The sequence below is a fragment of the Salmo salar genome, chromosome 18 (genome assembly GCF_965601325.2).
Source record: "Salmo salar chromosome 18, fSalSal1, whole genome shotgun sequence".
NCBI classification, from domain to species: Eukaryota; Metazoa; Chordata; class Actinopteri; order Salmoniformes; family Salmonidae; genus Salmo; species Salmo salar.
The window spans coordinates 71,576,381-71,643,482 of NC_138308.1; the positions used below are offsets into that span (position 1 = coordinate 71,576,381).

Sequence of the window (67,102 nt, forward strand, 5' to 3'; positions counted from 1 at the left end):
GAACAGTGAGAGACAGAATAACAACAAAAAAATCCAGAAAACGCATGTCAAAAATGTTATAAAATGATTTGCATTTTAATGAGGGAAATAAGTATTTGACCCCTCTGCAAAACATGACTTAGTACTTGGTGGCAAAACCCTTGTTGGCAATCACAGAGGTCAGACGTTTCTTGTAGTTGGCCACCAGGTTTGCACACATCTCAGGAGGGATTTTGTTCCACTCCTCTTTGCAGATCTTCTCCAAGTCATTAAGGTTTCGAGGCTGACGTTTGGCAACTCGAACCTTCAGCTCCCTCCACACATTTTCTATGGGATTAAGGTCTGGAGACTGGCTAGGCCACTCCAGGACCTTAATGTGCTTCTTCTTGAGCCACTCCTTTGTTGCCTTGGCCGTGTGTTTTGGGTCATTGTCATGCTGGAATACTCATCCACGACCCATTTTCAATGCCCTGGCTGAGGGAAGGAGGTTCTCACCCAAGATTTGACGGTACATGGCCCCGTCCATCATCCCTTTGATGCGGTGAAGTTGTCCTGTCCCCTTAGCAGAAAAACACCCCCAAAGCATAATGTTTCCACCTCCATGTTTGACAGTGGGGATGGTGTTCTTGGGGTCATAGGCAGCATTCCTCCTCCTCCTCCAAACACGGCGAGTTGAGTTGATGTCAAAGAGCTCCATTTTGGTCTCATCTGACCACAACACTTGTCACCAGTTGTCCTCTGAGTCATTCAGATGTTCATTGGCAAACTTCAGACGGGCATGTATATGTATTCTTGAGCAGGGGGACCTTGCGGGCGCTGCAGGATTTCAGTCCTTCACGGCGTAGTGTGTTACCAATTGTTTTCTTGGTGACTATGGTCCCAGCTGCCTTGAGATCATTGACAAGATCCTCCCGTGTAGTTCTGGGCTGATTCCTCACCGTTCTCAAATACTTTTTTCCCCCCACTGTACTTTGTTGCGAAAAGTGCAAATCAATCCTTGAACAACAGCAAAGGACCTTGTGAAGATGCTGGAGGAAACAGGTACAAAAGTATCTATATCCACAGTAAAATGAGTCCTAAATCGACATAACCTGAAAGGCTGCTCAGCAAGGAAGAAGCCACTGCTCCAAAACCACCATAACAAAGCCAGACTACGGTTTGCAACTGCACATGGGGACGAGGATCGTACTTTTTGGAGAAATGTCCTCTGGTCTGATGAAACAAAATGGAACTGTTTGGCCATAATGACCATCGTAATGTTTGGAGGAAAAAGGGGAGGCTTACAAGCCGAAGAACACCATCCCAACCGTGAAGCACGGGGGTGGCAGCATCATGTTGTGGGGGTGCTTTGCTGCAGGAGGGACTGGTGTACTTCACAAAATAGATGGGGAGGAAAATTAAGTGGGTATATTGAAGCAACATCTCAAGACGTCCGTCAGGAAGTTAAAGCTTGGTCGCAAATGGGTCTTCCAAATGGACAATGACCCCAAGCATACTTCCAAAGTTGTGGCAAAATGGCTTAAGGACAACAATAACTCAGTTACACCAGCTCTGTCAGGAGGAATGGTCCAAAATTCACCCAACTTATTGTGGGAAGCTTGTGGAAGGCTACCCGGAACGTTTGACCAAAGTTAAGCAGTTTAAAGGCAATGCTACCAAATACTAATTGAGTGTATGTAAACTTCTGACCCACTGGGAATGTGATGAAAGAAATAAAAGCTGAAATAAATCATTATCTAAACTATTATTCTGACATTTCACATTCTTAAAGTAAAGTGGTGATCCTGACTGACCTAAGCCAGGGAAATTTTACTATGATTAAATGTCAGGAATTGTGAAAAACTGAGTTTAAATGTATTTGGTTAAGGTGTATGTAAACGTTTTGGTGTTTTAGATGGGCATTCCTAAAATTACATTTCAGGCGACAGTGTAGGCTATACCTCAGTAATCACGGACCAACGCCTACGCCTTTTGGATGTATTTTAGGGGGTCGATCAGCTTTAATATTGCAGATAGATTGTGGCTTCCATCACTGTAATTGTCTGCATAATTTCCAATCCCCCATATATATTTTTTTATATTTTCCTTTATTATTTTCCCCTAACCCTATCAAGCCTCCCCAAATTGGTGTACACTAATGGGCAATAACACTTAGGCTTCTACTTCCAGCTTCTACATACTATATACATTTCATGGACACAGTGTATTTTACAATAGTTATCATTTGTTTGTTTTTAGTCCCATCCTTCAGCTCCCCTCAACCCCACCCATCTATCTCTGAACACCATCCAGTTTTGATTTCTATTTGCCATATATTTTCAACTTTGCTGTTCACAAAAGTTCTGAACCTATGTACATATTACGGACACAGTATATTTTACATTAGTTATCTTCTTGTTTTAAGTGCCACCCTTCAGCTCCACTCAACCCCTCCCATCTTTCTCTGAACACCATCCAGTTTTGATTTCTACTTGCCATGTATTTTTCAATTGTGCTGTTTCACAAAAGTTTGAACCTTTCTATTCGTTTCTACAGATTGTCAATTAAAGATAAAAATGTTTTTCTAAAAGTATTATTATATTATTGATCGATTGTCTATGACTTTTCAAATCACCCAGCAGTGCTATTTGCAGAGTTAGCTCCAGGTAAATGTTGCACATCTTCAGCAATTCCTGAACCTGCGACCAAAAACAAGCTACACATGGACAGTACTAAAACAAACGATAAAATGATTCTGTAAATCTGTCTGGACTTGATTTCCACGTACACCGGCGGCAGAATGGCCAGGACCGGCCCTGCATGCGGCCCAATTCTAATGTTTTTCCACTAATTGGTCTTTTGACCAATCACATCAGATCTTTGTACATCAGATATTTTTCAGACAGGTGAAAGTAAGCAGGTATGGTCTGATACAAACAAGTCCCGGCAAAATAAATAGTGGTGGTACGCCCAGTACCTTAAAACGTGAGCCTATCACAATTAACACAACATGCCAAGAGAACTATAGGCTATTACAGCATTATTTAACATTACCGCATGTCAGCCACATGAAAAATGAGCAAATTGACTTGAAACCGGATGGTGGTATATGCTCAAAATTGCGTAGTGGTTCGACGAGAACACTTACATTTGCCAAGGCGGAGATTAGTTGCCGAGACAACAGTGGACGTATTAATTTAGTCTACAAGTGTAGGCCTAATGTCAATTACAGAATGTCATTACGATACACGTAGGTGTTTTGTAACAGATGTCTCTTTCCATTCATCAAATTGCAAGTGCACAGTGCACTGTTGTGGTTTGGATGCTGGAATTATTTTGTGAGAGGATGAATGTGCGCGGGTAGCCTACAGGAGCAGCTTTTTGAAGTGAATGTTTGACAATCAGATGTTAACATCGTGACTGGCTGTGTTTATGCCACATTAAAAGGTAATGCATGATTAAAGTGATATGACAAATCTTTACTAGGCCTAGGCTACTAGGCACACAGAGATCATATATGAACTGAATATGGATTGTGTAGGCCTATGTAATTCTATGATTAAACCACAGGAGGTTGGTGGCACCTTAATTGGGGAGGGTGGGCTCGTGGTAAAGGATGGAGCGGAATCAGTGGAATGGTATCAAATACATCAAACACATGATTTACATGTGTTTGATGCCATTCCTTTTGCTCCGTTCCAACCATTATTAGGAGGCGTCCTCCCCTCAGCAACCTCCACTGGACACCTTGGCTATAAAAAAAAAAAGTGTGCTTGAGCTTGGGTGTCCCGTAAGGTAAGACATCTACTTTCACTCCTGTTTTCAGAGCTGATCTGATTGGTCAAAAGACCAATTAGTGGAAAAAAGATCAGAATTGGTCTGCCTGTGTAAACGGAGCCAAAGATGGTAATTCTGTGTCACTTTATGTAATCAACGTGTGACCCCTTATCGCTAGACTAGAATCTCACGCGCTCTCCTCATGGTAAAGCCAATATGGATTTCTGGGAAGGTAGACTGATTATACTTCCAGAACGATCCCCCCCCCCCCCTCGCTTTGCCAATCACCATAAAAGGTCCAAAGATCAAACCACCTCAGCATGTAACAAAAACAGTAGCTGAGCAGGGTTTGCCGTCCAGTCTTACCACCACCACCAAGACTGCGCACCAGCCCGACCTACACGCATAGGGTAGAATTTTGAATTTGGGGATTTTTTATCTCAAATGTTTTATTCTTTATAATTTCATCCAACGTAATGATACAGCCATTGCTGTAGTTTTCATTATGATGTAGATTATATTTCTCTATTGAAGTAATTTTCATAGCTTCAACAACTGCATCTGGCATTGGTCTTAGATCTGCGTTTAGATTTTGTGTAGATATTTCATACCATTGTACTGTATATTCAAAGCTTGCTAGTGGACTTTCAGTTTTTAATTAGGTTGTGCCATTTTGTAAAATTCAACATGTGGATACATAGTAATATCCTCAGTGGCCTCATTGTCAAATGGAATATTTTGTAAGGAGTCTAATTTGTCCATACAGGACTAAGGATGGAATCTTTCAAGATGAAGAGCATTCTGAAGGTGTCTAGTAAGTATTTTTCCCTATTAACAGTATTATATGTATATATTATAATATATGTTATACATTATTGTCTTATACATATATACAAAGCCTTCGGAAAGTATTCAGACCCCTTGACTTTTCCCACATTTTGTTAGGTTACACCTTATTCTAAAATTGATTAAATCATGTTTTCCCCCTCATCAATCTGCACACAATACCCCATAATGACAAAGCAAAAACAGGTTTTTAGACTTTTTGCTAATTATATATCACGTTTACACAAGTATTCAGACCCTTTACTCAATACTTTGTCGAACCACCTTTTGCAGAGATTACAGCCTTGAGTCTTCTTGGGTATAACGCTACAAGCTTGGCACTCCTGTATTTGGGGAGTTTCTCCCATTCTTCTCTGCAGATCCTCTCAAGCTCCATCAGGTTGGACATTTGCTGCACAGCTATTTTCAGGTCTCTCCAGACATGTTCGATCAGGTTTAAGTCCAGGCTCTGGCTGGGCCACTCCTGCATTGTCTTGGCTGTGTGCTTAGGGTCGTTGTCTTGTTGGAAGGTGAACGTTTGCCCCAGTCTGAGGTTGTGAGTGCTCTGGAAGTTTTCATCAAGGATCTCTCTGTACTTTGCTTTGTTCATCTTTGCCTCGATCCTGACTAGTCCAGTCTTTGCTGCTGAAAAACATCCCCACAACATGATGTTCCCACCACCATGCTTCACTGTAGGGATGGTGCCAGGTTTCGTAAAGATGTGACGCTTAGCATTCAGGCCAAATAGTTTATCTTGGTTTCATCAGATCAGAGAATCTTGTTTGTCATGGTCTGAGAGTCTTTAGGAGCCTTTTGGCAAACTCCAAGTGCACTGTCATGTGCCTTTTACTGAGGAGTGGCTTCCGTCTGGCAATTCTACCATAAAGGCCTGATTGGTGGAGTGCTTCAGAGATGGCTGTCCTTCTGGAAGGTTCTCCTATCTCCACAGAGGACCAGCGGGTACTTGGTCACCTCCCTGACCAAGGCCCTTCTCCCCCGATTGCTCAGTTTGGCTGGGCGGCCAGCTCTAGGAAGAGTCTTGGTGGTTACAAACTTCTTTCATTTAAGAATGATGCAGACCCTTGTGTTCTTGGGGACTGTCAATGCTGCATAAATATTTTGGTACCCTTCCCCAGATCTGTACCTCGACACAATCCTGTCTCGGAGTTCAATGGACAGTTCCTTCGACCTCATGGCTTAGTTTTTGATCTGACATGCACTGTCAACTGTGGGACCTTTTATAGACAGGTGTGTGCCTTTCCAAATCATGTCCAATCAAGTGAATTTACCATGAGTGGACTCCAAGTTGTAGATACATTTCAAGGATGATCAATGGAAACAGGATGCACCTAAGCTCAATTTCGGGTCTTATAGCAAAGGGTAAAAAAAAATTGTTGTTGACTTTTTAAATGTATTCAATTTTAGATTAAGGTTGTAACGTAACAAAATGTGGAAAAAGTCAAGGGGTCTGAATACTTTCCCAAAGGCACTGAATATATGTGATCATATACAAATGTAAGCAAGGTTTGAAATTATTATGTTTTAGTCAAATATTATATATTTTTGGGCATCTTGTGGTCAGTTTGCAATCTACATATTATTGGTAATTATGTTCCAGCCCCCTGACCTTCCACTCAAGAAAAAATCAGCCCGTAGCTGAATCTATACTGAACAAAAATAGAAACGCAACATGCAACAGTTTCAAAGATTTTACTGAGTTACAGTTCATATAAGGAAATTGGTCAATTAAAATAAATAAATTAAGCCAAAATCTATGGATTTCACATGACTGGGAATACAGATATGCATCTGTTGGTCCCAGATACCTTAAAAAAAGGTAGGGGCATGGATCAGAAAACCAGTCAGTATCTTGTGTGACCACCATTTGCCTCATGCATCACGACACATCTTCACATAAGAGGCGACATCGGGATGCTGGCCTTCTAGGCAGATTTGCAAAGAAAAAGCAATATCTCAGACTGGCCAATAAAAATAAAAGATTAAGATGGGCAAAATCAAACAGACGCTGGACAGGAGAACTCTCGGAACTCCCGGAGTCGCCTCTTCATTGTTGACGTTGAGACTGGTGTTTTGCGGGTACTATTTAATGAAGCTGCCAGTTGAGGACTTGTGAGGCGTCTGTTTCTCAAACTAGACACTCTAATATACTTGTCCTCTTGCTCAGTTGTGCACCGTGGCCCCCCACTCCTCTTTCTATTCTGGTTAGAGCCAGTTTGTGTTGTTCTGTGAAGGGAGTAGTACACAGCGTTGTACGAGATCTTCAGTTTTTTGGCAATCTCTCGCATGGAATAGCCTTCATTTCTCAGAACAAGAATAGACTGACGAGTTTCAGAAGAAAGTTATTTGTTTCTGGCCATTTTGAACCTGTAATCGAATACACAAATGCTGATGCTCCAGATACTCAACTATTCTAAAGAAGGCCAGTTTTATTGCTTCTTTAATCAGGACAACAGTTTTGAGCTGTGCTAACATAATTGCAAAAGGGTTTTCTAATGGTCAATTAGCCTTTTAAAATGATAAACTTGGATCAGCTAACACAACGTGCCATTGGAACACAGGAGTGATGGTTGCTGATAATAGGCTTCTGTACATAGGCTTCTGTACGCCTATGTAGATATTCCATAAAATAAATCTGCCGTTTCCAGCTACAATAGTCATTTACAACATTAACAATGTCTACACTTTATTTCTGATCAATTTGATGTTATTTTAATGGACAAAAAATTGCTTTTCTTTCAAAAACAAGGACATTTCTAAGTGACCCCAAACTTTTGAACGGTAGTGTATGTAACCTTTGTTTAGAACTACAGTATTTTGAATCGCATGCCAATATATTAAATGTGACTACATGGATAATTATCTATTGTTCTAATATGGATAATTAATGGATTCCAAAATGGTATTAAATCTTTATCTAATCAGATAGATCACAATCGTCCAAAAGTTAGGCAATCATCAAATACAAGCATCGATCAATGGATTTTTTGAACATTATCTACTACCATCTATCTACCTTATCCATTCATAGGACTTGGCCGCTTCGTAATAATTAACAATGCACAATAGAGCGAATAGTTACTATTTTAAGTCCAATGCAGACGTTTTTTGTTTTTATCTCAATATCAAATCATTTCTGGTAACAATTACTGTGATTGTTTTCCATTAAAATGCTCAATTTTTTTTATAAATAGCTTCTTCCCACTGGGTACACACAAGTTGAATCAACGTTTTTTTCCACGTCATTTCACAGAATTACGTTGAACCAACATGTAATAGACATTGAATGGACTTCTGTGTCCAGTGGGTTAACAAAGAGCAATTTCTCAAGCAAAAATGTTGACAGGACCGTTTGGAAGTGGTCTGTGGGAAGGGGAAAACTGAAAACTAGCTGTTAAAACTAGCTCTCTTTCTTATTGGTCTATTAACTAATTTACGGCCTGGTGATGTCACCAGCAGGCCAAAACTCCATCCCACCACAACAGGCTGAAATTTCAGGCGGTCTTTTCAAACAGCTCTTACACTAAAATGACATTATCACAATCTTCCCAATTTCACAGTATTATTCCAACTTCATAGTGTGGAAATATATACTGCTCAAAAAAATAAAGGGAACACTTAAACAACACAATGTAACTCCAAGTCAATCACACTTCTGTGAAATCAAACTGTCCACTTAGGAAGCAACACTGATTGACAATACATTTCACATGCTGTTGTGCAAATGGAATAGACAACAGGTGGAAATTATAGGCAATTAGCAAGACACCCCCAATAAAGGAGTGGTTCTGCAGGTGGGGACCACAGACCACTTCTCAGTTCCTATGCTTCCTGGCTGATGTTTTGGTCACTTTTGAATGCTGGCGGTGCTTTCACTCTAGTGGTAGCATGAGAAGGAGTCTACAACCCACACAAGTGGCTCAGGTAGTGCAGCTCATCCAGGATGGCACATCAATGCGAGCTGTGGCAAGAAGGTTTGCTGTGTCTGTCAGCGTAGTGTCCAGAGCATGGAGGCGCTACCAGGAGACAGGCCAGTACATCAGGAGACGTGGAGGAGGGCGTAGGAGGGCAACAACCCAGCAGCAGGACCGCTACCTCCGCCTTTGAGCAAGGAGGAGCAGGAGAATCACTGCCAGAGCCCTGCAAAATGACATCCAGCAGGCCACAAATGTGCATGTGTCTGCTCAAACGGTCAGAAACAGACTCCATGAGGGTGGTATGAGGGCCCGACGTCCACAGGTGGGGGTTGTGCTTACAGCCCAACACCGTGCAGGACGTTTGGCATTTGCCAGAGAACACCAAGATTGGCAAATTCGCCACTGGCGCCCTGTGCTCTTCACAGATGAAAGCAGGTTCACACTGAGCACATGTGACAGACGTGACAGAGTCTGGAGACGCCGTGGAGAACGTTCTGCTGCCTGCAACATCCTCCAGCATGACCGGTTTGGCGGTGGGTCAGTCATGGTGTGGGGTGGCATTTCTTTGGGGGGCCGCACAGCCCTCCATGTGCTCGCCAGAGGTAGCCTGACTGCCATTAGGTACCGAGATGAGATCCTCAGACCCCTTGTGAGACCATATGCTGGTGCGGTTGGCCCTGGGTTCCTCCTAATGCAAGACAATGCTAGACCTCATGTGGCTGGAGTGTGTCAGCAGTTCCTGCAAGAGGAAGGCATTGATGCTCTGGACTGACCCGCCCGTTCCCCAGACCTGAATCCAATTGAGCACATCTGGGACATCATGTCTCGCTCCATCCACCAACGCCACGTTGCACCACAGACTGTCCAGGAGTTGGCGGATGCTTTAGTCCAGGTCTGGGAGGAGATCCCTCAGGAGACCATCCGCCAACTCATCAGGAGCATGCCCAGGCGTTGTAGGGAGGTCATACAGGCACGCGGAGGCCACACACACTACTGAGCCTCATTTTGACTTGTTTTAAGGACATTACATCAAAGTTGGATCAGCCTGTAGTGTGGTTTTCCACTTTAATTTTGAGTGTGACTCCAAATCCAGACCTCCATGGGTTGATAAATTGGATTTCCATTTATTATTTTTGTGTGATTTTGTTGTCAGCACATTCAACTATGTAAAGAAAAAAGTATTTAATAAGATTATTTCATTAATTCAGATCTAGGATGTGTTATTTTAGTGTTCCCTTTATTTTTTGGAGCAGTGTATATAAAACACAGGAAATCACATTTTTGACTGCACTGGGCCTTTAAGCAATAACTCATTTGATTTAATTAAATCTGACGTAAAGTTAAATGTATTCGCTTAGTTAAATCTGACTCCTCTTCCACTATAATCTAATTTTATCACTATTCCACCTCCAGAGCTTAACTCCCAGCTGAAGTTGGAGAGCTCTACCCAGAGTCAATCCATTGGGGCGGTGCGCTGGAACCTTCCTGAAGAGGACCTCCAGGCCCACAGCTCAGCCCCTACCAGCCCCCGCAAGAGCAGTACCCCCTCCACACGTCGCTCATCGGTAGGCGACACACATGCACGCACACCTCCATCCACTCACAGCATCACATCAGCATCCAGTCCATCCCAAACTCTTCCTGTTAAATTGTCTACTCTTTTACCTGTATATGTTCCTTTGTACTGTTTTTCTACCTTTACCTGCCTACCTGTTCATACTGTATGTGTGTGTGTGTGTGTGTGTGTGTGTGTGTGTGTGTGTGTGTGTGTGTGTCTCTTGTAGCAACACCCTCATCAGAATGGCATGAAGAACCTGCGCAGTCTGCAGGAATGTGTCCGCTTCATCAACCACTGGAAGGAGCAGGTGGCCCAAGTCTGCAAGGTACAGTAGGACCCTGAAAGGGGGAGAGAGAGAGAGGGGGGGGAAGATATATATCTATAGAAAGAACAAGGGAGGAGGGAACAAAAGCAGTAACTGAGAAAGTTCAGAGGTAGAAATGTATTTCCAAAGTTAGTATGATAGTATTAGTGAGTGTTATTTTGTCCCTTATTTGTATTAATGCAAAATGTGCGGTGAAGGAAAAATAGTAGGCCCGGCTTAGAGGGGCTGGTGTCGGGTCACTAGGAAACTTCCCATTTTGAATTTATTTGATGCCTAGTTGTTTTGGCCTTTTTGCAGTTTTTTTTGTGTGTGAATCAAACCTATATTACACACAAAATCCCAAGCTGTACTTTGTCAATGGAGACCACAGAATTTCTACAACATTGCTTTGACATTAAGATGATTGAGATGAGATAGCTATGCACACTATTGACAATGTACAGTATGGTATTGACCTGGTTGCTGTGTTGTCTTGTTGCAGAGTGGCAGTGATGCGGGGAAGGGAACCAGTAAAGGAGAGACCCCTGTGGAACTGAAAACAGAACGCAGTCTGGAAGAGAGCAGGAAACTCATTGTGCTGTGGGCCAATGAGCTCAACAGTGTCGACAAGGTCGAGAAAAAAACTAATACTGACTTTTTTTTGTGTACTCTTAAATGTTCGCTTGAAGTATCATAACTATCAATTAATCAAATGTATTTATAAAGCCCTTTTTACATCAGCGGATGTCACATAGTGCTATACAGAAACCCAGCCTAAAACCCCAAACAGCAAGCAACGCAGATGTAGAAGCACAGTGGCTATGACAAACTCCCTAGAAAGGCAGGAACCTAGGAAGAAACCTAGAGAGGAACCAGGCTCTGAAGGCTGGCCAGTCCTCTTCTGGCTGTGCCGGGGGGAGATAGTACATGGCCATTAAGGTCAGATTGTTCTTCAAGATGTTCAAACGTTCATAGCTGACGAGCAGGGTCATTCAGAGGTCGAGACAGCAGAGAGAGAGAGTCAAAAACAGTAGGCCCGGGACAAGGTAGCATGTCCGGTGAACAGGTTAGGGTTCCATAGTCGCAGGCAGAACAGTTGAAATTGGAGTAGCAGCACGACCAGGTGGACTGGGGACAGCCAGGAGTCATCAGGCCAGGTAGTCCTGAGGCATGGTCCTAGTGCTCAGATCGTCCGGAAGGGGATGGAGAGAGAAAATAAGAGGGAGCATGCTTCAATTCACACAGGACACCATAACCAGCTATTTTAAGTCAATTGATTCATAAGTAAATTATGTTGAATTTGACTGAAAACCTTCAACTGTGTTCCTCTGTGCCTCCTCAGCTGGCGAAGGCTAGGCCCTGGGTGCAGGAGAGATGTGAGAAGGAGGAGGAAGAAGAAGAAAACAAGGATGGTGAGAAAGACCCCGATGAGGAAGTGCAGCAGAGGATCATGGAGTGGGCCAAGGAGCTGCAAAGAGCCTCAGAGGTGAGAGGTCAGGGGTGACAGGTCAAGGTCAAGGGTACAAATGTATATGAGAAACAAAGGGACACTAACGAGGATGGAAATGGGGGAAAAACTGTGTTCCAAACTGATAGCAATTTGTATAACCTAGCTTTCAAATAGCCTGGGTTAACTGCTATCTGCAGATTTGCTACCAAATAGATACCATTTAGCATAAGGGCTAAAAAGTTGAAAAAATGTGATAGGAGACTGATAGAGATGACTTGGTATTAACGTCTGTCTGGCTATGTGTCTGTCTACACAGAGTTGTGGGGTGCAGAGCAATGAGCTAGGCAATGTTCTGCGTCTGCTGGGTCTGAGGAAGAAGAGACTGATCAACCTCCTGCCCTTACTAGAGTTCATTACTTGGTCACTGCTCAAAGAGGACTGCAAGGTGAGACGACACACACACACACACACACAAAACAAAAAAACACACAAAAACACACAAGCAAACACAAAAACATACACACCTCCCCAAAAAAGGAGGAAAAAAGCTGTAAAAGCGGTCAGATTAGTAGTTTATTAGAGCTCTTCTCATAAAACATAACTCAGAATGTTATGTACAACTTCTTCTTTTCTGAAGTCGTACACTTGCCTGAATCCATTGTAATTAGCAATATTCCCTCTTAAATGTAGATTGAGAATCAGCTATACAGTTATGTAGTCTACATAATCAAATATGCATACAGTGCCTTTAGACTCGAGGTACACCTGATTTGGGGAGTTTCTCCCATTCTTCTCTGCAGATCCTCTCAAGCTTTGTCAGGTCACCACACAGCTATTTGCAGGTCTCTCCAGAGATGTTCGATCGGGTTCAAGTCCGGGCTCTGGCTGGGCAACTCAAGGACATTCAGAAACTTGTCCCGAAGTCACTCCTGCATTGTCTTAGCTGTGTGCTTAGGGTTGTTGTCCTGTTGGAAGGTGAATCTTCGCCCCAGTCTGAGGTCCTGAGCGCTCTGGAGCAGGTTTTCATCAAGGATCTCTCTGTACTTTGTTCCGTTCATCTTTCCCTCGATCCTGATTAGTCTTCAAGTCCCTGCAAGCTGAAAAACATCCCCACAACATGATGCTGCCACCACCATGTTTCACCATAGAGATGGTGCCCGGTTTCCTCCAGAAGTGACGCTTGGCATTCAGGCCAAAGAGTGCAATCTTGGTTTCATCAGACCAAAGAATCTTGTTTCTCATGTCCTTTTGGTGCCTTTTGGCAAACTCCAATCGGGCTGTCGTGCATTTTACTGAAGAGTGGTTTCCGTCTGGCCACTCTACCATAAAATGCCTGATTGGTGGAGTGCTGCAGAGATGGTTGTCCTTCTGGAAGGTTCTCACATCTCTACAGAGGAACTCTGGAGCTCTGTCAGAGTGACCACCGGGTTCTTGGTCACCTCCCTGACCAAGGCCCTTCTCCCCTGATTGCTCAGTTTGGCCGGCTCTAGGAAGAGTCTTGGTGGTTTCAAACTTCTTCCATTTAAGAATGATGGAGGCCACTGTGTTCTTGGGGAAATTCAATGTTGCAGAAATGTTTTGGTACACATCCCCAGATCTGTGCCTCGACACAATCCTCTCTCAGAGCTCTACGGACAATTCCTTCGACCTCATGGCTTGGCTTTTGCTCTGACATGCACTGTCAAGTGTGTGCCTTTCCAAATCATGTCCAATCAATTAAATTTACCACAGGTAAAGTTGTAGAAACGTCTGAAGGCTGATCAATGGAAACAGGATGCACTTCGAGCTCAATTTCAAGTCTCATAGCAAAGGGTCCGAATACTTTTTTAATTAGCAAAAAAACAGTTTTCGCTTTGTCATTATGGGTTATTGTGTGTAGATTAACGAGGGAAAAAATGTATTTAATCAATTTAAGAATACGGCTGTAACGTAACAAAATGTGGGAAAAGGGAAGGGATCTGAATACTTTCCGAATGCGCTGTATACCATTTGAGCTCACAGTAATATGATGGAAATGAAACTATTAAAGACAATTCTTTACCTACATTCATACACTTTGTCTGTGTTCCTATTTTCAGGGTGGCATTTCTCAGCTGTGGCTGTCAGCAAAGCAGCGCACCTGGAAGGCAGGCACTCCAAGATACATCCCTAACTCAGTGTGGAACTGGATGATCAGTGCATCAGGTATCTATCCGTCTATTTGGACACATGCTTTAATATGAACTATTAATTTAAAAAAAAGAATCACAGAAAATTTGAATGAATAAAAGTATACATTTAAAGCATTTTCATACATTTTGCCCAAACCTTAAACTACAACAAAATATTGGTACTACTAGGATAGAAAAGAGGAAGAGTGGAAAATGGATGACAGAATGTTATTTAAAATGGTGAAAGTAAAACATGTGTCGCACATTTTCAAAAAGTTGTCAATTCTCTCCTCCCTGTAGCCGATGTGACCTTTGACCCCATGACCAACCACCTGTGGCTCCAGCTCTCAGATGACCACCGCAAGGTCCAGGAGGGCATGTCTGAGTCCAATCTGCCATTCAGTCCCCAGCGCTTCGACGCCTGGCCTGGCGTGCTGGGCTGGGAGGGATACGCCTCCGGACGGCACTACTGGGAAGTAGACATAGCCAACAACGGCTACTGGCGGGTCGGCCTGACCACGGCGAGTGCCAAACGCCACGGCCGCTTCCCCATGAGCCCCCAGACGGGCTACTGGACCCTGTGGCGCAGCATGCACCAGTTCTACGCCTGTACCAAGCCTGAGACGCCCCTGCCCCTGGGTCTTGTGGCCCGCCGGATGGGGATCTATCTAGATTACGAGGAAGGACAGATCTCCTTCTACAACGCAGAGACCAAGACGCACATCTATACATTCACAGGCACGTTCAAGGAGAAGCTATACCCGGTGTTTGCCCCGCTGGACGGACGCGCACTCATCACCATCATCTCGCCACACAAGGTCTCTACACTTTGAAGACATCATGGGTCTTTGGTTCAGAGATTCTCCCCAACATATGCTGACTACAGACCTGGTTTTCCTTTGCCTTTCAATCACTGGCTTATTTGGACTTGGAAAACCAGGTGTGTGGAGTGGACTCTGGTTAATCAATAAGATTCATTGATCAATGAAGTACCAAGAATAAGAGAAAACCATTGGAGAAGAGTTTGACCCGCAAAGACACTTTGACCCGCAAAGACTTGGGTTGAGCTTGGGTTTGCCCTGTTTCGACAACAGTTGGCCTAGACACTTCTGTATGGATCTTAAGAGCTGTATGGGAAGAAGCAAATAGGCAACGTCATACCCTAAAATAAAACAAATGAATTTGACAAGCTAGATTTAAACAGTACATGTCTGAAAAGCCCCCCCATTTTAATACGTAAAAAAATGTATCTAAATACTGTATATAAATTGCATTATAATACTGAAACAGCTTGCTAAATGGAAGATGGGAAATGTATACTGAGGAAATCTAACTACAATATATCTATATATTGCAGTGTATCTATTTACCTATATACAGTATCTATACCTTATGTCTTTATATATTTATGCACTTTCATAATATGTATACAGTGCCTACAGAAAGTATTTACACCCCTTGACTTTTTCCACATTTTGTTGTGTTATAGCCTGAATTTGAAATTGATTAAATTTCGATTTGTCACTGGCCTACACTCAATACAACACAATGTCAAAATGGAATTATGCTTTTAGAAATGTTTACAAATTAATAAAAAATGAAAAGCTTGAGTCAATATGTATTCAACTCCTTTGTTATGGCAAGCCTAAATAAGTTCAGGAGTAAGAATTTGCTTAACAACTCACATAATAAGTTGCATGGACTCTGTGTGCAATAATAATGTTTTTTGAATGACTACCTCATCTCTCTACCCCACACATACAATTATCTGTCAGGTCCCTCAGTCGAGCAGTGAATTTCAAACATATTTACCCACAAAGACGAGGGAGGTTTTCCAATGTCTAGCAAAGAAGGGCACCTATTGGTAGATGGGTAAAAAACAGGCAGACATTTAATATCCCTTTGAGCATGGTGAAGTTATTAATTCAACTTTGGATGGTGTATCAATACACCCAGTCACTACAAAGATACAGGTGTCCTTCCTATCTCAGTTGCCGGAGAGGAAGGAAACCGCTCAGGGATTTCACCATGAGGCCAATGATTACTTTAAAACAGTTACAGAGTTGAATTGCTGTGATAGGTGAAAACTGAGGATGGATCAACAACATTGTAGTTTCTTCATAATAATAACATAATTGACAGAGTAAAAAGAAGGAAGTCTGTACAGAATAAAAATATTCCAAAACATGCATTCTCTTTGCAACAAGGCACTAAAGCAATACTGCAAAGAATGTGGCAAAGCAATTAACTTTTGCACTGAATACAAAGTGTTATTTTTGGGGCAAATCCAATACAGCACATAACTGAGTAGCACTCTCCATATTTTCAAGCATAGTTGTGGCTGCATCATAATATGGGTATGCTAGTAATCGTTAAGGACAAAAAGGATAAAAAAGAAACGGAATGGTGCTAAGCACAGGCAAAATCCTAGAGGAAAATCTGGTTCAGTCTAGCTTTCCACTAGACACAGGGAGATTAATTCACCTTTTAGCAGGACAATAACCTAAAACAAGGCCAAATCTTCACTGGAGTTGCTTACCAAGAAGACTGTGAATGAGTGGTCGAGTTACCGTTTTGACTTAAATCTATTGGAAAATGATCCAATTATCAGCATTTAACTGCTTGTAAGAGGGAAATGTATTTAATTGAATTACATTGACATCATAACCTTATGATTAAGAATTATTCTTCCTAAATAAGAGGCAGCCTCTTTAACGTGCTAAAACTCTGATTGTGAAAGAAGCACACATTTCTTGACAGTTCTGCATTTTACAAAAATAACACTCAGTTTATAATTGTCTAGGGAGCATATGAAGGTCACATGACATTTTCTATGCGTATCACTCTGCATATGTGAACTCTAAGTGAGAGTGCTGCATAGCGCAAGTGTGGTTGTTAGAATACTGTACATAAACAGCTCTATCATGTTGTAGATGTGCTCTGACACCTACAGTATCACTGTACAACCCCACCCATAGCAATGATGGTGTGATCACCCATCCCTCCAGGCTCATGTGAAATAACAAACATTGAAAACAACACCGTGGATACCAATAAACAAATGCTGAACAGGAGGAAAGTTAAACATAAGACGTGACAAATGATTGAAAGAGATAATAACATATACAGGAGAGGTCAAAAACATAATACTGTTATGCATACGGTAATACAACCCTACAATATCTACAAGGGACATAAGTACAGTATGTTTATTTTCATTCACTGTGAAGTCCTTAGTAGTGGTTTATGATCTTGAATGGGTTTCACACAAGTGGACAGATACTGGGGTTATTTGTTACCTGGCATCCAGGCCAACGCCTCTCTCACACACACCCAGGGTCCATATGTCTCACAGTCCACAGCAAATAGACTCACACCCCCCCTCAGGTCTGCACAGACCCTACGCTCCGAGTCCAACAACCCTGTTGGCTCATCTTATTCTTTCCCACTCTCCTCTCCTCAGATTGAGTTATCACAAAAAGACATACCTCAATCTACGTTACATCGTTTGCTCTCTCACACAAACGCTCTCTTTTTGTATCCCTCCCTCTCCTCATTATACCATCTTAGTGTGCTCCTCTATGGCAGGCAGGCTGGCGTTGCACTGCTGACGTAACTCAGAGCTCTCCCTCCACTTCCTGTTCTCCTCCAGGCCCACAGAGAAGAAGTAGCAACGCCCCCACCACCACAGCCACCGTTCTGGACACAGCCTGCATCTGGAGTCTACACGATAGGGGGAGAGGATGGTATGTAAGGCAGACAGGGCAGGGACAAGATAGCTAAAGCATAGGATGCCACATAGAAGCATGTTGGTTTAGGATTGAAAGGTTTATAGGAATCACTAGAAGAACCAACAGGTCGCAGTCATCAAAACCTGTTGGCTACTCCTATATTTACAATGTATTTTGACTTTAAGAGTCAATAGATCATAATATAGTCAACTGACTTATCTGAAATAGATTGAGTGCATGTGAATCTGTTTGTTTAGGGTGGAGCGGGCCTGTAAAGTACAGAATGAGTGTTCTCATACATGAAGAGACCTACTCATGAAGAGTCATAAAATGGGACAGTGATAGTGATAAGCACCGTGAGTGACAATGTGAAGCATGGTGGTGACTCTGTGGATGTTCGCTTGGCGCTGATGCTGTTGCTCCACTGGCTCTGTTCCGAGTGCCGTAGCTTTTAGAACTAATGAGGGAATATTAGAAATACAAACAAATTACAAGATGAAATTGTGTTATTATAGGAGTTTAACATCTAAACAATGCTTTTTGATTTAGGCACTGTGATAGCAACTGTACTAAATGTTTTTGTTGTGGTTGTAATTATTGATGCATGACAACAAGTGAAGGAAATGACAGATAGGGAAGTCATATTAAAAGTGTATATACAGGTTGTAGTCTAGGCTTTAGTGTAGTAGGCTATGTAAAAGATACATGGGTAAATTGTCTGAATACTGAGAAAGGCTAGAGCCAATAGAAGTGCTTTGACAAGAAGAACCGTGACCAACATAATGGCTATTTGAAAACCCAGTCGGTTTCTTTGGCAGCACTGTCTACCTGCAAAGACCAGCAAATAGTCACATAAATCATCCAATTTATCTCAGTACAGGATTCATCATTAATATCCACACTACAAAAAAATACATTTATTTGGTTGAGAATTTTAATTAGATGCAGTTTCTGCTTAGCCAAACCATTATCATTGTCATGTATGGTGGAAATATTAAGAGATTATGTTATAATACTGTTATTGCATCAAAGGGTTGTTTTATGCAATGGAATAGGGTTCTATTAGTACTCGCTTATCTGTGTCTGTGTGACCTGAGAGGAGTCTTTGAGGCTCAATGCTGACAATTGATTTCTGAATGGCTTGGTGATAAAAACCTAAAAACGGCATTCCATAGCATGAGTTGGTGTTTGTGTATTATGAGGTACCAGGAAGAGATGGCTCGGGTAAGGATAATGAGGGGAACCTTGTTTTTGGGGGCCAGACCCTGGTTTCCACACAATGAAAACAGTCTTCACAGCAGATACTGTCTGCTGTGAATAATTAATATCTTTCATACAAATTCTAACCTTGTGACCCACTCCATACATCTGTTGTTTGACATGTAGAATAAGGAGGTGTATATTTGCTATAACATATATTTGTATTCTACAGATTGATTTTGTGCTGACATTCTCTGGGCTTCTTAGTGAAGTTTCCATTCCACTCATTGGAACTCTGGCTGTCTTTTCATTGTTTTTACTCATACATAGTCTCAAAAACTTCTGAGCTCTCAAGGGCTTTCAGTGTACACTCCTTCCCTTCCTCTGATTCTAAGGGACTCATTTTAAGAATTAATTATACAATTAGTTGTATAAAATCAGGTTTGTTTAAATCTACCTGTTAGAAGACTGTTGACAATTAAATTGTTCATCAATGATATTGTATTAATTTATGTCAGCATTAGGAAATTGAAAAGGAATGAAAAAAACAACATTGTCTTTGTCCCCCAAAAAGTTTTATTATGAACTTTGGAACAAGGTGTCTTGTTATTAAGTCAATTCCATTTTGTCTTAACAGTAGTAATAAACAATTCATTGTACACAATTCAGAAAAGATAAACAATAAAAATAACTCAAACATCTTTCAGGAGGCCCATGCAACTTTTAGTTGTCCTTTCTCAATCAAGAGTCCCAAACTACTCCCCAATGTAGAACGTTGTTGACATGGGCCTCCTCGCAGAGGTAGTAGACAGGCTTTCTCACTGAAGTTGTAAACAGGGGCCTCCTCGACGAGGTCAACATGGTTCTCCTCAAGGAGGTTGTTGACAAAGGTCTCCATGTGGAGATAGAAGTCTGGGCCTCCTCACATGTAGGTGGTTAGCTTGGGCCTCCTCGTGGAGGTAGTTAGTCTGGGCCTGCTCGCAGAGATAGTTGTCACAGAGGCCCTTGGTCTTGGACCTATTTGATTCCCTGAGGACGGTGCAGGAGGCAGGCCAGGAAGCAGCACACCGATCCGGGCAGGGTGCACCACCCTCAGGTAATGGAACGCCATCCCCTTGTCCATCAGACAGCAGACACGTTCGCTGCAGAGGTAGTGGTAGGGCCTGGTAGGAGGGGTTGGGTGTGTCCCCTCGCTTGCGGAGGCTGGAGTGGACGTCGGAGAGGGTGTCGGCACACTCGAGAACCTAGAGCCGTTGGCTAGGTGGGGCTGGAAAGAGTGATGTAACGCTGGCTGGGGATCTGGTGGGGAGAGGGAATGAGGGTGCTCAAGGCTTATAGGTCACAATAACAGTATAGGTGAAAAGCACAGGAAATATAAAACTCCTACCGATAACAGTTATCTCTAACAATCACGTGGTTCGTTAAGTCTGAGATCCTGAGTAGTCAAAACAATGGCTTTGTTTTGGTGGACTACAAAATACAACCTAAAACCAGCATTATCTCACGATTCTACCGACATTCTAATTATTATTCACTGATAAGAGTCAAGGTCATGCTATGGGGCAGGTACAGTATGTAATCTGATGTTACCTAGGTTTCATTCAAACTTTCTTTGTATTTTGTATTTATTTTTGGCCCCACTCTCTCCACACCTCTACCTCTCTATGCCCCCCTCCTTCCACCAAGAGGTTACCCTCCCTACTCTCCCCACCGCATACTCCCTTTTCAACCCTCTCCCTGTCTCATCCGTCTCTGCAGCAGCTCCATCCAGGTGCTCCAGACGTGGGACACGGTGGACTCTGACACCCTGAAGCGGAAGGCCTGGATGATGAAGGGAGGGTTCTGGATGGGAAACAAGAGAGGGAAACGGGGTATCAAAAATAAGTGCTCAATTGATGTAACAATCAGGATGGGGTCAATTCAGTTTTCAATTCAGGTGGTGATCTGAAATTCACTTCATGCATTGAAAATTCCCCATTGTTTTCTATATGGACTTTACGATTCCTGAATGGAGAACTGGATTGACTTCAACCACAACAAATGTTTTTTACCATCCTTTATAAGTGAATCTAGGTAAATAAATAGGGGGACACCTAGTGGCAGTTTTGTGCTTGAGCAGGCACACAGCAGGTTGACTATCAGCAATGTGATTCATTACAACTCTATGCCTCATTAAAGGATAAATATATGACTTATAAAGGCCAATAACATTGATTATGTAGGACATATACACTGAGTGTACAAAACATTAAGAACATCTGCTCTTTCCATGACATAGACTGACCAGATGAATCAAGGTGAAAGTTATGATCCCTTATTGATGTCACTTGTTAAATCCTCTTCAATCAGTGTAGATGAAGTAGAGGAGACAGGTTAAAGAAGTGTTCAGCCTTGAGACAATTCAGACATGGATTGTGTATGTGTGCCATTCAGAGGGTGAATGGAGAAGATACAATATTTAAGTGCCTTTGAACGGGGTATGGTAGTAGGTGCCAGGCGCACCGGTTTGTGTCAAGAACTGCAACGCTGCTGGGTTTTTCACGCTCATCAGTTTCCCGTGTGTATCAAGAATGGCCCACCACCCAAAGGACATCCAGTCAACATGGGCCAGCATCCCTGTGAAGCGCTTTCGACACCTTGTAGACTCCATGCTCCGACAAATTGAGGCTGTTCTGAGGGCAAAAGGGGATACAACTCAATATTAGGAAGGTGTTCCTAATGTTTGGTATACTCAGTGTATATTCAGTTAGATTTAATGACCTCCGTTTTTTTTTTTTTTTAGCCAAGCTGTCACCCAGTCTCTCTTCCTCTTTCATACCATTGTCCTCTCCTCCACCATCGTCCCCAGCTGTGTCCTCCCTCCCTCTCTTCAGTCAAACAGCTCTGTCCTCTCTGCCCCTTGTCGGAACCCAAAAGGCCATAGTCAACACAACACACAAAGTCAGAGGAAACAGACATACCGAGACACACACATACACATAGAAACCGACACACACAAAACAGACATCATTAAAATCAGGAAAAACCAAACAACAAAAGCCACAGTTTATAACCGGAGTAGAGCTTTGAAGTGGCCGTAGGATCCAAACACTGTATAGAACCTCAGCCAGTTGCAGGGCCCAGAGACCAAGGAGCGGATACTGAGGTGGGTGGGGTTGAGGTGGGGGTTGAGTGAAGGTGGTGGAGGGAGGCCTGGAAGAGGAGGTGGGGCGTTTGTACTTGTCCACCTAGTCACGCAGGGCAGCCATCTCCACACGCAGGGCCAGGAGCTTCTCCTCCTGGGCCCACACCCTGGCCTCATGGCCCGCTTTTAGGGCCTGGCGCTCACACGTCCACTGCCTTTAAGTGGGGGGATGGGAGGGGGAGGAGAGGAGAGGGAGAAGACAAAAGGAGAGAGGAGGTAGAAAATTAGAGAAATGAAGCGTGAGAACAGAGAATGATCACAGAGAGATTTGTCACGGTCTTTTGCCAGCTAGCAACTTACTCTCCTTCCCTCTTCCCCACCTCACCTCCTTCTCGTCCAGCTGCCGCTCCTTGTCCTCCATGGTCTTGCGGAGGTTGTGGAGGGCCTGCTCCTGCCGGTGCTGGTCCTTAGCCGTGCCATTGACCAGGGCACCCAGCTGGGCCGGGCTGCTGGGGATGACCAGGCGCCCGTGGTCCTGTTGGAAGCATCTCCGGGGACTGTGGTCAACATGCATTCCTGCCATCAGCTTCCCACCCAAGGCAGGATCACCAAGTCCAATTGGGGAATCTGGGGTAGAGGGTTATGGGTATGGGGGAGAAAGGAGAGTGGAGGCAGGGAGGGAAGGGGGAGAGGAGCTGGAAGAAGGGAGAGAAGGTAGGAGTATATCAGGGGCAAGGGGGGATGGGAGTGAGAGAGAGAGAGAGAGAGAGAGAGAGAGAGAGAGAGAGAGAGAGAGAGAGAGAGAGAGAGAGAGAGAGAGAGAGAGAGAGAGAGAGAGAGAGAGAGAGATTACACATGCCATTGTCTACTCCGCGTTTCTTAAAGTAAGGGTCGCGATCCAAAGTGGGTCGCGACGTAAATGGATAGTTATTTCATTAATTACCGGAATTGATTTGGCCAAGTGCAACTGCGCTGTCGGTTCGGTGCGCTCTCTGCTTATCAGCGCTCTCTGCTGTTTGGCAGCTGCGCGAGAGGTAGATGCCCGTGTGCGTCGCGGTTTACTGGATCTTTTTTTCTGCAGTTTTGTTGAAGATCACTCCGCGACCCACACGCTGCAGCGCTGTCGTTCAAGTCGCTGAATTGTCATTCCCACTCGCCATCATGAAATGGATACATGCTAGCCACAAGTTCTGACTGAGCTCAATCGTCATGAAACGCAATTACAGTGATGACTTTTTGTCTCTTTCATACAAACTCAGAAAAAACAAGGAAATAACAAGGAGTCCCCACAATGTGTTTTGTGTGGGGAAGTGCTTAGTAATGAGTCTCTCAAAACGAACAAATTAATAAAACGACACGTCCTGACCAAACATCCAGGCACAACATGACGGTAAACCCAGGGAGTTCTTTCAGAACTGGGCAGAATGCTTCAGGAAACAGTGCTTCAACGTGGAAGAGTAAGTCAACTAGCAAGGCATTGTTGTCATTTTATAACAGGTGATGATGAGCAGAAATAAGGGAGTACTATCTCTCATGGTAGTAACGTTAGATGTGAGTTTCTCTTTCAAACAATCCAATTGCCTTCTAACGTTACACAGCTAATAGCTAACATTTGCCAAAGCAAGCTAACTAGCTACTGATAGTGCGACCCTAAGAAACTACAGATGAAGATGAAAAATGATCAGGTCTCCTGTACATTTTACTGTATAAATTATTGTTGAAAACAAGTCTAGGTTGGAACTGTTGCTGTTAAAATACAACTAATAATTTTTATTCAGAACTGGAATAAACTGATTGAAGCAAGATGCTTTTTGAGGCAAACACTCACACATTTCTCATTAGGACTGTGTGTATGTGTGTGTTTTCTGGTCTACATCTGTGTGATGTGATCAATCAGTTTATTCCAGTTCAGAATAAAAAAATATGCATTTTAACAACAACAGTTCCAACTTAGACTTTCTGTCAACAATAATCTATACAGTAAGATGTACAGTAGGCCTGATTTTTTTAAAATCTGTACTGTTACTTAGGGTTGCACTATCAAAAAGCCTGTGAGTGTGTGTGTGTTCTGTTATTCATCTGTGTGATGTGATCAATCAATTTATTCCAGTTCAGAATGAAATTATTTATTGTATACTGCTCAAAAAAATAAAGGGAACACTTAAACAACACAATGTAACTCCAAGTCAATCACACTTCTGTGAAATCAAACTGCCCACTTAGGAAGCAACACTGATTGACAATAAATTTCACATGCTGTTGTGCAAATGGAATAGACAACTAGTGGAAATTATAGGCAATTAGCAAGACACCCCCAATAAAGGAGTGGTTCTGCAGGTGGTAACCACAGACCACTTCTCAGTTCCTATGCTTCCTGGCTGATGTTTTGGTCACTTTTGAATGCTGGCGGTGCTTTCACTCTAGTGGTAGCATGAGACGGAGTCTACAATCCACACAAGTGGCTCAGGTAGTGCATCTCATCCAGGATGGCACATCAATGCGAGCTGTGGCAAGAAGGTTTGCTGTGTTTGTCAGCGTAGTGTCCAGAGCATGGAGGCACTACCAGGAGACAGGTCAGTACATCAGGAGACGTAGAGGAGGCCGTAGGAGGGCAACAACCCAGCAGCAGGACCGCTACCTCCGCCTTTGTGCAAGGAGGAGCAGGAGGAGCACTGCCAGAGCCCTGCAAAATGACCTCCAGCAGGCCACAAATGTGCATGTGTCTGCTCAAACGGTCAGAAACAGACTCCATGAGGGTGGTATGAGGGCCCGACGTCCACAGGTGGGGATTGTGCTTACAGCCCAACACCGTGCAGGACATTTGGCATTTGCCAGAGAACACCAAGATTGGCAAATTCGCCACTGGCGCCCTGTGCTCTTCACAGATGAAAGCAGGTTCACACTGAGCACATGTGACAGACGTGACAGAGTCTGGAGACGCCGTGGAGAACGTTCTGCTGCCTGCAACATCCTCCAGCATGACCGGTTTGGCGATGGGTCAGTCATGGTGTGGGGTGGCATTTCTTTGGGGGGCCGCACAGCCCTCCATGTGCTCGTCAGAGGTAGCCTGACTGCCATTGGGTACCGAGATGAGATCCTCAGACCCCTTGTGAGACCATATGCTGGTGCGTTTGGCCCTGGGTTCCTCCTAATGCAAGACAATGCTAGACCTCATGTGGCTGGAGTGTGTCAGCAGTTCCTGCAAGAGGAAGGCATTGATGCTATGGACTGGCCCGCCCGTTCCCCAGACCCGAATCCAATTGAGCACATCTGGGACATCATGTCTCGCTCCATCCACCAACGCCACGTTGCACCACAGACTGTCCAGGAGTTGGCGGATGCTTTAGTCCAGGTCTGGGAGGAGATCCCTCAGGAGACCATCCGCTACCTCATCAGGAGCATGCCCAGGCGTTGTAGGGAGGTCATACAGGCACGTGGAGGCCACACACACTACTGAGCCTCATTTTGACTTGTTTTAAGGACATTACATCAAAGTTGGATCAGCCTGTAGTATGGTTTTCCACTTTAATTTTGAGTGTGACTCCAAATCCAGACCTCCATGGGTTGATAAATTGGATTTCCATTGATTATTTTTGTGTGATTTTGTTGACAGCACATTCAACTATGTAAAGAAAAAAGTATTTAATAAGATTATTTCATTCATTCAGATCTAGGATGTGTTATTTTAGTGTTCCCTTTATTTTTTTGAGCAGTGTATTTTAACAGCAACAGTTCCAACCTAGACAGATATGTAAGAGTGTTTTTAATGGGGAAAAATAAACATGAATAGATATTTATGGGTATTTCATTGTTATTTGTTTTTGTCTATATTGCATTTTTTGGGGGGCATAAGGTCAATGAAATGTACCGATATTTACGTATAGTTACATATTTTCCTAAGCTTGGGTCCCAGGAAAACACCGAATTCCTAATTTGGATCCCAGGCTGAAAAAGTTTAAGAACCCCTGGTGTACATTGCTACTGTATATTGTCCAAATGGACAAATCGGTCATAATTTGTAATTACACTGTACACTTCTTCTTCGCTATCCTCCCTTCCCTCTCTTGCCTATTTGGTCTCCAGACTTTCTTTGGTTTCTTCTTCTTTACCTGCACTCCCTTCTCCTCCTCTCCCATTCTCTTTTTCTATGAGGCAGGGCGGACACAAATATATGCACCAGAGTTTTTTTATTACCATTTGACAAACCCTATTGAACAAATTCGGTTATGAAAAAGTATTTTTAAAGCACTGCCGTCTTTTTCATATGTATTAGCCAAAAGTGTCTACTGTCTAAAGCAGGGTTTCCCAAACTGGGTCTTGGGGCCCCACCTGGGTGCACATTTAGTTTTTTGCCCTAGCACTACAGAGCTGATTCAAATAATCAAAGCTTGATTATGAGTTGTTTATTTGAATCAGCTGTGTAGTGCTTAGGCAAACACCAAGACAAACACCCAAGGGGGCCCCAGGACCGAGGTTGGGAAACCCTGCTCTAGAGGTAGGGACTAGGGGTTGATTAGGGGAGAGTGGGGTAAGTTGAGCCACCCTTGTTTCTGGGAAACCATACACAAAATGTATAATTTTACAAAATATTTAGGAAGAGGTCATCATTTCATGAAGTCCGTGAAGGAAGAAACCACATGGAAAAGTCGTAAGCAAGTTAGGTAAAAATACAATGAAAATTAAAATTCTAAACCAATGTAGATAATTTCAAGGTGCACTATGCTGAAATCGCTCCACCAATTCCTAGTTACTCAAATTATAATAGTTCCCCTAACAAGCAAGTATAGTGTAGAGAATCATTGTACCATCTAAACCGCTGTGAAATATATTTTCCATAACCTAAAATATTGTATTTTCAGCTATTTGAAGCTGGTGTACCAAACCGAAAGAACGGGAAGCATTGAAATAACACCATAGAACAGATCCATCGCTTCTTAAACTCGCTTTTAATGAGAACGACAGATCTATAACTCACATTTCTATGTACATTTTGTCACCCAAAAAGTTACATATTGCAGCTTTAAGATTGTTCTATAGGTGCGTTGGGGTCTATATAAGCTTCAATATGAAGTCCTAAACATAGAATGAAAGTGCATCCTTGAGGCTGTGTGGGCTAATAGAGCCAATGGCAAGATGAGCAAATTAAAGTGTTTTCTTCCTAGGCGTAATGCAAGGCATTATCGCTGGGATATGTGTTAAAAACTGTAAAGTGTTTGTTAGGTGTTAAGCCTGTTTTAAAAGAAGCTTAAATGACATAATGACTGGCCCAAATAGTGTTTGGGAAATAAAGATGGACGTGGTTTTAAAAAGGTAGTTGTAATATTTCATTCAGTATATACATTTGTGTGTCCTGCGGCTCAACTTACCCCATTTCCGGGAGCAAGCTATATTTTCAAAACGGCAATGTTTTCATGAATTTCGAGTATATCCAGGGATACACAACATCCTGAAATATATGTAGATATCTTTGTTAGAAAGAATAGTATAATTCCATTAATGGAATGATGCTGAATGTTAAAAAAAGGCTCAACTTATCCCACTCTACCCTATGGACTAGGGACTACATTGTGGTAGGAAAGTGTCTCTAGGCTATATTGTTTGTGTACTGTCTAGTGTTTAGTGTCATGGGGATGTTTTTGGATTGTATACCTACCTTCCTCCTCTGGCGGAAGTTGAAGACTGAGGGTACGGTGTGGTCCCTCAATCTGACCATCTGGCCCGTGAGGTCAAACATGTTGTGGGTGAAGTGCTTGCTGCAGAGCAAACGTTTGGTGCTAGGGATCCACTGCTGGTCAGGACTTTGTCAGATGGGGGCAGAACACCACTGGAACCGTCGCTCTATGTTCCTAGGAAACCTATGGAGAAGACACAGGGGACAAGGTATAAGTGCCATGGGGTAGGGGTTGGTTTTGGTATAGGGCACAAGTATTCTATGCAATGAAGAAATGAGAGAATAACTGTGCATGGTGATTATACACTAAGGGACGGTTTCCCGGACACAGATTAGTCCTGACCAGGACTAAAAAAGCTATTTAAATAGAGTTTCTCCATTGAGAATGTTTTTTAGACTAGGAAAAGGCTTATGCTGTATCCAGGAAACTGGCTCATAATGTTTCTAGTTTTAGGAAATTGTGATGATAAAACACGTCTTTCATCTTTGCTCATCCTGCAAACAAAAGAGTGTCATAATTACTGGTGAAAGGATATGCTTTTGTAGGCTATAGTGGAGGACTTCTCGCAACAGGGGAGTTGCAACACATCTTCAAAGAGAGATTGTTCGGAAATGTCCAATTCCATTCATTTGGAATTGATGGTATGGGATGTGGATCTTGACATAGGTCTAAAACATAATCTGACAACGGTAGATTTTGGAGTGGAATGTCCCTTTAACTAGCTAGCTAGTAGTACTCATATCTTGCTTCAATTCTGAGGTCAACAAGATAACTCATTAGATAGCCTTGGTTTTCACAGATATGAGAAGCCATTTAGCTCCCTAGCTATCTAGTTACTTTGAACAACTGCTGTGCTTCGTGGTTGGTTTCAGAGAATGGAAATGTTGGACAGCCACAGGCATCGTCTCCGCTCACTAAGCACTTAGTTTTCACTTGTGTTTAACTACTGGAATGGAGCAAAATCCTACATTGCTACATTTCCGGTTCGAGCACCAATTAATTACACGTTTGACATTGCATCGTTCAATACAGTAGTTATCGATTGCTATTTGCTACAAATAGTCCAATAGTTATCCACTACCCCACGTAACATGGCCGACCAAGTTGTAAAAAAAAAGAAACAGTATAGCGTTCAAACAAGCAAAAATGTTTGAATCGAAAAACCAATCATCTTCAACATCAGGTGCCTTCTTGATTGAGATGCACAGAGACTTACTAGAAAATACTTGATTACATAATGTAGTTTTATTCACACCACAGTCAGATGAAGTACATTTTCATTGATTCATTTGACAATTGGTAAGAGACAATATGTTACTAAAATGTATTTCCAAAAGAAAAACATGACATCTTGAAAACAAGCAAGACAAGGATGGCTAAGACAAGGAATTCAACACACATACAGTGAGGTCCCAAAGTATTGGGACAGTAGTTTTTTTGTTTTGGGTCTGTAATCCAGCACTTAGGATTTGAAATGATACAGTGAAAGTAGTAGTATTTGGTCAAGCTTGTGTGAGATATTATGCCTCTGTCCAGTCCAGTTCCCAGAACACAATATCTCTCTTCTTGTAGAACTCCTTGCGGAAATGCTCATGCAACTGTAATAGAAATATGGACAGACTCAGTTTTGTATTCAGTGTGTTATAGGAAAACATTCCATTTGATTTACTCTGTATAGTCTTTGTATTGTGTATGTGATGGGGAAAACATATGACACTGAACTTCGGTAACTTTTTTTCTATTTACTCTAACTAGCATCCCTGTTGCTGATTATTATTTTTTTAAATCAAAGATTGTTCTTGCAATGATCCTGATACAGTATGTGGTTGTCCCACCAATTCATTGTAAGTGGCTCTGGATAGGAGAGTCTGCTAAAAAATGACTACAATGTACATACGTAATGCGATTAAAAGGTGTGGTGATGAATGCCATGTGATTGGAGTATTTGTTGATGATGACCTCACCTTTGACATGACCTCTGTCCGTGTGCGGATGTCCTTACAGTAGAGGGGTTCGCTGGAGGAACACTTCATGGTAATAGTCAGAACCCTCTCCTTAGCAACTGGCAGAGACAGACAGGCAGGCAGGAAGAGAGACAGAGAGAGGAGAGAAAGGGCAATATAGAGATGTAAGGGAGTGATTATTAGCAAAAAACAAAGACAAACATAGTCACTATTATTATTACATTTGTAAACAAGATATTGTTTCAGAAAAATGTAAATATGTCTGACATGGTAAATAATTTACTTGTCATCTGTGATACTATGACCGGACAGCTTTCCTGGGTTCCCGCCTTCACTCGTACTTCGAAGTCGTAGTTGGTCCCAGCATACAACCCATTAAATATATAGGTGGTGGCATTCTTCACAGTCTCATTCTTTGTCAAATTCCAGAATTCAGTGGTGTATTTGACCAGGTATGTCAGTTCTACGCCTTGGGATGCCTTGGGGGCTCCCCATGACAGGGTGACATGACTCTCACTGAAGGAGTCGATTTTGGCTGGTTCCGGTGGGACAGGAACTATGTGCACATGGGTGAGAAAAATATTGACTAAACGTCAACATTAAAAAGTCAAAATTTCTATCCCCTTGGCTTTTTTATTCTACCAGTATATACACTTAGGTCCTGGATAGGAGCGTCTGCTAACAAGGGCCCGAAGGCCAGTGGAAGCAAAATATCTCCATAACATCAGAGATCCACTACCACATTTTAAAATAGGAATGGGGTTCTTTTCTGCACATGCATCTTTCTTTCGACGCAAAACCCACCACTGTGTGCATGGTCGAGGGAACTCTATTTTCATGTCATCTGACCATAGCACCAGTTCCAATCCAAGTGCCAATGGCATTTAACAAACTCCAAGCGTTTACATTTGTTGGATGACATGAAAATAGAGCTCTTTGGCCACGCACACCAGTGGTTGGTTTCGCGATGAAAGAAAGATGCATATGCAGAAGAAAAAAAACATTCCTACTGTAATATGGTGGTGGATCTTTGATGTTATGGGGCTATTTTGCTTCCACTGGTCCTAAGGGCCTTGTTAAGTTCATTGGCATGAACCTTACCCAGTCCTAGGATATTTTAGCCCAAAATTTGGTTGCCTCTGCCAGGGGTGGTTCTTCCAGCAAGACAATAACCCCATACACACATTAAAATCCACAAAGAAATTGTTAATTGACCACAAAATCAACATTTTGCAATGACCATCTCAGTCTCCGGACTTGAACCCCATTGAAAAACTGTGGTTTGAATTGAAGAGGGCAGTCCATAGGCACATACGAAGGATATCAAGGATCTGGAAGGTTTCTGTATGGAGGAATGGTCTAAGATCCCTCCCAATATGTTCTCCAATCTCATAAAACATTTTAGAAAAAGGCTCAGTGCCATTATCCTCACAAGATGAGGTATTGAAAACAGGTGGCAATAATTTTGACCCCCATCTTTTAAAGAAAAAATCTATATTACTTGTAAAGCAAAAAATAGTATGAAATAATATAATTTCCCCAAAATGTTGAGCATACATTATAGCTCAGTATTTGTACAGTATTTTTTGCTCATCTTTATCAACGGTGCCAATCATTTTGGACCTGACTGTGTTCATCTATTCAAAGTGAGAGAGCGAAAGGGAGTTAAACTAATAACTCACGAGTGAAAACTGTTTTGTTCCTTGGTTGGCTCTTGAGATACCCATTCAGAGTGGTGACTGTCACTGTATATTCGGCTCCTGCCTTCAGTCCCGTGAAGGAGAGAGGACTGGCGTTTTGCTCCTTTTTTCCCGACTTCCTGTTCCAAGGCGGTTAGATTGAGCTGAACGCTGAAAGTCTCGTAGTTGCCCCCAGGAGCTGTCCAGGTCACACTGATGGTGTGCGCAGCAGGGACCAACTCTAAGTCAGTAACGTCACCTGGACCTATGGGGGTGAGAGGGAAGAGGGGAGGGGGAGGTAGAGATTAATGTGAGACAAGGGAAAATACATTACAGTAACAAATTGAGTGCATAATAATGGTAGCAAGAAAGTATTAGGCTATTCCTACGATAATATACAGTTATTATACATCATTCATAAAGATACTATCCAACATACCAATCAAGCAACCCATCAACAAATCAAACATCCAATCAATCAACTAATGCCTCATTATTCTGGGTAACATTTCCCCTTGATATAGATCTAGGATCAGCTGACCCTCCCCAAATCCTAACCTCAACCATTAGTTGTCTAGGGGCAACTTCTCCCAACACCATTATCATCTGTCCAAACTCACTGGTGAAGGCCATCACGGTGCTGGGCTCTCCTTTCACAAATGCGTCGGGCACCAGTGCTACCACGCTCAGCCAGAGCTTGGCGCCTGCCGACAGGTTCATCACCCTAAGACTTGTATCTTTCAGGTTTATGTTGATCAGCGTCCTATAAATAAACAACCAATGGCCTTGCATCAATACTGTTCACACGCACTCTTGTCTTGTAGATCAGAGACTGTTCTCTGTTCCATATAGCTGGAGAATGGAGTGTGTTCTATTCATTACATTTCTATGTGAATTCCCAGGTCATGCATTTGGTGGTTTCAAGACAACTGGGAACTTGGAAAAATAAATAATTCCAGTTGTTTTGAAAGTGGCAATTTCCTGATTGTTCCCATGATCCCACAGGGGGAAAAAACATCTGGGTCTTTTGATTTATAAAAACATTAGCAGTAAATAGTCAAATGGCATGTGTTTGGTTTGAACTATGATAGCCTACATACAGTACTTGTTACTGTTCTATGGTAGCCTACAAACTTGTTAATGACGTTTTCTTCATGCAAGACGTCCACTCTAAACCCAGAGATATTCCCTGCAGGCTGCTCCCATTGGAGGTAGACAGAGTCAGTAGTAGGAGCAGACGCCTTTAAGTGTGACACCTTTCCTGGCTCTGAAGGGGAAAAAAAGAGATCAGTGTGTGTGTAAATTGCACTGGTAATGTACAAATATGAATCTATGAAACTGATTTGGGGTCAGTTGCATCCTAACCTTTAAATTATAATTACATGTCGGATTCACTTTCTCAATGGAATGAAATTGATGTGGCAAGTCTTATTTACTGTTTCCCCTATAGAAACTTTCCTCTAGGAAAACCAGTCAAACATTTGCAAAGGAAAAACAACAAACAAACATCAGTGTTCTAACTTACTGGTGTAGGAGGAGATGTTCAGTGGGTCTCCCTCGATGGACTCGTCCTCCACTTTGGCGTTGACCTCAAATGTGTAGTACCCCCCCGGTATCAGGCCTTTGACCACGGCGCTCTCTGTGTGTGTGGTCATTTTCAGATAAGGTTGACCCCTCACCTGAATGTAGTAGAAGTCACGGTTGCCCTCAGGAGCGGACCAGGACAGGGCGATGTTTGTTTCTGAGACCTTGGTGACGTTGAGGCTTTTGATCACATCAGGCTCTGAGAGAGAATGAATGATCAGTAGTCAGCATAATCATCATCTTCACTGATATCGATGTCTTAACATTGTTATACCATTATAATAACCATCTACGCATATAGTGCCATTAGAAAGTATTCATACCCCTAGACTTAATCCACATTTTGTTGTTACAGTCAGAACTGAAAATGTACTAAATGGATTTCTCACCCATCTACACTGAATGCCCTATAATGACAAAGTGAAAACATGTTTTTAGAAATGTTAGCAAATGTATTGAAAATTAAATACAGACATCTACACAATACTTTGCTGAGTCTACAAATTGAGTTTAGAAGTATCCAATTTCCTTTGATTATACTCGAGATATCACTACAACTTTATTGGAGTCCACCTGTGGCCAGTTCAAATGCTTGGACATGATTTAGAAAGTAACACCTGTCTACCCTCATCTGGCCAGTTTATTAGGTACACCACCCAGTTCACAAAAATGAATTGCTCCTACAGACAGTGAGTCATGTGTCCGTGGCTTGCTATATAAAGCAGGCAGACAGGCATCGAGGCGTTCCATTGAACGTTAGAATGGGCAAAACAAGTGTCCTAAGCGACTTTGAGCGTGGTATGATCTTCGGTGCCAGGCACCCCGGATCTAGTATCTCAGAAAAGGCCACCCTCCTGGGCTTTTCACGCAAGACATTGTCTAAGGTTTACCGAGAATGGTGCGACAAAGAAAAAACATCCAGTCAGTGGCAGTCCTATGGGGGCAAACAGCTTGTTGATGAAAGGTCGAAGGAGAATGGCGAGAATCATGCAAGCTAACAGGCGGGCCACAAACAGACAAATAACAGCTCAGTACAACAGGGGTGTGGCGAATGGCATCTCGGAACGCACAACTCATCTATCCTTGTCACGGGTGGCCTATTGCAGCAGACGACCACACCGGGTTCCACTCCTATCAGCTAAAAACAAGAAGAAGTGGCTCCAGTGGGAACGCGATCACCAACACTGGACAATTGAAGAGTGAAAAATATTGCCTGGTCCTGTTACGTCATGCTGATGGCAGACTCAGGATTTGGCGTAAGCAGCATGAGTCTATGGACCCATCCTGCCTGGTGTCAAAGGTACAGGCTGGTGGCAGTGGTGTACTGGTGTGAGGAGTTTTTTTCTGGGACAGGTTAGGTCCTTTGATACAAATTGAGCAACGATTGAACGCCACAGTGTATCTGAACATTGTTGCTGACCAAACCCAATAGAGGATCTTTGAGATGAGGTGGACTGTTCGCAGCATGAATGTACCGCCGTCCAACCTGCAGCAACTGCGGGATGCCACTGTGTCAGCATGGACCAACATCCCTGTGGAACATTTCTGACACCTTGTAGAATCCATGCCCTAAAGAATTCAGGCTGTTCTGGAAGCCAAGTGGGGAACGACCCGGTACTAGATGGGTGTGCCTCATAAACTCGCCGGTGAGTGTATATAAGGTCCCACAGTTGACAGTGCATGTCAGAGCAGTAACTATACCATGAAGTCCAAGGAACTCAGAGAAAGAATTGTGATGAGGCATATACAGTACATTCAGAAAGTATTTAGACCCCTTCTATTTTTCCACATTTTGTTACGTTGCAGCCTTATTCTAAAATGGATTAAATAAATAAAATATCATCATCAATCTACACACAACACCCCATAATGACAAAGGGCCTTGGTCAGGGAGGTGACAGAGCTCTAACATTCTTCTGTGGAGATGGGAGAACCTTCCAGGAGAACAAACATCTCTGCAGCACTCCACCTATCAGGCCTTTATGGCAGAGTGGCCAGATGGAAGCCACTCCTCAGTAAAAGGCACGTGACAGCCCACTTGGAGTTTGACAAGAGGCACCAAAAGAACGGTCAGACCATGAGAAATATGATTCTCTGGTCTGATGAAACCAAGATTGAACTCTTTGGCCTGAATGCCAAGCGTCACGTCTGGTGGAAACCTGGCTCCATCCCTACGGTGAAGCCTGGTGGTGGCAGCACCATGCTGTGGGGATATTTTTCTGCAACAGGGACTGGGAGACTAGTCAGGATCGAGGCAAAGATTAACGGAGCGAAGTACAGAGATCCTTGATGAAAACCTGCTCCAGAGCGCTCAGGACCTCAGACTGTTTTATTTATGGGATGTCTTTACATTATATTTTCATCTGACGGATAGCTTCTCAAGGAAGTTTTGGATACATTATTCCCAAACAGAATATCCCTTATAAATGTCACTTGAAATTTGAAATAGAAAATAATGAAGCAGTTCTCTCATTCTTGCATCATTCTTTGTGTTTTAAGCTGCCAAATACAATATTTGTTTCATAGATTGTACTCTTATCTACAATTGACTTACTGCTTGTTTCTTTACACCCTACAAGGTTCACTTTTAAAACATTTGTCAAAAGCAGTACTTGAGCTCACCCCATAATAACAGATGTTGAATCCTGTCCATTCTTCAACTGATGGGATTCAGACTTCTTCGTTCTGGGTACCTATTTGGATATTCACACTTGAATACATTTAATCAGACAAGTAGCTGTTGAAATCCACAAAATGTATCCAACATAAACAGATTTCAGTATCACAAACCCTATCAAGAGGAACAAAATCAAACCAACTGCGGGCGCAGCGTTTGATCTACTGAAATGTGGAGGCACCTTCCTCACTCATCCCTCTTTCTGAACATAAATTCACCTATTGTGATGGTTAGGTCATTTAAGGGAAATGGGAATTTGAATATGGGTACACAGACTGCATTCAGAATGGGAGGGTGGAGGGAGAAGACTCACAGGGAGTATTATCGAAAACATATGAAGAGCTCAAGAGAAACAAATTACATGGGATTAGGGCCAGGAGTTTTTCCGAGACCTAACCTGGAAAAACGTTGTGCCCTAGTTATTGTCTATGGCTATAACTGGTCAGGTTAAACTACTGTCCCAACATGGGATGTAATCATTAGTCCAAACAAGTTGCCAAACAGAACATTTGCAAATAAAACAAGAGTTTCTATTGAATAAATTCAGGTAGGTCCCTCCGCGTTCCGTTAAATAAACGTTTTTACAACAGAATCGGCGTAATGAATACGCCCTATGATCGTGTCACAACAAGCTATGGTGCCATAACCACAGCTTCTCTCGAATCAACAACCACTCCAATACAGATGTCAATCATCTAGATCAGTCTTATTGCTGGTCCCGCACATTTTTTCGCACTAGCACTTCACACCCAATTACACTAATTAAAGGTCCAATTAGTGGAATCAGGTGTGTAGATCAACAGGCAAAAAATAATTTGCACACCTTTGGGTACCAAAGACCAGGATTAAGAAAAACTGATCTAGATAGAATACCGGTGAAAACTACACTCGGTTGCCAGTTTATTTGGTACACCACCCCGTTCACAAAAAATTGTTCGCTCCTACAGGCAGTGAGTCACATAGTCGTGACTTGCTATATGAAGCAGGCAGACAGGCATTCAGTTAGTGTTTGATTGAACGTTAGAATGGGCAAAACGAGTGACCTAAGTGACTTTGAGCGTGGTATGATCGTCGGTGCCTGGTGTGCCGGTTGTAGTATCTTAGAAACAGCTGGCCTCCTGGGCTTTTCACGAACGACAGCGTCTAGGGTTTACCGAGAATGGTGCGACAGCTCGTTGAGAGGTTGAAGGAGAATGGCAAGCATCGTGCAAGCTAACAGGCGGGCCACAAACAGGCAAATAACTGCGCAGTTCAACACAGGTGTGTAGAACAGCATCTCAGAACACACACGTCGTCAGTCCTTGTCACGAAGGGGCTATTGCAGTTGACGACCACACCGGGTTCCACTCCTGTGAGCTAAAACCAAGAAACGGCTCCAGTGGGCACGCGATCACCAACACTGGACAATTGAGGAGTGGAAAAACGTTGCCTGGTCCGACAAATCTTGGTTCCTGTTGCATCATGCTGATGGTAGTCATGATTTGGAGTAAGCATGAGTCCATGGCCCCATCCTGCCTGGTGTCAATGGTACAGGCTGGTGGCAGTGGTGTACTGGTGTGGGGAATGTGTTCCTTGGACATGTTAGGTCCCTTGATACCAATTGAGCAAAAATGTCATGGCTTGAAATGTGCCTTTGTGATCAAGCCGAGCAGTACTGTGCTGGCCTGGTTACACATCCACCATAGTTGCTGGAACCATGATGGAAGCAATGTGAAAAATAATATATTTGGGACAAGCACAGTTCAGGTCCATATGATGGTGTAAAAATAGTCTTGTTACAGAGCCTTAACTATTAAGAGTAACTAGCCAGGACAAGCAAGATTTGGTTCTGGTTCCAAGATGCAAATGTGTCTCTCATCACTCACCCATGTTACCTTGTTTAAAAAAATAAATAAACTCATAACACAAAAGACTGAGGATTACAGTACTATTTAGGAAATAGCTTTTATTTGATTTTTTTAAGTTCCCTGAAATGTTTCCTTTTTCCCTAAACAAAGCATCATGTCAGCACCAAATTACATCAGTAAAAAGAGTTTCCATCAGAAAACCATAAAGTAAACCAATATAAAATGTGCTTAATCAAGTATATCATAAGCATAGTATCAGAACTCTGCATAGGAGAGAGAAAAGACATTGGACAAAACACTGGAATTAGTACAATATAAAAAAACATTCTGAGAAGACAATCGTTTAACAGTTCCTAAAAGAACTTACAAAAATGGGAGAAAAAAGACCAATGCCTCACTAGGACCATGATTAACAGGGAAACAGGTCAACGGTTCAGGGGGAGGAATGAAGGCAGTGGTTGTGTTTAGCAGGTATCAAAAATACTAACAGGCAACTGGCCAATTAACTGGTAACAAAGCATCGTTTCTAGGCAGGTCAAGATATGACTAGTTTTAATTGGTCCAAATCATAAAAGCACAAGCTAAAGTGCTCTTTGGGGCAGGTGAGGAGGAAGTCACACCAGATGGTTAAGGCAGTGGGGGCTACACTTAGGCACTTTGTGTTGTACCGAAAGTGACTGGCGTGGTGGTGGGGGTCAGCCTATTTACCCAATCCAAACCATAGGCCCTACACGTACACACTTTGTATTGTACCGAAAGTGACTGGCATCTGAAATATGGTTAAAATTCTACCATTGTACTCAAGTACTATGAAAAGGTCGGGTAACACAAATTTCCTAGATGGTAAAGGTCCGGTTGGATATTGTCATTTATCAGTGTAGTAACAAACCTCCACCTTGCAACCCATGTAAGCCCAAACTATTCACACCCCTCTTGTTGGCAGAGACATTTTTTTGTAGTGTTAAAGCTCATTTCCCACAATTCTACACATTTTGCAATGCCTTGTGTGTTCATATGTTGCCAAGGGATATAATAATTTTTGGGGCGGGACCTGAAGTCCGTATTGACAACGTTCTGGTCCGGGTTTCAGACCGCGGTCAGCCTGTTGAGTATGGCTGCCTAGGTGGAGCTATTACCATCTTGCAAGAAGTGACTACATGTATTGCCTAGGGTTTGGTATTGGGCATTTACTTTGGAGTCACAATTTAATGTTGGTCTGGAATAGACAGTAGGGAAGGGCTGAGGTGTCCTGGCATTAGTCCGAGTCGCTCCTCTCCTCCTTTGTAAGCATCCGTTTTCCACTTTTTGGGGCCAACGCTTCTTGCTTGCGGCTCTTTGAGAAACTGAAAAAGAAAATACAGGACAAACATTGAAAGTGAGACAGTGATCTAGAATTGAGAGGATAGATGGAGGAAATTAGGGATTAATACACAAGTGGGACAGAGGCATTTTAGGGAGAAGTTCCCGTCATCAAAATGTATGCTGTTGGTAGCGTACCCTTTCTTCTTGTATTTCTCCTGCTCAGCGGGAGGAATGCGGTCCATCAGCTCCAGACTGTCGTTGATCTTCTTGAGCCACTCATAGCGCTGTCTTCCACGTACCTGAGAGAAAGAGAGTGAGGGAATTTTTAAATGGGCACCTGTCATGACTCTCTCCTTGGTGCGGATTACAGGATGACAGATAGCCCAAACCCCCTCTCTCCCAGAGGGGGAGTTAGCCGGGTTTTATGAAGTAACGACCGGTCGTAAACTTTCTCTTGCACTGCAGTATGGAGAAGTTAAAAATCCCTTTGCTACAACAGAGTCTTTGTTTGATGTTTTGGCAATGAACATTGGGACAATATATTTCAATATCCAAATGTTGGGAATTATGACAGATGTAATATTAATGTATATTTTGTGATGTCATTAAAATAATTTGACAGACTATAACAAGGACTATAATTCTGAAAGTGTACACCTAGTGATCAGGTTTGCATCTAAATGTTGTATAATTTATTTTAAGTATAAGAATGCTTTTGAAGTCAGAAATGTGATTTTAGCCTTCTAAATGAGATAATGGCTTTTCATATAAACCCTGGCCAAGTCAGTAACCACTCCCACGTGAGCACAGACTTTGTGTCAACAAGATGGAACCACCTTTCAGACCAGTGTACTTAAAAAGGACTTGCTGAAGAATTAACATATTAGACCAGACAGCGTGGAGCGGTGGCTACACGGCTGGAAATTGTTAAAACTACAAGACCAGAAAATGGTAAGACCCTCTGAAACTCTCGACGAGTGACGAAGGTAAAGACTAGACTAAGACATGCAGCGTAACGTAGTCTAAGACAACTGACCAAGACGAGAGGGAAGGACAAATTCCTCACCATCATAGGTACCTCTGAGGTATCTATCCTAACGAACACTTCCAGACAAAAATGCCTACAACTAAGGATATTGTGACCTCTGGTGGACAACCAGAGACTTACACAACCAGAGACTTACATCGAACCACTTCCCATAGACGGATCAAGTTCAACAGAAACAACAAAGACATCCATGTGTAAATATATACATTGCAATTATTTTTGAATGAGCGGTCGTTCATGTGCAAAGTACTCATATTCCCATGAGCATAGCTTTCACATGCATGTATAATTAGCCACCGTCTCTCCTGCTCTCTTTCCCCACCCCCTTTCCGTTGTGTAACAAGCCGTCATGTTGGGTTAGTCCACTAGGGAATTTTCATTGCATTATGTTAGTAATCAATATAAGCTATACTGCGTGTGTTTATGTAATTCTGTGTGATTATTTAGTTAGTTAATAAATAAGTAAGCCAATTGTGTATCACTGATTCATCACTTAGGCTACAGTTCAGACTGGTATGATATCAATATATTCTTGAATTAATTCGGGAAACGGTAACTCATTAAATAAACTTCTCCCCTGGGGGCCCAAATTACAAATTAATCAATTGTTACATGATTAATTTAATTGAGTAATAATTCAACGTAGAAGGTAATTACTCAATGAATAGCAGTCATCACATTAATGGAGTCACGTCACACCTTATCACAACCATGAAATAGAGATATACAAATTCTCCCTCCCAAAAGTGTGTTGGCCTGCGTGTGTGTGAGATCCCCCCCACCTGCAACAAGAATACATTGTCCTTGTCTTCATCCTCAGTGCTGGAGCCGCTCTTGATCTTCTTACTGGTTCCCGGAGGCGGCAGGGCAGGTTGGGACTCTGAGGGGAAAGGAAACAAGGCCAACAGTGACATAGGAGACAAGGAAAGGAGGCCAGTTAATATTGTTGGAACACAGCCCCAGTCTTACTTCTTTTGGTGCCGTTGGTGTTCTTGGTCCCGTTCAGAGCTTTGTTAGCGTTCTCTTCCTCGGTCTTGCGGTCCCGGCCGGGGCAGGCACAGACTCGAACCTCAAAACAACGGCGACCCAAAACCTGACCACTAGAGAGAGGAGAGGGGTAGAGAATAGAGAGAGTTAGGGGGAACAAACGAGGGGACCCAAACACATTATCACAGATGTAAAGCGAATTCAGACTTTTACTCCCACAGAAAAGGGAGCGCTTGACATATGTACGCACACAAATAAGGACGAGACTCAGAAAGATTTTCCAATATGAACAAACACAGTGAGAAGGGATAAGGAGAGAGACTTACTCCTGGGTCTCCAGCGTCAGGATGGTGAGAATGGGCCGTCGGTTCATACCACCCATGCAACTGGAGTTGCACATGAAGTTCAGGAGAACAGTAGTTGCCTCAGAGCCCAGCTATACAAAGTGAAGATGCACTTAAACATACATGTACATTTTCAATGAATTATAGACAGATGAAAGTGTCAAGCAAACTGACGATTCATCTTTTATATTAAAACTAATACAGGAGACCAGAGGAAGGGGGGGTATACCTGAGGAGGCTCATAAGGCAGCAGCACGCTCTGACGCTTGGTGTTGCCATCCTCCAGGTACTGAGCCCGCTGGCTCCCCTCCACCCTGATCAGGTGACTGCGGTGGGTCACACCTGGCAGGAAACAGGAAGTAGACAGGAAGTGAGGGGGGGTAAATAGTCCTCTCAGAACTTCCTGGGACCATCTTTTACACGAGGGGGGAGTTATGCCTTGCAGGGCTGTCAACTTTAGGAGATAGCTTGCAATGAGATTTCCTATTGTGAATATCATTGGCGCCAGCGTGTCTTAGGGGACCCCCCAGGAAGATTCAGTTTTAAAGCTTGGACACAGGCTCCCAAGTGGCGCAGCAGTCTAAGGCACTGCATCTCAGTGAGAGATGACACTACAGACCCTGGTTCAATTCCAGGCTGTATCACAACCTGCCGTGATTGGGAGTCCCATAGGGCGTCGCACAATTGGCCCAGCGTCGTCCGGTTTAGGGTTTGGCCGGGGGGAGGCCGTCATTGTAAATAAAAATGTGTTCTTAACTGACTTGCCTAGTTAAAAAATTACTGCAATTCTACATATTTTCACATGGCTTAGGCCCATTACCAGGGTTTAGTTTTTTTTTTTTTTTTTTTACCACAGGTCTGGTGCATTCAGGATTACACACTCACAATTCAACAACTTGGTTTGAAGTTACTTTGGAGTTTATTTGGGCATGAAATTTAGAGTATGCTAACTGGGGGACATTGAAGTACATTGGTTTTTGGTTAGAAATGCTAATATTACCAGTTGGTTGCAGTGGCTAACCATAGGATGGATTGCAGTCTTTCCTTCTCTATAAGAAACAAACATGTAAATTAGCGATGCACCGATATTACATTTTTGGCCGATACCGATATTTTCCTTGCCAAAAAGCCCCGATACCGATAACCTATATTTAAAATTTTAGTGGCCTTTTAAGCATTCTAGTGCAGTTAAATAGTTCACACAGACACAGCGGTCTAAGGCACTAAATCTCAGTGCAAGAGGCGTCACTACAGTCCCTGGTTCAAATCCAGGCTGTATCACATCCGGCCGTGATTGGTAGTCCCATAGGGCGGCACACAATTGGCCCAGCGTCGTCCAGGTTTGGCCGGGGGTAGGCCGTCATTGTAAATAAGAATTTGTTCTTAACTGACTTGCCTAGTTAAGGTTACACACACACACCAAAAAAGTTATTTTGTTGGCATTTATGCATGTCCCCATTACCAGTAAAACATAATCAAAACCTATTTATTTCACTTACTTGCTGTGCTGTTTCATTGTTCATAGAAATCCTGGTTGAGAATGAAACTACTGAACAAATTAACAATGAAACAGCAAGTAAGTGAAAGAAATACTATTTAACGTGTCAAATAACCTTGTTGACGAATCAGGACCTGAATATGACTACACGCAACAATAATTTAACGCGATGATAGATTTTTTACGTAGTTATTACACATTGATTACACTATCACTCGTATTTCATGTCACAACGATTCATCGATACGTGTGCTATGATGCTGGTGAAATTGTCTCACGCACCTACAATGCTGGTCATAAAAAATAAGCTTGCTAGCTCATGGATGAAAACAATGTTCTTCCCCAAAAACATAGCAAAACGACAATCTGTTTCAGTAGCTATAGTTAGCTAGCCTAACCTATACGGCTCAAAAAAATTAAAACAAGTCAAAATGAGGCTCAGTAGTGTGTGTGGCCTCCACGTGCCTGTATGACCTCCCTACAACGCCTGGGCATGCTCCTGATGAGGTGGCGGATGGTCTCCTGAGGGATCTCCTCCCAGACCTGAACTAAAGCATCCGCCAACTCCTGGACAGTCTGTGGTGCAACGTGGCGTTGGTGGATGGAGCGAGACATGATGTCCCAGATGTGCTCAATTGGATTCGGGTCTGGGGAACGGGCGGGCCAGTCCATAGCATCAATGCCTTCCTCTTGCAGGAACTGCTGACACACTCCAGCCACATGAGGTCTAGCATTGTCTTGCATTAGGAGGAACCCAGGGCCAACCGCACCAGCATATGGTCTCACAAGGGGTCTGAGGATCTCATCTCGGTACCTAATGGCAGTCAGGCTACCTCTGGCGAGCACATGGAGGGCTGTGCGGCCCCCCAAAGAAATGCCACCCCACACCATGACTGACCCACCGCCAAACCGGTCATGCTGGAGGATGTTGCAGGCAGCAGAACGTTCTCCACGGCGTCTCCAGACTCTGTCACGTCTGTCAAGTGCTCAGTGTGAACCTGCTTTCATCTGTGAAGAGCACAGGGCGCCAGTGGTGAATTTCTTGGTGTTCTCTGGCAAATGCCAAACGTCCTGCACGGTGTTGGGCTGTAAGCACAACCCCCACCTGTGGACGTCGGGCCCTCATACCACCCTCATGGAGTCTGTTTCTGACCGTTTGAGCAGACACATGCACATTTGTGGCCTGCTGGATGTCATTTTGCAGGGCTCTGGCAGTGATTCTCCTGCTCCTCCTTGCACAAAGGCGGAGGTAGCGGTCCTGCTGCTGGGTTGTTGCCCTCCTACGGCCTCCTCCACGTCTCCTGATGTACTGGCCTGTCTCCTGGTAGCGCCTCCATGCTCTGGACACTACGCTGACAGACACAGCAAACCTTCTTGCCACAGCTCGCATTGATGTGCCATCCTGGATGAGCTGCACTACCTGAGCCACTTGTGTGGGTTGTAGACTCCGTCTCATGCTACCACTAGAGTGAAAGCACCGCCAGCATTCAAAAGTGACCAAAACATCAGCCAGGAAGCATAGGAACTGAGAAGTGGTCTGTGGTCCCCACCTGCAGAACCACTCCTTTATTGGGGGTGTCTTGCTAATTGCCTATAATTTCCACCTGTTGTCTATTCCATTTGCACAACAGCATGTGAAATTTATTGTCAATCAGTGTTGCTTCCTAAGTGGACAGTTTGATTTCACAGAAGTGTGATTGACTTGGAGTTACATTGTGTTGTTTAAGTGTTCCCTTTATTTTTTTGAGCAGTGTATATAGCTAGGTGTCATCTAAAATAACCCTAATTTATAAGACGGTTCTTATTTGATTAATGGTGGTCGGACCCATCTATGTGAAGCTTGCCACAATAAGGATTAGCCACAATAGTGGACTTTGCGGTTACCCTTCAAAATACAAGTATGGCCTAATTCTACTATTTGTATTCATTTACATCACTGTCAATGACATACTTTTATTTTGAAGGCAAACCGCAAATTCCACTATTGTGCCTAATCCTTATTGTGGCTAGCTTCACAACACATAACCCGGTCCGGTCGGGTCGAGCCTCAATAGCCAGATGAAAATAGCTGGCTGCTTATAACATTAGCTTTGGGCAACAGGGTTAAGTAGCTGGCTAGCTATTTATTTTCATGAACTGAAGTTCAATAGGTGAACAACAAGTGGCTACCTAGCTAATACTTACAAGGATTCCTAAATCATTGCTAAGTATAATGAAAATGACTACAGTTTTTACTCGTCATTGTTTCAGGCTGGTTGTATTGGTGCTAGCTAGGTACCAAGCTAAAAGCTAGCTACCCCAGAAGTTGCGGTCGAACAAATGATGCTTTATTACCAACACGGTATTGTAAACACATCATTCGTGGCCGGTGTTTTGACAGTGCTACTGTATCTTCTTTGACATGCAAAGACCCAAACGGCGTTCCATAGTATGCATGTCGTGAAGCTAATAGCAGTGACGCTATTACTGTGTAACTCCGGTAGGGCAACGTGAAAAATAGCTCACTTGGTAGTGTTAACCAGTGCTCGACCAGTCGGCAAAATGCCCACGACAGAGAATGGTTGATTGTCAAGGGCAATGAATTCCATTATCTTGGCATTAATGGATTTCGCATTTGAGTTGTCTCGCTGAAATGTTGTTACCCTTTCATATGACTGCTTGGCTTGATTGCTCGATCCACACAGCAGACATTGTGGGCTAGTTTAGGAATGCTATGTTGCACGTACAGCGCAAAATTTTACGTGCCGTCATTACGTCATGTACCTTCGTTATATAGATATGCACGTCAGCTTTGACATCAGTTTTGCATATCGACATTAAACTAGACCGGCCGATACCAAGGTTGGCATTTTTAGCTATATCGGCCGATTCCGATATGTTCACCGATATATCGTGCGTCCATAATGTAAATATGTAATCCGTTTGGGTGAACTATCCCTTTAAAATAGGACCTAGAGGTAGCTCGCCAAGATGGTTGGCCACCCCTGATCTACGTTTCCCAAATACTGGGAATTTGAATATGTTCATATGACATTTGATTTGTACAAATTATCCCACATTCAAGCCAAATCAAAATGAACACCCATCTTCAGGTGGTTGAGACTGATTTGCAAAACCTTGCCATCTTACTCTAAAAAGGCAATATCTGTTAATACATGCCTAGCAGCTTGTGCACAATACTAAAATGACAAAGGCAAGGGGCATTTCAAGAGAGCCTATTCTCATTTTATGATTTAGCCTATAATCAACACTGTCCATAAATGCATAGCCCTTAATTTTTTAATAATCAAAGACAAGTTGACATATCAGATTTCAAATAGCCTAATTACACCAGAAAAATTGGTAAGAAGTGAAATAATAAAAGTATGGGGAATAACAGTAGTGTCCTTGCTGAGATAAGCACACTAATTAGTCTATATTTTAGCCCATTGTAGGGGATGGGAATTGTTCTAATTACTTACATTAGCTATTGTGAAAGATAAAATTAATTAAACAGATAATACAATCTCCTGAAAACAAGATGACATAGCCAAAATCTGCCCTTACACCTAACCCAAAATGATCTTTCAATGTATTGATCTCAAACTAGAATCAGTTACACATTTGGGTTCACAACCTGTTTGGGCAAAATAAGGTTCATCATACAGTTAGACAAATCAGGTCACTCTACCAAATTCCAGCTGAATACTGCATGTTCATTCATTACAACCTAATGAACCTAGTGAGAAATTGTATCAGTCTGCTTAACTCTCAACATGGGCAAATTACTTACTATCTAACTCACTTTAGAATTTTTACCTCAAGACTAAAACACACACCTTCATAGCTGTCAGACGTGCTCTGGTGGTGGGGGCAGCGGCTGACCACTTCGGACATGTGCTCTGACTTCTTGTAGATGGCGGTGGCACGTAGGACGGCTCCTGGCGGGGGCTCCTTGGTCATCAGCACCTCCACCGGGCAGGTCTTAGCCCGCTGGCAGTACAGCTTGATCAGCTGCACAGAATACTGGGGAGGGAGGGAAACATTGAACAATCAGTATTTTGTCCCAGGGGAATTTCCCTCTGTGAAAGAATAAAGATGTGAATTGAATTTATGAAGAAAAGAAATAGACACTTGCTTAATTACTTCGCACAGGTAGTCACTATCAAAGATCATACAAATACAAGTGTGGAAAAACACCCATAGGAATTAATAGGAACAAAATATTGCTTTACAATTATATTCTAAATAAATCATAAATACCTTTATGAAAAAGATGCATTTTAACCCTCGTTTGAAACATGCCCGGTCATGTCAGACCCATGCTTTACTGCAACCAGCCTGCAACTCCTCAGTTACAATCATAGAGAGAGGACTCTAGTGCCCAAAGGCCCATTTTAGCATGGGCAGTACCATTGAGGATGTTCAGCATTTCAACAGACAACTGGGTGGGACTTCCTATGGCAGGGTTCCCCAACTGGCAGGCCGCGGGTCAAATGGTTTTATTTAACCCCCAAGTTCTGAGCCAAAAAACTATATTCCCATGCATAAGAGACACGTGATCGTATACAAATGTAAGCAAGGTTTGAAATAATTATGTTTTAGTCAAATATCTGGTTTGGGCTTCTTGCAGTCAATTTTCAGCCTACAAATTATTTTAACAATGTTAAAGCCCACCGACCATCCGCTCAAGAAAAGAAATGCGTATGTGTGTGAGATAGATATATACATACATACACACACACACCAGCCTGCAGGTGAATCTAGTTGACCCCTGTCCTATGGGTTAAGGAAGGATCACAGAATTCCATCCAGGTCACCAAGAGTGATAGCCACTGAATTATACTTGTGAGGAAACATTCCATAACTGCAGGTGGCAGTAAACCACCAACCGTGGCTTTATACCTGTCCTAACAACACACTTTAGGTGGCAGTGTGCACTCATTCAGTTTGTTTGGCAAATAGAAGAAAATGTACTACTTTAAAATGGAGATGGCCTCAATTGTACTGTCCGTGCTCTCACAGACGCAATAATGGGACAGATAAATAAAAATACAGTTTTATTTATTTTAACTAGGCAAGTCAGTTAAGAACAAATTCTTATTTACAACAACGGCCTACCCCGGCCAACAATGATGTGATGTTTAAGTTGATGGTTCCAATGAAAGAGTTGCAGGGGGCGTTCATTTGAGGGCAGAGCAGCCTAACCACAAGACTAATAGACCTATCATAGCACTCTGGCATGTGAGTCGCCGTGGAAACCATTGTGCTATTGGCTGTTTTAATCCAAATACTTCAGCCAAAACCTTAAGTTTTAGCTAATTGTCACGAACTGGATTCCACTTGAATGCAACCACGGAGAATCAGAATGAATGGAATAACTTGTCTCCGTCCGAGGTATGGTAACCACAATTTACTGTAAACAATCTTAGTATTAATTATCGTTGTGATAAATCCATTCATAAAATATTTTTTCATCCAGGCGAAAAGGCAGCATAAAACATTTCAAAGTAATTCTAAAAGTTACGTTCATCAAATTGAAGGAGAATATATATCAGTGAATGTACAGTGAGCCTGGGCTTCTAAGGGTAGGTCGTGTCTCATTCCTATTGTAGTGCTGTTTAATCCTTTACACTCGTGGGAACTGCTCTAAATGGATTGGGCTACATTGAAACGTTTCTTACAGAAGAAAAGTTAAAATATGATCTTAGTGTTAGGCTTTCACAAGGACATTCGTAGAAACGGATTGTAATTTCAGCATGTTCCGCTGTGAATTTTATTCAAAATAGACAAACTTCAGAACAACCCAGGGTATGACGCCATGTCATCTTGTAACTATATCAAACAGTGATCATAAATGTTGACACTGTATATGACCGGAGTTTTATGACACGTAAATGGGAAGTGCACATTTGGACTCGCAGGTGTTTTGCTTGCTTGTATGACATCAAAGGGGTATTTATAATAATCCTCAACGTCTCAGCTTTCAAAACACATTGAGTTCTCTTAATTTACTAAATTTACCTCAGACAAAAAAAAATGTGCGAAAGTTGACCAATTAGCGGGAGGGATGGGGCAACGTCTTGTCGCATGTGGTGCTCAAGTTCAGAACGTCTGTCAGTCAAAACCCATACAGCGCCGTTACTGTACAGCCACAGCACTCCATTTTAGGTGTTTATTAGTGCCCAAATTCTCCATTTTCAATCGATATATGGGTACTAGTGTAAAGGGTTAAGACTCAGCTGTAACATGAAACAGGTCCTGTTCATCTTGAGGGTCAAAAGAAAATGACATTGAAAACACATTCTCTTATGCTTTAGGTGGGTTACAGGAGATCAACGGCAACATAAAAAACAAACAAAAAGAAGAGTAATAGACCCAAGTAGTAGCCTACGTGTAGCATACAATATTAGTGCTTTTAACGCCAGTGTATTTAGGCATGTGCAGTAAGCCATATGCAAGACACTCACGGTGGAGGTGACAGACTTGGCGGTGCCAGACTTGTGGAAGCGCAGCTGGAAGCCGTGCTCCCCCGGGTAGTCAATGGTGGAGGGGACGGTGGAGGCGGGGGGAGGCACGCTGTCCAGGGGCGACATCGAGGGCTCCACGGCCAGGGGCTCAGACAGCTCAAACAGCCCCTCGTCAAAAACCTCGTGGAAGGTGGCCTCGGGAAGTACGGGAGCGAGCTGTAAGGGATGTAAACGCATGCCATTTATGAAGTTAGCAGTTGCTTTTTGGATTTCTGCCTGAATACTTAAAAAGATGAGTGTCCAGGCTAACCATGTATGGATATCAAATTGTCCGACAAAAGCACAACCAAAAAGATCTAGTCAAAGCCAAACAATCACTGCACTACTAAGGGGGAGAAACCATCTAGCCCATTCTAAAAGGTGTGGTATCATAAAAATATTTCCTTTACATCGGATGTAGACAAACTTACCGAGACATCCAGGTCAGACCAGTTTTCATTCACAAACGGTGGAATATTGGGGCCCTGAGTAGTCATGCTAAAGAAAGGAGATACAAATCACAGTACAAGTAAGTATTACCTAAAAGTAGAAGAGGTACATTATATGAAGTCTCTAGGGTTCCACTCACACGCAACCATCTCTGTCCAGTCGTAAGTCTAGAAGTTGCTACATTGGTAGTCCTAAACATAATTATATACGTCTGTGGGTTCTAAAGGTTGTTCAAAATTACTTGGTCTCCCAAAGCTGCTGGAAGGACCCCTGGCTCATGGGGAAGCTCAACTCCTGCTCTTCCATCTTGTATCTGTTCAATCTCTCGACTGTTCACTGGACCGATGGACGAGAGGACTGGACACAGGGACTCAAGGCAGGAGATGAAGAAAGGCGATCCGATCTAGGAGAGAGAACACCCATGTGATTAAACCAAATAATACTAATTGTTGTAGCTATGTGTCTTCAAAACAATTAGTCAATGGGACGACAAAAGGGGGACCAGTGGCTTTGAAAGGAAATCAGACATGTGTCGCTGGAATGCAGCCCAGAAGATGTGGAGAAGAAAGCAGAACATAGAATGCAGCGGGAGGGGTCTGGTTCACATAGACAAGAATTGGGTCAGACTGCTCTGGTAATGACTTTGACTAGGTTGGCAATTATATAAGATACAGTATTTCAGTAAGAGTTGTGTAGGCTAGTCGTTAGCTAGGTGAGAAATTGTGTCACTGTATTAGGCTAATCTTTGTTGATCAAGTGCCTAGATAACTACCCTATGTTTTATCAATAAATACTTCCTCTAAAATCTAACTCAAAGGTAATGGATAGTTTTGCATATTTAACAAGCTAACGCTACCCTCCTCGACTAGTGCTGGCTTTACAAATGTTGACTAGTTGGGGTTTCAAAAACAAATTTGACGTTGTATAGCTAACGTTAGCTAGCTAACCTTATATTGCAACATTGCATCACCTAGATAGCAAGTTGGTTGCTGAACGAATTACATTAAATTCTGAATTACATGTTGCATACGTGAATCAACAGCCTGCTACCTAGTCGTCTTAAATATTTTACGAGGTTACAAGTTAAATAAAATATTGTACAAGTCAAGTGTCGGTCTAGCATGTTGCCCTAAATTAGCTAACGTTAGTTAGGCAAACGTTAGCGTTACAGTAGCCACTCAAAACAGTCGAAAAAGTAAGCGACTCGTGAACATCTAAATCCCATGTCATAACTACCTACAACATGTAGTAGTTACATGTTTATACACCAATACAAGATGCAAACTTTAGCCACCAACTTCAACAAGCTACATTTAACGTTACCTAGCTAGCTCAACTGTGAGCTTGGCAGGCTGCGTCGGAATCCCCGAGGCGATTAACGACATGCACAAACTTTTATTCACAAAAAAATATTATCCTACGCTGTCTTAAATAATGTAATGGTATACCTCGCCTCCCGGGGGATGAATATTTTCTTGCCGCACCTCGGTTCTCTGTCAATGCAAAGATGTCAAAGAAACAGCAACTCTGTAGCAGCTAGAAAGAAAAATATGTTTTCCAGTAAAAAGCGTGCGTTTCGGGGATTTCCAGAAAACCAGACTGAAGGGAGGGCCACGCAGAGTTCACAGGCCTCCAATCAGAGGCGCGCCCATCGAGGTGTGTTTTTTTTGTATGAAATAGCGCGAAATGTTCCAAATAAAATCATAACTGGCTATATTTACATCATGACAGCGCAAAGTTTCTAAACCATACTGTACTGTCTTTGAGGATTGTGCGGAAATTATACTGACTGAATGCAGGAAGGAGGGAAACAGTGTCACTAGCTAGGTTTCCATCCAATTGGACAGATTTTCATGCGAATATTCTAAAATCTGCATTAAAACCAATACGCGCATTTTCTAACCAGGATGTTTCCATCAAATTGACTTGTCTCAGATAAAAGGCTGTGTGTGATGACAAAGTGCACATAAAAATACCTTTTGCGGTTATTATTTTCCCATGTACTGAATAAAAAAGACAAGTTGAGTTTGAGTTTCCATCGCATTTTCTATTATATCTAAAAATAAAAAGGTTCCTGGAGGATCCTTTAAGGCAGGGGTATTCAACTCTTACACCATGAGGTCCCGGAGCCTGCTGGTTTTCTGTTCTACCGAATAGTTAATTGCACCTACCTGGTGTCCCAAGTCTAAATCAGTCCGTGATTAGAGGGGAACAATGAAAAAAATGCAGTGGTATTGGCTTCAAGGTCCAGAGTTGAGTTTGAGGGCTTTAGGGGTTCTTCAAATTGAAACTGTGGGGGAACCCTTATAAGTTCTCCAGGGGCGCAACTTTGGTTTTAGAAGTGGAGGGACATAATATATAGTGCTCAAAAAAATAAAGGGAACACTTAAACAACACATCCTAGATCTGAATGAAAGAAATAATCTTATTAAATACTTTTTTCTTTACATAGTTGAATGTGCTGACAACAAAATCACACAAAAATAATCAATGGAAATCCAATTTATCAACCCATGGAGGTCTGGATTTGGAGTCACACTCAAAATTAAAGTGGAAAACCACACTTCAGGCTGTTCCAACTTTGATGTAATGTCCTTAAAACAAGTCAAAATGAGGCTCAGTAGTGTGTGTGGCCTCCACGTGCCTGTATGACCTCCCTACAATGCCTGGGCATGCTCCTGATGAGGTGGCGGATGGTCTCCTGAGGGATCTCCTCCCAGACCTGGACTAAAGCATCCGCCAACTCCTGGACAGTCTGTGGTGCAACGTAGCGTTGGTGGATGGAGCGAGACATGATGTCCCAGATGTGCTCAATTGGATTCGGGTCTGGGGAACGGGCGGGCCAGTCCATAGCATCAATGCCTTCCTCTTGCAGGAACTGCTGACACACTCCAGCCACATGAGGTCTAGCATTGTCTTGCATTAGGAGGAACCCAGGGCCAACCGCACCAGCATATGGTCTCACAAGGGGTCTGAGGATCTCATCTCGGTACCTAATGGCAGTCAGGCTACCTCTGGCGAGCACATGGAGGGCTGTGCGGCCCCCCAAAGAAATGCCACCCCACACCATGACTGACCCACCGCCAAACCGGTCATGCTGGAAGATGTTGCAGGCAGCAGAACGTTCTCCACGGCGTCTCCAGACTCTGTCACGTCTGTCACGTGCTCAGTGTGAACCTGCTTTCATCTGTGAAGAGCACAGGGCGCCAGTGGCGAATTTGCCAATCTTGGTATTCTCTGGCAAATGCCAAACGTCCTGCACGGTGTTGGGCTGTAAGCACAACCCCCACCTGTGGATGTCGGGTCCTCATACCACCCTCATGGAGTCTGTTTCTGACCGTTTGAGCAGACACATGCACATTTGTGGCCTGCTGGAGGTCATTTTGCAGGGCTCTGGCAGTGCTTCTCCTGCTCCTCCTTGCACAAAGGCGGAGTTAGCGGTCCTGCTGCTGGGTTGTTGCCCTCCTACGGCCTCCTCCACGTCTCCTGATGTACTGGTCTGTCTCCTGGTAGCGCCTCCATGCTCTGGACACTACGCTCACAGACACAGCAAACCTTCTTGCCACAGCTCGCATTGATGTGCCATCCTGGATGAGCTGCACTACCTGAGCCACTTGTGTGGGTTGTAGACTCCGTCTCATGCTACCACTAGAGTGAAAGCACCGCCAGCATTCAAAAGTGACCAAAACATCAGCCAGGAAGCATAGGAACTGAGAAGTGGTCTGTGGTCCCCACCTGCAGAACCACTCCTTTATTGGGGGTGTCTTGCTAATTGCCTATAATTTCCACCTGTTGTCTATTCCATTTGCACAACAGCATGTGAAATTTATTGTCAATCAGTGTTGCTTCCTAAGTGGGCAGTTTGATTTCACAGAAGTGTGATTGACTTGGAGTTACATTGTGTTGTTTAAGTGTTCCCTTTATTTTTTTGAGCAGTGTATATACAGTACCAGTCAAAAGTTTGGACACACCTAATCATTCAAGGGTTTTTCTTTATTTTACAATTTTCTACATTGTAGAATAATGGTGAAGACATCGAAACTATGAAATAATGGAATCACGTAGTAACCCATAAAAATTGTTAAAGTAGCCACCATTTGTCTTGATGACAGCTTTGCACACTCTTGGCTTTCTCTCAACCAGCTTCATGAGGTAGTCACCTGGAATGCATTTAAATTAACAGGTGTGCCTTGTTAAGTTAATTTGTGGAATTTCTTTCCTTCTTAATGCGTTTGAGCCAATCAGTTGTGTTGTGACAAGGTAGGGGTGGTATGAGGAAGATAGCCCTATTTGGTAAAAGACCAAGTCCATACTATGGCAAGAACCACTCAAATAAGCAAAGAGAAACAACAGTCCATCACTACTTTAAGACATGACAGTCAGTCAATACGGAACATTGAAGAACTTTGAAAGTATCTTCATGTGCAGTCGCAAAAACCATCAAGCGCTATGATGAAACTGGCTCTCATGAGGACCGCCACAGGAAAGGAAGACCCTGAGTTACCTCTGCTGCAGAGGATAAATTCATTGGAGTTACCATCCTCATAAATTGCAGCCCAAATAAATGCTTCACAGAGATCAACTAACAGACACATCTCAACATCAACTGTTCAGAGGAGCCTTCATGGTCGAATTACTGCAAAGAAACTACTAAAGGACACCAATAAGAAGAAGAGACTTGCTTGGTCCAAGAAACACGAGCAATGGACATTAGACTGGTGGAAATCTGTCCTTTGGTCTGATGAGTCCAAATTTTTGATTTTGGTTCCAACCGCCATGTCTTTGTGAGACGCAGAGTAGGCGAACGGATGATCTCCGCATGTGTGGTTCCCACCATGAAGCATGGAGGAAGTGGTGTGATGGTGTGGGGGTGCTTTGCTGGTGACACTGTTGGTGATATATTTAGAATTCAAGGCACACTTAACCAGCATGGCTACCACAGCATTCTGCAGCGATACACCATCCCATCTGGATTGCGCTTAGTGGGACTATCATTTGTTTTTCAACAGGACAATGACTGAACACACCTCCAGGCTGTGTAAGGGCTATTTGACCAAGAAGGAGAGTGATTGAGTGCTGCATCAGATGACCTGGCTTCCACAATCACCCGACCTCAACCCAATTGGGATGGTTTGGGATGAGTTGGACCGCAGAGTGAAGGAAAAGCAGCCAACAAGTGCTCAGCAGATGTGGGAACTCCTTCAAGACTGTTGGAAAAGCATTCCAGGTGAAGCTGGTTGAGAGAATGCCAAGAGTATGCAAAACTGTCATCAAGGCAAAGGGTGACTACTTTAAAGAATCTCAAATAAAAAATATATTTGAATTTGTTTAACACTTTGGTTACTACATGATTACATGTGTTATTTCATAGTGTTGATGTCTTCACTATTATTCTACAATGTAGAAAATAGTAAAAATTAAGAAAAATCCTTGAATGAGTAGGTGTGTCCAAACTTTTAGTACTGGTACTATATATATATTTTTTAAGGGAATAGATTGTAGCTTTCATCAGTGTAATTGTCAGCGTCATTTTACGGACTCAGTACATGTTACCATAGTTATATTTTGTTTGTTTTTAGTCCCATCCTTCAGCTCTACTCAAACCCTCCATCTCTGAACACCATGCAGGTTTTGCACTATACAGTGCCTTCAGAAAGTATTCAGACCCTTTGACTTTTTCCACATTATGTTACGTTACAGCCTTATTCTACAATGGAAGAAATAAAACATTTTCCTCATCAATCTACACACAATACCCCATAATTACAAAGCGAAAACAGGTTTTTCGAATTTTTGCACATTTATTAAAAATCAAAAACATAAATATATTTACATAAGTATTCAGACCCATTGCTATGTGACTGGAAATTGAGCTCAGGTGCATCCTGCTTCCATTGATCATCCTTGAGATGTTTCTACAACTTGATTGGAGGCCCCCTGTGGTAAATTCAATTGATTGGACATGATTTGGAAAGGCACACACCTGTCTATATAAGGTCCTACAGTTGACAGTGCATGTCAGAGCAAAAACCAAGCCATGAGGTCGAAGGAATAGTCTGTAGCTCTCCGAGACAGGATTGTGTCGAGGCACAGATCTGGGGAAGGGTACCAAAATATTTCTGCAGCATTGAAGGTCCCCAAGAACACAGTAGCCTCCATCATTCATAAACGGAAGAAGTTTGTAATCACCAAGACTCTTCCAAGAGTTGGCCGCCCGGCCAAACTGAGCAATCTCTGAAAAAGGGCCTTGGTCAGGGAGGTGATCAAGAACCCAATGGTCACTCTGACAAAGCTCCAGAGTTGCTCTGTTGAGATGGGAGAACCTTCCAGAAGGGCAACCAGCTCTGCAGCACTCCACTAATTAGGCCTTTATGGTAGAGTGGCCAGACAGAAGCCAGTAAAAGGCACATGACAGCCCACTTGGAGTTTACCAAAAGGCACCTAAAGACTCTCACACCATGAGAAACAAGATTCACTGGTCTGATAAAACCAAGACTGAACTCTTTGGCCTGAATGCCAAGCGTTACATCTGGAAGAAACCTGGCACCATCATACTATGGGGATGTTTTTCAGCAGCAGGGACTGGGAGACTAGACAGGATCGAGGGAAAGATGAATGGATCAAAGTACAGAGCGATCCTTGATGAAAACCTGCTCCAGAGTGCTCAGGACCTCCGACTGGGGCACAGGGTCACCTTCCAACAGGACAGCGACCCTAAGCACACAGCCAAGACAACACCGGAGTGGCTTCGGGACAAGTTTCTGAATGTCCTTGAGTGGACAAGCCTGAGCCCGGACTTGAACCCAATCTAACAACTCCGGAGAGACCTGAAAATAGCTGTGAAGCAACGCTCCCCATCCAACTTGACAGAGCTTGAGAGGATCTGCAGAGAAGAATGGGAGAAACTCCCCAAATACAGGTGTGCCAAGCTTGTAATGTCATACCCAAGAAGAATCAAGGCTGTAATCGCTGCCAAAGTTGCTTCAACAAAGTACTCCAAAAAAGTACTATATTAAGAGTTTTATATTATTGATCGATTTACTTTTTAAATTCCCAAGCAGTGCTATTTGCAGAGGGGGACATAACTTGGCAGGGGGGCTGGGGGCCCTCCAAAGCACATTTCCTGCATTTAAACACAATCTAATATGGCCCTTCTAGCCATTTTTATTTAGAACAACAAAAAGTAAGCAAAAATGCCCACAGTCACCAAGCTAAGTAAGAAATTATTAAATAAGTTTAAGTGATTGATAAGACTGAACTAGGTCCATGATAATTCAATAATTAATATTGTGTTGCACCTTTAACCAATAGCCTAACAAATTAACAACTCTTACAAATAAAGTACAAAGACTTTTGGTTGTCTTTAAGACATCCTCTATATCAAATTTCAGCCAGACCGCCCAGCCAACCCGAGCCGCCTACACGCCCGACCCCCACTAGTCTAGTCAATAACTCAAGTCTCTCCAAAACACTAATTCCTTCTCATCTTTTTATTTTATGTCTCAAGGGAATCGTTTGGAAAACAAAAAGTTGAATGCAAACACACACCTAAACATTAACACACAGAAATATAGGGTTTGATCCCAGGCTGCAAAACATTGCACAAAGAGGACACGATGAGTCTGCAGAGTCAGATAATAAAGAGAACTTCATGGCAATCCTAGAAACAATAGCTAAGCATGACACAACTGTAAAAAAAATTAAAATAAGTTGACTTCCATTCATAATGGAAAATATACAAGCAAAGGGATTCAGAATGAGGTTCTGAGTTGTTTGGCAGACAATCTTCTAACAAAAATTATAGAAGAAGTGAAAGACTGTGAGGTCTTTAGCATAATGGCAGACGAAACAAAAGATGTAAAAAAAAAGGAGCAGATATCTCTAGTACTCAAGTACTATTTCAGAGGAGCTGTCCATGAGAGCTTTCTCCACTTTGAATCGGCTGATCGACTAGATGCAGCAGGGCTTACTGACAAAATCATACACATATTAGCAAGTCATGGTCTTGAATACAAAAACAACCTAGTAGGCCAAGCATATGACGGTGCTTCCGTTATGAGTGGCAAGCATTCAGGTGTCCAGGCACGCATTAAAGAACAAGCAAAGCATTCCTTTTACATCCACTGCAGTGCACACTGTCTAAACTTAGTTTTAGTGGATACAGTCAAAGCTGTCCCTGAGGTAGGACAGTTCTTCTTACTAGAAAGACTTTACGTCTTCACATCTGGGTCATATGTGCATCAAAAATGGCTTAGCATGCAAAAAGAGATGTAACCAGGCGCACCTAGAGTGCTTCAGAGACTAAGTGACACTTGCTGGGCATGTCGATATATGGCTCTACATACTATTATGGATAGATTACCTGCCATTAAGCGAGTCCTGCAAGACATAGTCCAAAAACACAATGGTGACAGATCTGTTGAGGCACGAGGTCTGCTTGCACAGATAGATTTACAATTCATTGTGTGCCTTGTTACACTCCATAAAGTGTTTGGAGAAGCAACATTTATATCAGATATGCTACAGTCTTCATCACTTGACCTGTCAAAGGCTGTTGATTTAGTTGAAGCCTTAGTTCAAACTTTGAATGACTACAGGGATGAGTCATTTTTTGATGACCTATGGAATGAAGTGTTGAACACAGCTGAGCAATGTTATACTGCAATACACCCCCCTGCAAAACGACCAAAAAAGCTAAGCTCTCAATTTAATGAAGACTGTGTACTCAGTACAATGGGTCAGAGGTCAGATTCAAAACAAGAAAAATGCAGTTTTCGTACAACCCTTTTCTACCCTGTTTTAGAACATATGCTCAATGAGCTTAACAGAAGGTTCCCTAGCAAAAACGGTGACATAATGAATGGCATCCAAACTCTAAACCCTACAAGTGATGTGTTTCTCAAAGAGAAGTTCCTGTTTCCATTTGCTAGAATTTATGAATCAAATATTGAGGACTTGGGGCATGAACTACATCAGTTCAGAAGAATTTTAGAAAGGAAAATACAGAGTGGCATGCAGAGACCCTCCAGTGTAGTAGAGCTGGCATTATTCACTGAGCCTTATAAAGACGTTTTCTTTGAGCTCTTTAAACTGTGCAAGATAGCTGTTTCAATCCCTGTTAGTACTGCTTCTTGTGAACTGAGTTTTTCTGCACTAAAGCTGGTGAAATCGTATATCAGGTCCACAATGTCAGATGACAGGTTAAGAAATTTAGGTGTATTAAGTATTGAGTCAAGGAGGGCAAAGGCCTTGAGTCTAGATGAATTTGCTGATCTTTTTGCAAAAAAACACAAAAACCGAAGAATACAGTTGATGTGACCTGATACTGAATATGTAATGCAAATGAAAATTATAAATTGTTGAATGATTATCAACATGGTCTTTTGCCTGCTAATGCCTGCAATGCAGTGAAGAAAACGATATGACAACAATAACGTCTAATTTAACTGGCCCCTCTAACAGTACAACTGGCCCCAGCTTGGCCCCCCCAGTTGAAATGGTCTAGAACCGCCACTGCCGTGTCCGTAGGGGAGTTGCAGCGATGGGACAAGACTAACTACCAATTGGATATCACGAAATTGGGGAGAAAAAGGGGTAAAAGTATAACAAAAAGGAACAGGACAGCCTCCATATAATTCATATCATAGGCCTAATAGTACTGTAGAGCTCTTTTTACTTGCACCCAATATAGCTCGGTCAACCCGTACTGCCCCTAGGGGTCTACGACCCTGTAGCGCCCCAACACAACACACCCCACTCAGATTTAGGATCTTAGTGAAACATTCATTATTGGTTTCAGGCGTGTTAGGCCAAGGCCAGAGTGACAACAGTACAGCAGACCCCATTTGTAAGCTATGGCGGTCGACATTAAAATGTTTCAGTTTGTGTAAAAAAACATTCTCTGTTGCTATTTCTTTATCTTTGCAAAGGCACAGTCATTGTTTGTCTATTTCTATTCCCAGGTACTTATTTGTTGTCACTCTATTGACTGATCCCCCATTGATCTTCGTTGGGTGTAGTGGAGTTTTGTTCCTTCTGAAATCACTAGCCTACCTCTCCTAGCTGGGCGTGAGAGTTCAAGTGCGCCTAGTATGTGTGGTCTCATTGGATGCGGTCCAAACACTTAAAGGCAAGGTTAAGTCAACATACAAGTGAAAGTAAAAATGAAGGCAAATAAGTTAGAAATTGTGCTACTAATGCACATGACAGCACAAACACCTCTCATAAATATGTTTTTGTTTGGTCTTTTTGGAAATTGTAGAAATAAAACATTTTCCTTCTTCAGAAGTTCTAGCTAGGCAGGCTGACATTAGCTAGCTATCATACAGTAGGCATATATTAATAATTAGATATTTAATATAAGTAGACATAATTGACTGTAGCGCATATAAAGCACCCATAAGCTGGTGGCTGAAAACACAATCATCGCGGGATGAACGAGTGACGAATTTCCTGCCAAGGCTGGTCCATTTAAAATTAATTCCTTCCTCCCTTGCCCTGCAAGTGTATACTCGTCAGACGTCATGATACGTCATCAGAAGTGTCCACCATTTTTATTTTTTTTTTAATAACAACAAATCAATACAGGAAGTACATGTGGGAACACAAGAATATATAAATAATATACAAAGGACAAATGGGCTAGGGGGGATAGGGGCGGGGCCAGGGGGTACAATATCACATTACACAAGGACCTGTAAGGGACATACACTTATTATTCTAACAGCTTTTTTGTTAGTAGAGTATTTAATTGTCTTAAAATACAGTTCAATTTCTTTTTGTAAGGTAAGAAAACGTGGTGTTTGGTTTGTAAATTTACATTTGTGAATATGAAATTTGGCCAAAAGAATAATGAAATTAATTACATAAAAATGTTTCAGCTTATTTCTATCGTAGGTAAAGAATCCAAGCAGTACATCTCTCCACAATAGTGTAAGATATTCATAAATGTGTTCAATTATAAATCTACTGATGTCTTGCCACAGTTTTCTTACATGAATACAATGCCAAAAAGATGCAACACTGTTTCTGGGTGGTCATTACAAAAGGAACAATTTGAGTTGATGTTTTCCGTAAACTTCTTCATATAGTGGTTGGCAGGATAATATTTATGAATAACTTTAAAGGAAACTTCCTTCATTTTGTTAACAAGTAGGTATGTGTGTGGCAACATCCAAACTTTTTCCCAACTGATATTATCAATAAATCCATTCCAATAAGGTAACAACATCCTGCTGAAACAAGGTTCGTATCGCTCTGTTGTTGAATGGACCAAAAGAGAAACAAATATTTCCTACTGAAGAGTCAACAGGGTCAATGGAAGGTAGGCTCTGAGGGTCAGGTCTTGACACGTTCCTGAATAATAAAGCAACACCTGAGGGAATGGCATCTAAAACAATTGCAAAATCTTTAGGTGTTACATGGACCTTGGAAAGTGATAAGAATTCCTTATAACTAAGTAAAAGACTCTCTGCATTTACCAGTTGGCTCACCAACAGGATATTATTTCTGAACCAATATTCTAAAAACAAAGAAGTGTTTTTATACAATATATCCCGATTATTCCATATATAATATCTGTGTGAAGAAAAAAGATGCTTATAAATTAAGGACCATGACAAGAAAACAAGCCGATGAAAAGCAGAACGTTTCACTGGAACTTTGTCAATATTATAATTTTAAGCCAACATGAAGTTAAGGCCACCAAAAGTTGAGAAGACATGATGGGGAATAAAATTCCACATAGAAGTGGGTCTTCTTAGGGATTGTTTTATCCAATTGATCTTAAAAGTATTATTTAAGTCCAGAAAATTCAGCCCACCATTCTCAAAAGTGTTTCATTACAACAGCTTTCCTAATGTAATATGTACGGTTTCTCCACAGAGAAGTGTCCACCTAATTTGAGGTTTGAGGGGATAGGGTGTGTCTTTGTGTTTGGACCGTAACCATGGAAATAGAGTAGGCCACATACTTGGGTGGAGAATCATGTGGCAGTTACATTTACATTTACATTTAAGTCATTATCCAGAGCGACTTACAAATTGGTGCATTCACCTTATGATGGAAGGGGGGGGGGGGGGGGTTAGAAGGATTACTTTATCCTTTATTCCTTAAAGAGGTGGGGTTTCAGGTGTCTCCGGAAGGTGGTGATTGACTCCGCTGTCCTGGCGTCGTGAGGGAGCTTGTTCCACCATTGGGGTGGCAGAGCAGCGAACAGTTTTGACTGGGCTGAGCGGGAACTGTGCTTCCTCAGAGGTAGGGAGGCGAGCAGGCCAGAGGTGGATGAACGCAGTGCCCTTGTTTGGGTGTAGGGCCTGATCAGAGCCTGAAGGTACGGAGGTGCCGTTCCCCTCACAGCTCCGTAGGCAAGCACCATGGTCTTGTAGCGGATGCGAGCTTCAACTGGAAGCCAGTGGAGAGAGCGGAGGAGCGGGGTGATGTGAGAGAACTTGGGAAGGTTGAACACCAGACGGGCTGCGGCGTTCTGGATGAGTTGTAGGGGTTTAATGGCACAGGCAGGGAGCCCAGCCAACAGCGAGTTGCAGTAATCCAGACGGGAGATGACAAGTGCCTGGATTAGGACCTGCGCCGCTTCCTGTGTGAGGCAGGGTCGTACTCTGCGAATGTTGTAGAGCATGAACCTACAGGATCGGGTCACCGCCTTGATGTTAGTGGAGAACGACAGGGTGTTGTCCAGGGTCACGCCAAGGTTCTTAGCACTCTGGGAGGAGGACACAAGGGAGTTGTCAACCGTGATGGCGAGATCATGGAACGGGCAGTCCTTCCCCGGGAGGAAGAGCAGCTCCGTCTTGCCGAGGTTCAGCTTGAGGTGGTGATCCGTCATCCACACTGATATGTCTGCCAGACATGCAGAGATGCGATTCGCCACCTGGTTATCAGAAGGGGGAAAGGAGAAGATTAATTGTGTGTCGTCTGCATAGCAATGATAGGAGAGACCATGTGAGGATATGACAGAGCCAAGTGACTTGGTGTATAGCGAGAATAGGAGAGGGCCTAGAACAGAGCCCTGGGGGACACCAGTGGTGAGAGCACGTGGTGCGGAGACAGATTCTCGCCACGCCACCTGGTAGGAGCGACCTGTCAGGTAGGACGCAATCCAAGCGTGGGCCGCGCCGGAGATGCCCAACTCGGAGAGGGTGGAGAGGAGGATCTGATGGTTCACAGTAACTTGAATATGAAATTAACTTAAATATGATTAGGCTATTGTATACCACAGTGTCTCTAAATAATTATTGATAATGAAAAGAAGTGGAGGGCACTCAACCAACGTGAGTCGAAGTGTAATCAAAAAATGGAATCATGATTGAAAAGGAAAAGGCACTTCGCGCACATAGGTTAGTCTACTATGGTCTTCGAGCTTTGCGCCTTTTCATTTCAATAAGTATGGATTACACATTTATTTCGCTGTCATAATTATTTCTGCCTCAAGTTCAGTAGCCATACCTGCGAGATCAGGTGCGCGTGTGGTCTCAATTAAATAAAGTAGGGTATAGCCTATGTATATATGGGCGGAGAAGCACGGGGCAGTTATATTTCCAAGGAAATGTACTCCCTAAATAGGCCTATGATTAGTCTATAGTTTACTACATTGCCTAGAAATAGGCCTAAATATTGATCACCCATATTTCTCCGTCGGAAAACCATCCCACTCCTAAAAGGTAGGCTATACAAATATCTCGAGAAAGTGCAAGTCTCTCCAACTCCTTCCTTCAAACTACATGTAGCATATTGTCTGATAAAGCCCAATAATACAATGTAAGGGCCATGTGAGAATGTCTGGAAATTGAACCTATTTCTTAAGTAATTTTTGCGCATTTGATATTGCCTATAGGGCGCAAAATTGCTGGGACCACGGCTGGCATGTGATCTGCGTCACACACGTCTAAAATAACATTGCGGGACTGCGGTTTGGTTTGGGACCAGTTCTTGCGGTAGCGGGTGGGAGTCAGTGGCGGTTCTAGACCATTTCAACTGGGGGGGCAAAGCTGGAGCCAGTTGTACTGTTAGAGGGGCCAGTTACATTAGACGTTATTGTTGTCATATCGTTTTCTTAACTGCATTGCAGGCATTAGCAGGCAAAATCCCATGCTCATAATCATCATCGTTGCCACTGTCTAATAACGAATGTAAAAAAAGAACGATAGCAAAAATTAGCTATGTAAAAATTATTTCATACTCCACATTTAGGAGGGCCACAAGGGGGTCCAAAATTGTTGTCACAGGGGCACTGCAATTTCAGAATGTATGTCCCCCGTCGCCAGTGAAAACTGCGACCCCTGAGTTCTTAGAAGAACCCCCATTAATGGTTCCACAAAGAACCTTTTGGGGTTCATTTTTTAAATAAAAACAATAATATGTTAGTAGTGAAGCAGAATAAAAAAATCAAAATATGAGGTACACTCCAAGCCCCAAGTCCAATAGGTAGGCTATATGCTCCAGCGTGTTGATATCCCCTGTAGGCTATCCGTAGACAGAATGATTTTGCAGTGCATGGTGATCGAATTAGGTTTCCTGTTATATTCAGGTGTAGGGAGGGTGAAGTATGAATACAAAAAAAATGTATAAAGATGATTTACAAAACGTGCATACGACAGTATTCATACTGTTTGTTGGGAACAATTATGTGAATGAAAAAAAACGTCACTTTTGACAACATTTATCCTACACTTACCTTGTCCATAATGTTGAGGCCTTTGGGATCTTATTGAAGCAGTAAGGGAGGAGGAAGATGGCTGCTGTGACTGAGTCCTTTAAGGATTTAGAGAAACCATTAATTCAAATTAAATGTAGATGATACATGTGATCTGCATAACATTGAGACAAACCAATACCAAATTGTACATACCTTTGTGTGCCTCCTCGTCACTATACCTGCAGACACAAACACACACAAATAAGTGAGCAGTTCAGTCATCTGCACCCAATGCAGCTATTGCCTTAAACATATTTCTCAACTCTTTGTTGATTCAAATCCATTGAATTGCGTCCATTTTCTGTAAAAAATAAAAATAATAAAGGGAGAAACCTTAAATTGAGATCTTTCCATTTTTCAGTTAAGTGCTTGCACCTGCTGTCATCTCAAATTTAAATCAAAATATTTCAGTTGGGCAGTTAGATTACTGAAAGAAGCCCCAAGAACTAAAGAGGTTCCTCAGGGTTCTTGGAAAAACCTTTTGGGGGCATTTTTCAGTGCCAAGGAACTTTGAGGATCTTAGAAGAACCCTAGTTGAACCCCTAATTATTTTGAGTTAGATGGTTTTCTCAACAAACACATTTTTTTGCATTATATACGATTATACAATGGGTGGGTCTAATCCTGAATGCTGATTGGTTAAAACTGCATTCCAGTCTACTTACTCTGTTCCATCTGACTGTGAAATCCACTGTCTCATCAGCCCAGCCAAGCAATTTATAAACTTGATCTCCACTATAAAAAGCATCTAGACATTATCTCACATTTCTTTTAGACCAACATTTCATTTTCAACTGCAGAGATTTGTATAAACCTTGCTGTCTGTCTCTCAGACATTTGCAGCATTGTTTCAATATTCAAATTCAAATTGAGATCTTTCCATTTTTCAGTTAAGTGCTTGCACCTGCTGTCATCTCAAATTTAAATCAAAATATTTCAGTTGGGCAGTTAGATTACTGAAAGAAGCCCCAAGAACTAAAGAGGTTCCTCAGGGTTCTTGGAAAAACCTTTTGGGGGCATTTTTCAGTGCCAAGGAACTTTGAGGATCTTAGAAGAACCCTAGTTGAACCCCTAATTATTTTGAGTTAGATGGTTTTCTCAACAAACACATTTCTTTTAGACCAACATTTCATTTTCAACTGCAGAGATTTGTATAAACCTTGCTGTCTGTCTCTCAGACATTTGCAGCATTGTTTCAATATTCAAATTCAATGTCGGGAGTCGGGACGAGACAGACCAGCAGGCAGCGTTTCTCAGCCAGTCGAAGTCATGAATCAGCAGGCATAATTTTTATGGATATATACAACAACAAAAAAATTGAAAAAAGGATAAAACGATACCAAGTGCAGCTAGTTTGCAGTCTTTCCAGTTTCAGTTTGAAGTGATTGTGTTGTGTTGTTGGCCAGCTCCTCTGAAAAACAATAGCTCATTGTTATGGATGTGGCCAAATAAATGTCACTATAAAACAGCTTAAACAAATGCAAAAGAAGCTACTTTGCTGTTATTCTGGCTGCACTTTTTGACGTGACTAAGTTAGCCGTAGTTCCAATTCATCCCAAAGGTGTTTGATGGGGTTAAGGTGCAGGCCAGTCAAGTTCTTCCACACCGATCTCGACAAACAATTTCTGTATGGACCTCGCTTTGAGCACGGGGGCATTGTCATGCTGAAACAGGAAAGGGCCTTCCCCAACTGTTGCCACAAAGTTGGAAGCAAAGAATCGTCTAGAATGTCATTGTATGCTTTAGCGTTAAGATGTCCCTTCACTGGAACAAAGGGGTCTAGCCCGAACCATGAAAAACAGCCCAAGACAATTATTCCTCCTCCACCCAACTTTACAGTTGGCACTATGCATTCGGCAGGTAGCGTTCTCCTGGCATCCGTCAAACCCAGATTCGTCCGTCGGACTGCCAGATGGTGAAGCATGATTCATCACTCCAGAAAAAGCGTTCTAAGGACCTATTAATACATTTCTTAAATTCCTGTGCGTCAATCTAAGTAACATAATACAACATTTGTCAGTTTAAACTAGAGCTGTTTTTTGCATGGGCTGTGTCTCAATCCACAGCATCCGCCTATGTCGGCCTTCCGCATCTGCAGTGGAAGGTGGCCACGCTACAGCGGTGTTTGTCAGACCATGAGACAATCGTTCTTCTCACAAAAAACGTCTGTAGCGTCTGAATGGTTTGGTCTATAAACTAATATGACAACTCTATGGAACAAAACACGATGGTGCTCTTCCGCATGTGACAACAATGAATGGATGTATGGAGGTAGTTTTGTGCCAACAAAAAGGGGTTAAATGTGTCCAAAAAACAAAAATATTTCCTGAACTTCCTTATATCTCCTAGATATAGGACAGACACTTCAAAACTTTATTCTTTGTTAGTTTTTTAAATATATTTTTTTACTGTTTTTCCATTATGAATGTGTTATTCAATGTGTTTCTATGGGCTATAGTAGTAAAGATCAAATTCAATATTTTATCCAATAAATGTTATATAGATTTACATATAGAGCTACACGGGTCTATATAGATCTACAGGGGTCCTAAAATTGAAATTGACATGGCTAAATGATCCATGGTACTAAACTCAGCAAAAAAAGAAACATCCCTTTTTCAGGACCCTGTCTTTCAAAGATAATTCGTAAAAATCTAAATAACTTCACAGATCTTCCTTGTAAAGGGTTTAAACATTGTTTCCCATGCTTGTTCAATGAACCATAAACAATTAATGAACATGAACCTGTGGAACGGTCGTTAAGACACTAACAGCTTACAGACGGTAGGCAATTAAGGTCACAGTTATGAAACCTTAGCACTCTAAAGAGGCCTTTC

General features: G+C 42.6%; 2 protein-coding genes across 4 annotated transcripts; one reads left to right on the top strand and one right to left on the bottom strand.

Moving 5' to 3' along the window:
* Positions 1 to 4,057: 4,057 nt before the first annotated feature.
* Positions 4,058 to 15,572, top strand: LOC106577553 (uncharacterized). Its single transcript, XM_014155681.2, has 9 exons — positions 4,058 to 4,145; positions 4,502 to 4,549; positions 9,909 to 10,060; positions 10,280 to 10,378; positions 10,860 to 10,988; positions 11,700 to 11,843; positions 12,124 to 12,252; positions 13,886 to 13,991; positions 14,258 to 15,572. Exons 2-9 carry the CDS (start codon positions 4,510 to 4,512, stop codon positions 14,788 to 14,790), a joined length of 1,332 nt encoding a protein of 443 aa, XP_014011156.1. The 5' UTR covers positions 4,058 to 4,145; positions 4,502 to 4,509; the 3' UTR covers positions 14,791 to 15,572.
* Positions 15,573 to 37,516: 21,944 nt separating this feature from the next.
* LOC106577554 (cellular tumor antigen p53) lies at positions 37,517 to 51,322 on the bottom strand. 3 transcript variants are annotated; one of them, XM_014155682.3, is made up of 11 exons: positions 51,001 to 51,322; positions 49,794 to 49,955; positions 49,534 to 49,600; positions 49,064 to 49,279; positions 46,433 to 46,619; positions 41,346 to 41,458; positions 41,099 to 41,208; positions 40,755 to 40,885; positions 40,568 to 40,665; positions 38,933 to 39,036; positions 37,517 to 38,778 (listed from the first exon to the last, which is right to left on the bottom strand). In XM_014155682.3, the coding sequence occupies exons 2-11, from the start codon at positions 49,856 to 49,858 to the stop codon at positions 38,691 to 38,693; spliced, it is 1,179 nt and encodes a 392-aa protein (XP_014011157.2). In that variant the 5' UTR covers positions 49,859 to 49,955; positions 51,001 to 51,322; the 3' UTR covers positions 37,517 to 38,690. The 3 variants fall into 3 exon arrangements, with proteins under 3 accessions (XP_014011157.2, XP_082821227.1, XP_082821228.1); XM_082965101.1 differs by lacking the exon at positions 51,001 to 51,322 and adding an exon at positions 50,876 to 50,898; XM_082965102.1 differs by lacking the exon at positions 51,001 to 51,322 and having other exon boundaries at positions 49,692 to 49,812.
* Positions 51,323 to 67,102: the final 15,780 nt, after the last annotated feature.

What these genes read in the sequence shown, in the direction of transcription:
- LOC106577553 (XM_014155681.2), top strand. Translation starts at nt 4,510, where the DNA reads ATGGAATCTTTCAAGATGAAGAGCATTCTGAAGGTGTCTA. An exon ending in GAGCATTCTGAAGGTGTCTA is followed by an intron (nt 4,550 to 9,908) that starts GTAAGTATTTTT and finishes TTCCACCTCCAG; the next exon opens with AGCTTAACTCCCAGCTGAAG. An exon ending in AGGTGGCCCAAGTCTGCAAG is followed by an intron (nt 10,379 to 10,859) that starts GTACAGTAGGAC and finishes GTCTTGTTGCAG; the next exon opens with AGTGGCAGTGATGCGGGGAA.
- LOC106577554 (XM_014155682.3), bottom strand. Translation starts at nt 49,858, where the DNA reads ATGGAAGAGCAGGAGTTGAGCTTCCCCATGAGCCAGGGGTCCTTCCAG. An exon ending in GGTCTGACCTGGATGTCTCG is followed by an intron (nt 49,280 to 49,533) that starts GTAAGTTTGTCT and finishes CATCCCTTACAG; the next exon opens with CTCGCTCCCGTACTTCCCGA. An exon ending in CCAAGTCTGTCACCTCCACC is followed by an intron (nt 46,620 to 49,063) that starts GTGAGTGTCTTG and finishes CTCCCTCCCCAG; the next exon opens with TATTCTGTGCAGCTGATCAA.